The following is a 69,515-nucleotide window of genomic DNA, read 5'->3' as shown; positions in this document are numbered from 1 at the left end:
TGTGATTTTTCCATAAGAAGCTTATTTGGTGTTTCTTTCTTTACAGAAATATCTTTATTTTAATATGTTTTATTATAATAAAATTTATATGCTAACACTTAATAATAATATTCCTAATAAATTACTCACGCCGCCAATGCCACCTCGCCACCACCGCCGCTATGACTCTCTAGCGTGTAGTTCTGAACTCTGTTTCTTGGTACAACTGCGAGGTAGGAATTGTTTGTTGGCTTTGAAACCAGGGGCGGATCAAGATGAGTGCTTGACACTTTGGTAATGATGTCATTTAGGAAAAGGCATCGGGTTTCTTTCTTAGTTTCTATTCAATTTGGAAGGCTTAGCTCTATCACTGTCATTTTCTGGTGACATGACTGAGCGTGTTTGCTGAGCCTCAGAGGCTGTGCCACATGAAAGGGTATTGGGGCGGGCGGCCCTCAGTCCTCCACCTTCCTTGTCGGGCGCTGGTTTGCTCTGCTGCCCAGTGACAGTCCTGGATGTGAGCAGTGTCCCCCCTCTGCCTTGTCCTCAAGACTGCTACATCAAGGCCTGCAGAGGGTGGGGACTTGGCCACAGGCCCAGCCCTGGGGACCTTGGCCGTGGGGCCAGTGCTGGGGTTCAGTCAGGGTCTGGCTGGCTTCAGCTGTCCTTATGCGTCCTCATGGCCAGCGCACCTGTGACAGGTGTGTGCTGTCTGTAATTTGGTTGGGGTGATGATATATGGAAATGTCCAATAGCTTGCTTTTAATGTAAGCTGTTCAGCAAGATTTTCCTATCTTACGGAAAGCCTTTTTGCTGATGCTTTTAGAGTAATCGCCGAGAGACCAAGTTTTGAATTCTGTGGCAAAATCCCAGAGAGAGGACGTGAACGTGCTCAGGTCTCTGCTCATCCCTCAGCTTTTACTTAAAAGGGCCTGGCTGTCACTTCTTGTTCCTATTTACACCTGATTTCTCCCAAAGCGGGGGAGTTGGAGATGGAGAGAGGGAGCTGCGGTGTTCTTAGAACGCGCACCTGTTGGGGCAGCTGGGAGGCTCCGTCGGTTAAGCGTCCAATTCTTGGTTTCAGCTTAGGTCATGATCTCATGGTTCGCGAGTTCAGGCCCCACGTCAGGCTCTGTGATGACAGCGTGGAGCCTGCTTGGGATTCTGTCTCTCCCCTGCTCACACACACATTCTCTTTCTCAGAATAAAACAACAGAAACAGAAAGCAAGCATGTGTCGTGCTCAAGAGGAAGCTCCAGGTTTGGCAGGCTTCTCACTGTAAGGTCTGAAACTTTCCTCAAAGAGTCGTTAAAAACCATCTGTGAAGCTGAAGAGCCTGGTTTAGTTGCTTGCCACTCAGTTTTAGCCTCTTGACAGGAATCCGGTTTTCGCTGGCATCTTAGTGGTTCAAATTCGACAGATTCTATTTTTTTCCCTTTCAGGCTGATTTCAAACTGATGTGTGATAACGCGATGACCTACAACAGACCAGACACCGTGTACTACAAGTAGACCAAGAAGATCCTTCACGCAGGCTTTAAGATGAGCAAAGTAAGAAACCCGCGGCAGCAGGGAGCCACAGAGACGTGAGTTCCCCTCTGTCTCGATGCCTACACAGAGCCCCACCCCCACTGACTGACATGTTTCCACCAGTCCATCACTGGCAGTGGCGCGGAGCTTCTGCTCTAGGGTACACATCCCAGGCCACCCTCCCCTCCAGGTAAGCTCTCTCTCTCTCTCTCTTTGCTCCTGTGCCAGCTGGAACGTCTCCTTTAGGGTTGGTGGAAAGTGCTGGATCTGTTGATCTAAGTGTGGGTGTCTGATGGATTGCAGCCAGCCTGTGATTTGTTTTACGTGGCTGCCTCACTGAGTCCGGACAGGACATCTTGGCCATCCAGTGTGGCTTCCCAGATCTGTCCCACGAGCCAGGTTGCATGTGTCACGCATCTAGGACCAGTGCCTTGTACCTGATCGGCCTGTAGGTGAGGTGAGGGCCACTGTGCCCTCTGGCCCGTCCCCCTCTGCCAGCCCCGAGTGCTCCCAGCCAGTCGGCCGCGCCTGTGGTGCTGACTCCCACCTACACCTGCCTCGGTAGTGCCATGGGAGCCCGCTGTTAGGCCAGGCGAGGCTGCGGCTGTCCACATCCAACCCATCGCCATGGCGCCTTGGCTGCGAGGCAGAGGTAAAGGCCTGCTGCTCTGTCCTTTTTGATTCTAGGAGCGGCTGTTAGCTCTGAAGCACAGCATGTCGTTTATGCAGGACATGGATTTTTCTCAGCCGGCAGATCTTCTGGGCAATGAAGACACAGCTTTTGAGGAGCTTGTTCCTGAAGCGGCACCTGTACAAGTTGAAACTGCCAAGAAATCCAAAAGGAAGTAGAGAAGTTATCAGGTATCGGGAAATGCACCTCAGGAATGTGAGTGAGGGTGAGCCTGTGCTGGCGCCCGTGTCTGCGGAGTAGCTCGTGGACCTCCCCCCCCCCCCCACCTGCTGGAAGGAGCCTGGTCCCCAGAGGCTGCGTGTGAGCTCTGGTCTCAGGTGTTTCCAGGCAGCTGGCCGGCAACCTGGACCAGCCGGGCCTTGTCACGCTAACGGACCTAGGGGCACAAGGGCTGGACCGCCCCTGCCAGCCATACGCAGGCTCTGTTCCAGGTGTGACACTGCTGTTCCCATATGTGTGTTGCAGTGATTGTTGGCCCTTCACTCTGAAGAAGTTCCCTCCTATGCAGGACACTTGTTGGTGGCCTGGCTTGGCTGTCCCTGAGCGGGGGACATAGCTGTGCTGTGTTAGGCAAGTGACACGCTTCGGAGGGGGGCTTCATTCTCATCATACCCGACCCCCCAATTCCTGCAGCCATCCACCCTGGGCCGGGGCGGGGGGGGGGGGGGCTTCTTGCAGGCTTGGGATCTGCAGGCAGAATTTGCTCCCACAGCTCCTTGGATGGAATCTGTCCATATGCTTCTGGAACCTTCCACAGGAGAGACCACATCCCTTGGGTGCTGCACCCAGCGACCCTTGGCTGTTCAAATAAATCTCTTCTCTTGTGGGGTCTGAGGCCACCTGCCGAAGCCTCGGGACGCCCCTTTTGCCTCATGACCTGTGCTCCCTGCTCACCCTTGTTTCTGGTGTCTCCACGCTCCATGGAGCTTTGCCTCTTTTTCCAACGGTGCCTCGAATGACATTGTGAGTAGTGAGGTTGCCGTCAGGTTGCTCTTAGATCGACTCAGGTGTGCAGCTGAGACACGAGACACCTCCAGCGGCCGTTCGGGTCTCCCTTGCTGTTCGTGGAGGCCTCGCGTATTGCTGCAGTTACAGCCATGAGGACAGGGCCAAGGAGTACTTCGTGCCCCTGCTCCCAGCCCATGGTGACCTTGGGGAGTGGTAGGGACTGACCGTGGTGAGGTGGGAGCAGCACATGCCCCGGTGACGTGTGTGGTGTTCTTGCCTCGCAGCTGCACGTTTGAGCCGGAAGGAAATGCCTGCAGCCTGACTGACAGCACGGCAGAGGAGCACGTGCTGGCCTTGGTGGAGCACGCAGCTGACGAGGCTCGGGACAGGATCAGCCGGCTCTCACAGGGGGCAAGGTAGCGTCAGGGGTGTCTGGGCAGAGCTCGTGTCCCGCAGGCTCTCTTTGGGTCCTGTCACCAGCTCCATCTCTGGGGTGCCTCGCGAGCAGGACCCTCCCAGAAGTGGCGTGTGTTACGGGGTCGCTGCAGGCAGGCTCGCCCCGTAGTGGGGATGTTGCCCACCGGCGGATGGACGTCAGGCCTGCCAGTCATCTGCTCTGCAGCCTCCCTCCTCTCCTGGTTGCTTGTGTCTCTGTACGCCTCTGTAGGACCTACACGAGGCACAGGCAGAGCGCGGGGCCTTCTAGCTGTCCTCCAACCTCAGCTCCCTGTCCAACACCTCCCCCTCCAATAGGGACCAGCACCACCTGGGTAAGGTGGCCCCGGGACTTTGTGGGCTGCTCCCTCTGCAGGGTGCCCCTGCCCCTGGGGCGCTGAGACCGCCCTCTAGTCGGGCAGCTGCACGGGGCTGAAGCGTGTGAGTGGAAGTCACTTGGGGTTAGGAATCGTGGGGAGTGGCCGTGAGACATGGCCGGCCCTGCGTCATGAGGAGCCCCAGCTGGCTACACCCCAGGGACCTTGGAAGGGGCAGAACGAGCCTCAGACGCTGAGTTCAACTCGGGGAACGTTTGTTTCTTTCTGCCATTCCCGTTTTTAGTCCTAACACAGAGTGTCAACGAGTGTGTCGATCCTCCGGGGCCCTGAGGGGAGAGCAGGTGGCCTGGGGCCTTCTGTGTTTACTGAGACAGAGCGGGCAGGTGTGTGGGCCCCACAGGGATTTCAGTCCCACCAGGAAGGGAACCAAACGCTTCCTGGCTCCTTGAATTTACTCCCTTACTTCCCCATGCTGCTGTTGTAGTTCCCAGATAGAAGGTCGGGCTCGCGAAATACGTCTTGACGTTGTGGGCTCGGGGGTGCTCGTCCATGGTGGAGGTTTGGCTGAGTAACAAGCGGGCTCTATGGCTGAGTTGTGGTTTCACTAACTGCCATCACTAGGACACGTTTTCGGCCCGGTGTGAACCGCGACGTGTGTGTGGATCCACTGTGTGAACACCTGTCTTTCCCACAATTGCAGGAAGTCCTTCTGGCCTCAGCATCGGGGAGCAGCCAGAGGTGACCCACGACCCATACGAATTTCTTCAGTTTCCAGAACCTGCAGCCTCTGCAAAGAGCTAGCCTTGTAGATAGACTTCCGTTAGTTTTTTATTTTTTTATTTGTGTGTACAGAGTTTTTGTCGTGAGACAGAGACTTTCGTTTTGTCCCCTCTGGCGTGCGGGAAGCAGCCCCGGGGAGGTGGGGAGGTGTCTCTGGCATCATGTCAGCCACACGCGGATCCCATGTTTCTGTGGGTAGCCCCGTGAATCCTGGACAGTGGACAGCACACATACAGGTGTGTGACCGGGTGGGGTTGAGCCGTTGCACTTTGTCTCTTGAGCTTTGAGGGATCTGTAAAGCTCCTCTCTGTGGCTGGCCGGGACATACCATCCTGCCCCAGCTTCCTTCCCGAGCACCCCCTGGGAGGCAAGAGATGCCCACGTTGAGGGTCCTGTGTGCTGTTTGCCCTGCCCGCCCTCCCCGCAGTCCCCACATTTCCGAAGCAGGTCATGGTGGGGCTGCACCCTCCTGGCCTGGGATAGGCTCTGTGCTGGGCGAGGCCTGCCTTCTGCTGGAAGCTGACACTGCCCCCTGACGACAGTGATGTGCTGTGTCCATAGACTTTTTTAATCTGGTTGTGTTTACTGGATGCTTGTTTACATTTGCAAAATGTAGAGATCTCAATAAAATACAGAGCGATTGCATGTAATTGTTTGCAGCCCCATAGGTGTCCACTTCTTTGTTTGTTTTTTTTAATTTTCTTCAACGTTTATATTTGAGAGAGAGCACAAGAGAGGGAGGGGCCGAGAGAGAGGGAGACACAGAAACGGAAGCAGCTCCAGGCTCCGAGCTGCCAGCTAAGAGCCCGACATGGGGCTGGAACTTACAAACCGTGGGATCATGACCTGAGCCGCAGTCGGACGCTCAACCACCCTGAGCCCCCCAGGCGCCCCTGTAAGTATCCACTTCCAAGTGACTTTTCAGCAAGAACCTTTGTCACAGGAGGTCAGCAGCGTCCGTTCCGGCTGCTCACCCTCTCGCGTTTACTCTGTGTCTGGCCCCGTTCTCCGCCCGCAGTGTGTCTCTCTTACTCACCCTGCACAACTTCCAGGTGGCTTCCTTTTTGAAAACAGAATTGGAAGGGCGCCTGGGCGGCTCTGTCGTCTAAGCGTCCCACTCTTGATCTTGGCTCTGGTCATGATCTCCCAGTTCGTGGGTTCAAGCCCCATGTCGAGCTCTGTGCTGACAGTGCGGAGCCTGCTTGGGAGTCTCTCTTTCCCCCTCTGCTCCTCCCCTACTTGTACGCACGTGCGCACACTTCTTTCTCTCTCAAAATAAATAAACTTCAAAATATTAAAACAAAACAAGATTGGTGCTTCTGTCACCTCACAGGGCAGAGTGAATCCTGGGGGAAGGGGGTATGTGTGACGGAGGCAGTGGACAGCACGACGTCCCCCGGCCCACAAGTGCCACGGGGTGGGCCAGCCCTGCTACCACTGCCTGCTGCACTGGTAGGGCGCCTTGGGAACCTCAGGAGAAGGGGAGCAAAACATTGCATAGCTGAGGCGTCAGGAAGCCGTGGCAGGTGCCAGCAAAGGAGCAAGTCCCCAGGAGGACAGACCCCACGGTCAGGCTGCTCCTTCCTGGGTGTGTCACACACAGCCGTGAAGGGGGGACCTGGGGCTTGGGGCGCCTCCCTGGGCTTGCTGCCCCAGGAAGCTGGCAGGATCCAGGTCAGAACCCACAGGTGCTCTTGGTGGTCAGAATAACTGGGGGCAGGTGGCCTGAGAGGGGGAGTGTCCCTCAGAGCCACAGTGGCCACGTGTCAGCCACGGGTGCATGGGAGCACCACAGCACCTCAACCATGCTTTTGACTCTCCAGGAAGGGGCTGTCTGGGCAGACAGTGCCAGGTGATGGGGGTCCAACTTGCTGCCTTTTCTGTGGGAAGCCACACTCCAAACAAGACCAGTGAGATGGAGAGTGTACACATGTGTGAGTGTTGCACGCTTGTGCAGTCTCGTATGTGCATCTGTGTGCACATGAGTACGTGTGACATGTGAGCATATGTGTGAGCACGCGTGTGCACATGTTTATTCTGGTGCACGGGTGTGCACATGCACATTGTGCTAGTGCATGTGTGAGCACGTGTGTGAGCACGTGTGTGAGTCAATGCCCGTACACGTGTGAGCACATGTGTTGACGTGTGTGTGTTGGTGCCTGTGTGTATGCACGTGAGTGCCAGCGCCTACCTGTCCCGCACTCCCACCTCACTCCTCCGCCATCCCTGCCCCTAGCCCCAGTGCTGATCCTTTGGGGGTTGGGTGCTTAGGTGTGTGCACAGCGGGATTGCAGCAGGCCCGTAACAGGGCTTGTGAATGACCTTCCTGTCAGGCAGGTTGAGGATCACACTCGGTGGAGTGCTCTGTGCACCCTAAAACTAGGGGGGAGTCTGTGTTGAGGGAAGGGGACACTGGGCTGCAGTAGAGGGGACAAGAGTGGGTTGCAGAGTGGGGCCCACAGAGTGGGGCCCACAGCACAGAGTGGGGCCCATTAGAACTTTAGGGCATGCAGTTGTGCGTGGGAAAAGTCCTGGTTGTCCCGGGCGGGGGTTACGGCTCTGGTTTTTAGTCTGTTTCTTAGTGTTGTAGCTTCTGAAGTTTTTCTCATGGAGCGAAGATGTCTCTTTTGGAGGCACATTTCTCATAGGTGTGAGTGGCTGAGGTCACCGTGGCTCCAGGTCAGCCAGGAGGCCCGACCACCTGCAGACTCGGGGGACCCCTGGGGTAGTGCCTCCCCTGCCCCACTCCCTGGTGCCTCTTTCAGGGTCTGCCGAGTGGAGGGGTTGAGGCCACAGGCCCCAGAAAAAACCCCAGCGAGGGGCCAGCAGCCTGCACACAGGCGTATCTGGGGAAGCCCGTTCTATGCAGAAGGCCGAGAACTTGCTCGTCTTCATTTACCGAAAAGCACTTTCAAGCGCTGTAAAGACTAAACTTTGCCGCAGCTTGAGCTCTGCCAGTGGGAGTGGTGGCCTCACAGCCAGCACTCACATGCCGTGTCAGACGTGGCGGCTCAAAAGTGAGTGCACTGTGGGAGGCCTGCACTCTGGTGGGTGCCCTGCCCTGAACTTGAACTGTGTTCAGTTACTGGCATCTCCCACCATCCGCGGCCTCTGCTGTGCCGATGGCTGGGCTCTTGGGGGTCTGAGACCCTGGTCAAGCAGCCTGTCGTCTGCCCTGGGTCTCTGGTGGCATGTTGGCCTGGCCCAGGGTAGCGCTGTGGACAGTGGTGGCTGGCAGGCCTGGGCACGGGATTCCCTGGGATGTGGTTCCAGGTGGAGGTTAGCACGCAGAGCTGTGCGGGCCCCAGCCCGGGACTGCCCACAGGCGGGTGCTGGTGTGCAGGGCCCATAAGGGGCAGCCGCTCTCCCCTCCCCCGCCCGGCCACCGGCCTCCAGCACCCTCATTCCCTGCGGCCCCTCATCCTGGGCCCCATCTCCTCTCGCCCGCCTGTGGTCAGACAAAGCTGCCAGGATCAGCGTCCCTATCATCCCCAGGGACTCTTTGCTCCTGAAGATCGCTCCGCATGGTGTGTTGGGCCAAAGGGGGTACGTGTTGAGGACGTGGAAGCCCAGGTAGTCAGGCTGGATGTAGGAATGACCCAGACCAGAAGTTGGCCCTGCCCTGGCCACGGGGGCCTTCTCTGCAGGGTGTCCCCAGCTGGCTGTGGGGGCCCCGGGCCTTCTCTACAGGGTGTCTGTAGCTGGACCCGCCCTGCCCCCCATTGGCTGTGGGGGCCCCAGGGTGGGGCCGGCCCTGGCTTTATGAGGCGCCTTGGGCTCCATCATTGCCACGGCAACTGGGCCTTTGTTGTTTCTCAGGCCTGGGCCGAGTGAGACTGTGATCCTCAGTCCTGCCTGGACTGTTAACCAGGAAGGAAGTGGAGCGGGTTCTGTCTCCCAGTGAGGTAGGTGTCTCCTGCTTCTACTGTGACCAGAGAACTCAGAAGCACAACCTGTGCGCATCCCCAAGCAGGACACAGAATGAAATAATGATTCAGGGGCTGTCAGGACCTGTGTCAGGTTTCAGAAGGTCACGTTTGCCAGGCTATGATATCATAAACACGCAGGTGCGCCCAGGACGCCCTGTTCAGAGAGCATGGTGTGACGGTGTCTGTCTGGCAGGGGGCAGGGTCACCGTCCACAGTCACACTGGGCCAGTGCAGCAGCCTCTGCTCGAAGCTTCTGTGAGTCGGCCATGTTTGTGTTGGGGACGTGGAGGTGACGACGGCCTTGTGGGAGCATTGCGGCTCCAACACATCTCACACCAAAACCTGGACTAAACCCTTAGGAGTAACGAAAAACGAATGTCAGGAACTGAGCTTGGGCTAAGAGGGGACCCAGGCCCCACCGAGTCTGCCCAAGAGGGAGATCGTTAGGTTCCTTTCCTGCAGGCTGAATCCAGGGGAACAGTCCTGGCATTTGCGGAAGGAGTAGACAGGGGCCTGGCTCAGATCTGGTGGGGGTGGGGGGGTGGTTAGGAGGTCGTCTAGGGAGTGACACCAGCACAGGCTCCAAAGGCAAGAGATGGCCATTGGCGGAGGGGGTGGGGAACGACGTGGCTCCAGGCCGAGGAAATAGCACGAGAAAGGTGAGGAACGAGAAATGAGTCGAGAAATCTTGCGTGCCTATGCTGTGTGTGTGTGTGTGTGTTTGTGGTGTGTGTCTATGTTGCGTGTGTGTCTTGTGTGTGTGCTGTACGTGTGGTGCATGTGTATGTCTCTGTGGTGTGTGTTCCACATGTATATGCGCTCTATGGTGTATGTGTGTGGTACGTCATGTACGTGGTATGTGAGGTGTGTTGCGTGTGCACGTGTGTTCCGTGTGTGGTGTGTGAGCGTGAGCACGTGGATGGACGTGTCCGCACGGGTGTCTTGTGCACACACGGAGCCCACGTTAACTGTGCCGTCTGGTCTCGGCAGGAGTCAGGAGCCCATGCGTTTGTTGGTAACTGTGTATTTGTCCTGGTGAGAACTGCTGGAATCTTCTGAGACTGAAAAACCGAACCAGATTATCCAAGGGGGTGTTGGAGCCGAACACCTGCCCCACCAGGGGGCCCGGGGCGAGGCCCCTGCTACCACCTGCAGCTGTTCTCTCCACACCCCCCGGCTCACCAGAGCCCACGTGACTACGGAGCCTGTGGGGCCCGACTTTGGTGGCGCCCACCACAGCCACTCCTGGTGACTGGGTAAGTGTGCACCTCCCGCTGCGGCTACTTGGGCCGTGTGCGTGGTTGTGACCTCACACTCATGGTGCTGTGGTCCTGCCCCAGGGACCAAGGCTGCGCTCACCCTCCGTGGAGTGTTGCTCTTGGTGCCACTTTGAGATTGGCTGCAGGGAAGCTTTCGGGGGGCCTCCGAGGAGTGCTACTGCGGTGCCCCCACACGTGCACTCTCGGTCCCATGTTCCTGTGACACTTTGGCTGTCTCTGTTCGGGTTCAAAGTACTTTCAGAACTTGAAAACTCGCTCTGTTTCAAGTCTTACCAAATCCAATGCCAGCTGCAACCTCAGTGTTTCCACATGTCAGTGATACCATTTCTGTCCTGGGAAGCCCCGTAGGATGTGGCCCACCCTTGCCTTCCTCGGGCTCCTGGGCTGACATGCGCCCTCCCGTGCCTTCCCTGTGCCCTCGTGTCCTCTCCGCACCTCCTCGTTCCTTCGACAAGATAAGTGCTGTCTCCACTGCCATCCTCCATGGCACTTCCAATTTCTCCCACGTCCCTGCTTCACACTCCCTGTGCCAAGGTCTGTGGTTACACCCTAGAGTCCAGCTCCCCGTTTTATGGGGTTTGGTTTTCAGAAGCATCCTTCCCATTGGCCGGTACTTCCATCCAAATGTTGTTTTCGTGCGGGAATTGTGTCGTTTGTAACACAGGGTGCCTTTCTGTGCTCCAGCCCCCGGGGTGCTGGCCTCGCCGTCCATGTGGGATGGTCTCTGTGGTCCCCCAGGGGTCTCACTGATCAGGTAAGCCCTGCCTGGCCCCACACCCCGAGAAGAGTGGCAGAAATCCGCCCTAATGAGGCAAAGTCCGCAGGACCCTCGGCTCTGCCGGGGGCAGCTGTGATGTGGCTCACCTTCTCCAACGGACTGACACCTGGCCAGAAGTGGCCACGGCTCCCTCCCAGCCCCTCAGCTCGACCTGGGTGTCCCCAGAGTGCCCAGAGACCCCAGAAGCCCCTTGGTCAGCAGGCCTTTGTTCTGGAGCAGGATCGTCCTCAAGGGAAACTTGCAGAAGATTTCCTGAGGATTTCAGCACACAGAAGTGTCGCGTGGTCATAGGGTCTGCTTTTCCTGCAACCTTTTCCTCGGTGTCCCTGGGGGTGGGGGTGGCCCTCCACCTGTCTTGCAGATGGATCTGTGCAGCTGGTGCCAGAGAGGGGCCCCTCGGGAAGCCAGCAGGAAACCGGCCTCGCCCCGCCACTGGTCCAGAGTGAATGGCTGGTCGTGGCCCCTGCACACCTTCCAGGTGGTGGCCTGGACCATACTGTTCATCTTGGCCTTCAGCAACTTCTGTATCTTCGTCCCCTTGCTGCCACCTAACTGGAACTTGATCATGTATGGTGTATCCTTCACTGTGGGAGCAGTGCCTGCTGTCCCAGGGAGGCTCCCCACGGGCCCTGCCCCAGATCTGGCTCGGGGCCCTGCCATGCCTACCAGCCCCCACACCTGAGTCACCCACGGGTCCGCACCCTGTTCTGCGACCCCACTCCCCCTCTTTACCCCAGACACCCGCCATGGCCACGCTGCCTGAAATCTTACGTTTGTTCTCTGTGTGGCTCACTGGCTTGGGGCTGGGGCTAAAAGCACAGGAGTGTCTGCTGCTTGCCTGCTGTCAGTGCAGGGAGAGCACGCCTGGGGTCCAGGGTCTTTGGGGTGAGGCAGGCAGCCTGGACGACAGGAAAGGGTCGCAGAGGGGTCACAGGGCTGGCTCAGAAACTGAAGGCTGAGTCCCAGGGATTCACATGGCGTTCGTTCTCAGGGTCTGGGGTGCCCCATGCAGGCCCCACTTGTCTGCAGGTCTGCAGTGGGGTGGGTCAGGCTGGCTGGTGGGGGAACCACGCCAGGGGTGCAAGGAAGACACCGATTATAACCGTGTCCCTTCTTGCAACAAGTGAGTCTGGTGGAGGGTGTTGGCCGGGCCTGGAGTGGCCGAGGCCAGAGAGAAAACCTGCCAGCTGCTAGGAGCCACACAGTGGGGACTGTGAACCCCGTGGTGGCCTTGAAAGGAGGTTCCAGACATGTCACCAGAGTAGGCTTCAGGCCAGGTAGGCAGGCATCAGGGACGCACTTGGGGCTGACGCGCAGGCCCCGTGGTGGAGCGTGGCAGGTGCAGCCGAGTGCTCCTCCCCTGGCCAGGCGGGCATCGCCAGCCTAGCCCCCTCCTCACACCTCACTCTGTGAGTGACGGACCTCAGTTCTGCCAGCGCATCCGTGCTCCGGGGGCCACCGCTGGCCAACCCCACCAGTGAGCCTGGGCGTCCCCCATGGCCTGATGTGCAAGCCTGCTGCCCCCTGCCCAGCGCCACGCAGCCCCTGATCTGGCCGGCCTCCCCCTGTGGGGCCCTCAGGGTGTCTGATCCAGCGGCACAGAGCCGGGAATGTGGGTCCTGTGTGTCTGAATGCAGCTGCCCCACTTCTAGGCCTGTGGCCCAGGGTTGGCGACGCTAGGTGGGGCCTCCAAAGCCAACATCCCACGCCCCACATCACCCCGTGTAACTTGTGTCTTTCACACACAAGAGGATGGGCAGAAGTCGGCCAGCCTTGTAGATTTCTCCACTGGTCCCCAAAACCTGCTTTGTTGGGTTTTTTAAATCCAGAATCCAGTCACAATTCACGCTTTGCATGTGGCAAGGGGTCTCCTCTCTCTGTCCCAGCACAAAGGCCTGCAGTGCCTGACCCACGACTTCCTGGTCAGAATGGCACTCTCACTGGGACTCACACCACAGCGAAACATCTCCCAGTTCTGAGAGGGAGCCCTCTCTCGTTCTGGGACCAGAAGCCCTCAGTGTCGGCAGGGGCCAGCTCCGGGGAGGGCCAGTTCCTGGCCTCCTTGCAGCCTCCAGCTTCCCCTCTATCTGTATCCTAACCTCCGTCCCTGACCGTGGGTTTGTTTGCGTTCTGGGTTCTAATCCGTTGTCTCCCTTCTCCCTTCGCTGTGGCTCAGCCTGTTCTGGGGCCTTCTCGAGCTGCCTCATGTCCTCTGTGCAGGGAGCACTCTGAGAACTCACCTGCTTTTGGGCCCAGAGGGCGCCCTGAGCTCACTTGCACACCCTTTCTCCCAGGAGCCCCTGGCTGGCCCCAAGTCTCAGGTTCTGGCTGTCTTCCTTTCCCCCAGGCTCCGAAGCGCTTGGCCACCGGGGGGGGGGGGGGGGGGGGGGGGGCGCCAGCGTCATTCGGCGCTGCAGGGGCTGCTGCCCCAGGAGGGAAGGCAAGGTCTCGGTTGCACCTCCAGAAGACAAAGCAGAGGAGGCGGACCCCTGGTTCCCTGCTGACCTCAGAGGCCAGCTTCCCCCACCGCCCTGCCCCTGTGAAGGGCCCAGAGGGTCCCTGTGCTGAGGGATTGGCCTCTGATGTGACCCGTCTTAGTCCCAGGGCCTGCGCCATGGCCAGGCAAAACCCCTGGTTAGGTTAGCCTCAGTGACTGCAGGGCTGGTGGCGGGTGGTGGGAGCTCTGGGGGGCGCCTCACCCCTTCCTGCCGCAGAACCTGAAGGACCCGAAAGGAAGGTCAGGAGGGCATGTGTCCTGGGCTGGCGGAGCTGTGTTTACCAAACACAGATTGTCTCTAAGGGATGAGGCCTCGAGGGCAGGGCCTGGCCTTCTGCATCTGGAGACCTCCTACCCTGTCCCTTTTACTTTTATTATTATCTGCAACCTGAGAGACACCCATAACCAGGGCATCTGAATGTGGGGGCAGAACTTTGGTGTGGTGCCCACCTGCTGACACTTCTCAGCCAAGTGGCTGATGGTGTGAACGGCCAGGCAAAACGCGGTGGCCTTTTGCTCACCCGTGTCACTCCCACGGGTGACCTGTCATGAACCTGTGTTCGTGCTTAAGAGGGCTTGCCTACCACATGGCAGGGGGCTGCCCCTCTGTTCCTGGGGAACACGTCCTGGGAGTGGCCTGGCCACGGCACCTGCAGGGTTGGGACATGTGGGGAAAATCAGGCTCAGGTCAGGGGCCTTGCTGCCTCCAGTTTGAGGCTATAGTGTAGACCACGCTGCCCCTACAATGTCTCCAAGGGCCCCAACGCCTCAGTCCCTCCCCCATACTTTGCCTGCCTATTTCTGATGCGACAGAGGAAGGGGCCTTCCTGTTGCACCTCTTGTCCTGGGCCGGACCCCTCTGCTCAGGACCTGCTCCCGCTGCCCCAGTAACCACACAAACAGTGCTTGCCTCCAGCCAGCGCCTCAGGCTTCAGGGAATAGGTGCAGGGAGATGGCATACCAGCACTGTGTTGGTGTCTCCAGCTGTGATGGCAAAGCCTGACCAGACCCCTGACCACCCGGCCACGGCCCCATACCCTGAATGGGACAGCAGAGCAGGGGAGGCTCAGGCCTTACCCAGCCCTGCAGGGTCCGGTGGCCACAGGAAGGGCCTTGGTGTCACCACAACCCTTATGTGGCACTGAGGGATCTGGTCAGTCTCGTGCCCCCGTGCAGGTCCCCCAGGGCCCGGCTGGTTCTCAGCCACCCTTCCACTCACCCCTGGCCTGGGCACCAGCTTCCTGGGCTGATCCTCGTGGCCCTCAGCTCATTCTCATCTGCCCTCCTCCTGCCCTCCTCCCCCAGCAGGGCTGGGTCCCCATCGCCTCCATGCCTTCATCTGGCAGCCTGAGCCCTGGGTCTGCACGTGGTGCCTAGAGGCTGGAGGGCGAGGGAGGAATGAGCGATTTGGGCCAGAAGCAGCCTCCCACTCAGGCTAGTGCATTGTGGAGGCAGGACCCCGCCTGTCAGCTCCAGGCTGTTCAGAGGCGGAAGCAGAGGCTGCTGGCAGGTCTGAGGAGGACCCCCCCAAAGGGCTTCCCGCAGGACTGAGCAGTAGCCCCAACCCCCTGCTCCGAACCCCCACCCCTGTCAAATCCCGGCAGAACCCCGTGCACCCATGGCCTCGCCTCCCAGGCTGGGTCATTTCCCCCTACCACACCCGGGAACCCAACCTGTAAACCCTGAGCCCTCCCATTCAGCACTGGTCCTGGGAAGCAGGGCAGGGCTGACAGGGAGGCGGCTTCCACCTCTTCTGTTTGGTTTCCAAGGGGACAGACAGTGTGTTGGTCCCGAAGGGGAAGATGAGGGTGGGAGCCCGGGGACTGGTTTTACCCTGGGTGCCACGGCGGGAGTGGGTGCCAGAGAGCCTGAGGGGCCTAGGGGCGAGGAGAGACAACAAGATGGGACCCAGACAGACCGTGCAGACTGGCCGTGTGAGCCCTCCCTGCTCCCCTCCTTCATTTTTTGATGATACACCGTCTTCTTCCCCCGACACACGTGCTCTGAGCATCTCTGCTGCCCAAAGAACCCTCACGACTTCGGCACCCAGCATGGTGGCCGCTGGCCCCTGAAGGCCTTCCCTTGCTGCCTTGGTGAAGCGCGGGGTCCACACCCTCAGGCCGTAAGCAGGCGCCTCCAGGGTCCTGCTTCTAGTTTGAGCGGGCACCTTCGCCGTGTTGACCAGGCCTGCCTGCACGTTCCTTGACACACTCACGCCCAGGTGACTGGTGGGCTTTTCTGTTTCCACTTCGTGGTCCACTTGCTTGGAATTTCCATCGATCCTGCTGAAACCAACGTACGGCTCAAGAAATACTTGGAGCCCATACCCACTTTTGACCCATCAAAACACACGCGTGTCATCGAGAACCAATATTGCCACCTGTGTGAGGTCGCCGTGTAAGTGCCCAGGGTGTGGGAGCAGGCAGCCCCGAGGGCACGGCCCCTGCCGTGTGGACCCATCCCCTCTCCGTGCTGTGCACAGGCAGGTCCTGCCCCGGCCTTTCTGTTTTCACGCAGCTGACCGGTGCTGCTTTCCTTGAATGACCAGCAGTGGCCCTGAGACATGCAGGACCCCTCACCCATCTAAGGGCTCAGATGAGTCCCAGCCCCCCCACCGGAACCCCACCTGGGCTAGTCAGAGCCCTGAGGGCTCAGCAGGCAGCCTGGGAGGGAGGCCTGTGGCTCAGGATGGGAGCTGGTGGCACAGTGTGGCAGGCGTGGCTGAGGGAAGATAACCCGCCTGGGGCCTGGTCTTCCCTGCCACCTGTCTCTCCTTTCTGACCCTGTCTTCCTCCCGCACATGCTGCTAACGGGCTGCTCATGTGAATTCTTCCTTCTAGGAGCCAGAAGGCTAAACACTGTGGGGCCTGCAACAAGTGTGTCTCTGACTTTGACCACCATTGCAAATGGCTTAACAACTGTGTAGGGGGCAGGAATTACAGGTGAGGGGCTGGAGGGGGAGGTCCGGGAGGGAGGGGCAGAGTCCTGGGGGAGGGAGAGGGAGACCAAGCAGGGAAGAGGGAAAAGGGCATTGCAGGGGCCGGGGGTGGGGAAGGGAGGAGGGACCTCGAAGTGGGGAGGGGTGAGGTCCTGGTGGAGAGAGAGGAGGTCCTTGGCAGGGGGGAGGGGTGGGGTGCTAGGGAAGGAGAAGGTGAAAGGACTGGGGGAGGGAGGGGGATTGGTCAGGGGGAGGGGTGAGGGGGCCTGGAGAGAGGGGTCCTGCAGGCTGGGGGCCTCATGGGTAAGAGGGTGAGGGCCACAGGCAGTGGGGGGAGTCACGTGCTGTCCCCAGCACAGCGGTCCTTAACGTCTTTCTGTTCTCCTTGTCTGGCTCTGAAATGTGTTGGCCTGGAGCCCCTTCCGAATGTGGAGGCCCAGCCCCATCCAGAGGGGCTCAGGCTGAGCTGACTTGTCCTTGACCTGCTCGCTGGCCTGGACCCGGGCGCTTTCTCCTGGGAGGCCATCAGAACACAGAGGATGTGGGTCGAGGCTGCACTGGAAGCAGGTGTTCAGTCCTGCACGGGCTTTGCCAGGACCCCATGTGCTAGGGCCCAGGCTGTGAGTGGCCAAGAAAGTCGCAGGGGCTCCCCCAGCTAGTTCAGAGTGGCCTTCGCCGGCTCATGGCGCTGCAAGGGGTTCCACTGCTCACCCACCACTCATAGCAGGTGTGCTCCGTGCAGCCTGGTCATGGAGCGTCATGGTCTGTGCTCTGTGCAGCCCAGTCCAGGAGCGTTGTGGTCTGTGCTCCGGGCAGCCTGGTTTAGGAGGGTTGTGCTCCATGCAGCCTGGTCCAGGAGGGTTATGCTCCGGGCAGCCCGGTCCAGGAGGGTTGTGGTCTGTGCTCTGGGAAGCCTGGTCTAGGAGCGTCGTGGTCTGTGCTCCGGGCAGCCCGGTCCAGGAGCGTCGTGGTCTGTGCTCCGGGCAGCCTGGTTCAGGAGGGCCATGCTCCGTGCAGCCCAGTCAAGAAATGCTCCACTTGTTCAGGCTTCAAAAGCATTGCTGCTTTGAGCAGAAGGAAATGCAAAGCCGTCATCATTAGAAAAGTCAAATGAGAATTTGACAAATTTCGCCCTCTCCACTACAGAGGAGGAGCCCCAGGCCAGCTGGAGTCGGGTGGGGGGGGCTGCCTCCTCACGGTAGCAGGGCTCTCTTCTCTCCCCCAGATGCTCCTCTTAAGGTCTTGGTGCCACAGGCTGGTCGCCTTGAGGTCTGGTCGGCTGTCTGGGATGGGCGAGGGTGTGTGGCCCTGCCACTGAGGAGGACCAAGCTGACCGGGCCCCACAGGGCACACAGGGTGGAGTTCCGAGGTCCTGACAGTGGCCTCCGGGCACAAAAGGCTGCAGAAGTTCCTGGTGGGGACGGCTGGGCCCCAGGAGCCCTCCTATCCACTGGGCAGTGGCAGCAGCAAGGAGTGTGTGCAGAAGTGAGGGAGGGCACCATGTGCGCGGGGGTCTTGGTGAGGGCATGGCCACCCCTGTCCACGTGGAGTCCCAGACTCCCTCCTGTCCCTTCCACCGTCAGGCAGAGAAAGCAAGAGGAAATGACTACATTTACAAGACGAGTTGGCCAAAACAGTTGGCAAAGTGTGATAAGCTCCTGAGAGGACGTGCCTTCACAGGGGAAGTGCCCGGACTGGGCGCTGAGGCACCACAGACGCAGGAGTCAGAGACGACAGCGACGTTTCTGGCCCCGAACATGCAGTTGGACAGGCTTTGGCCCTCACCCTGCCGGGAGGGCCGCCTCTGGCCTGGTGCCAGCAGCACCGGATGGCCGAGGGCCTTCTGCTGCGGGGTGGGCCCGTCGGCTGGAACAGCTGCACCGCACACCACAGGCTCCCTGGGAACCAGAGCCAGGTGTGGGGCCAGGTTTGTGCCCCCTGCACCTCGGGGACACACAGGACACGTGCCCTCCAGGGCCTTTGACAAGGGGCCACAATGCAGGCTGCCCTCCACATCCACATGACCCTTTGAGGACATTCTCGTTTTAGCTCTCTGCCTAAAGATGTGTTAAAAAAACAAAAACAAACCTCAAGATGTTCTGGAAAAGAATAATGGAGTCAGATAAATTTCAGCTGGATAAAAGACACTGCTGAAGATTGAAAATGCTAAAGAAACAGTTTCCTTAAATATCACCACGGTAGAAAGCCCAAAGGAAGACCTTGCAGCAGAAGATTATTCCAAGAATTGCTGACCAGAATTTAATTTTTTGATGGTTAGATTGTTCTCTGTGTCCTGAGCACAGGCAAGAGGACAGGAGTGATTCTGGTCTAATGCCAAAGCACAAGATGTCACTTGTGCACAGAAGTGTGCACAGGCCCCGGGAGGGTGTGTGGAGATGATGCACTGTGGGCCGCTGGCCGGCCAGGCGCCTGTCCCAGCACCCCTGCTTCCCCGACCTGCTGGGCTTCCATGCTTCTGGATGAAGCACAGCACCCAGGATCCCGTGCAACATGGGGGGCAGGGGTGGTGGTCCTGATCCCAACCCGGCAGAGCCCTGGTGAGCAGTGGCGGCGTGTGGAGGAAGCTGCGGGCAGCCCGACCCGCCTGGAGCCTCCGTGTACCCACCTGGGAGCCAGGCCAGGCCCTTCTCACTGCCGCGTGGGGGTGGGAGGGGGGCACAGAAACTGGAGGTGCCCTCAGGGCATCCCCTGGGGAGCTCGGGTGCCAGGAGACAGGAAGAAGGCTGGGCCTTGGGTTCGGGGTCAGGGGCACCTTGCCCAGCCCTGAGTCTGGCTCTGCCCCCCGCAGGTACTTCTTTTGCTCTTTGGTCTCCGCCTCGGCCAGCCTGCTCTGCCTGATCAGCATCCTGCTGTACATCTTCATCCAGTACTCAGTCAACCCGGAGGTGCTGCGCACTCATCCCCTCTATGAAGGTACGGGGCGGGGGGCCCTCTCTGGCATTGCTTTCTCTCGGGTCACTCGTGGTGGTAGCCTCTCCCTCCAGCTGTCTTTCAGGGAAAGCTCTCCTTCTGGGGGACGTCAGTCTGGCCCGCCCCTAGCTGGGTGAGCTGTGGGGCCGGGCAGGAGGGCAGCAGTCCCCCAGGGACCAGAAGGCAGGTTTGGGGCCCCGTGCCCATCACCCAGTAGTTGGTCTTGGCAGGGAGCAGGGTGGGGCGGGAGGGCAGGGCTGCCTGGGGAAGGTGCTGGGTGGTGTGTGGCTGCAGGTGTCTGCTGAGCGGCTCCAGGAACCTGGCCTTGGGAACACATGTGCCTCAAAGGTCTGTCCATCACTGCGCAACCCCGGGCCTGTGACCGTGACCTTATTTGGAGAGAGGGTCCTCCCAGATGTGATTAAGGATCCTGAGACGATCATGGGTTACCTGGCAATGTGTGGGATCCTGGATCCAGTGAAAACATCCTTATAAGAGACTGGAGGGACATGGCCACAAGCCAAGGGGTGCCTGGAGCCCCAGAAGCTGGAAGATCCAAGGACAGATCCTCCCCCATGGCCTCGGAGGGAGACGGGCCCTGCAACACCCTGACTTCGGGGCTTCATCTCTGCTGTTGAAACTGCCTGGTCTATGGCCATCAGTCACAGCAGCCCTGGACACTGACACAGGGAGAACCCCAAGCAGAGCACCTCATGTGTCTGTCCTGAGTGTTTGGGGACCTCAGCCCTCAGGGTTCAGAGCAAAGCTTCCTTTCCCGGTCCAGGCCTCTCTCCAGAGCACGTCACGGCCATGCCCTCTTCCTGGAAGGGCACCATGCCCTGTGCACCTTCATCCCAAGGCCTTCAGTGCACCTGGGCTGGATGAGCCCTGGTGGGATGGGCTATCTGACCTGCACCTGCTCCGGAGTGCATCCTGGATATTTCCATGGTAAAAGGGAACAGTGGGAGTCTCAGCGAGACCCGGCCCTGCTCAGCAGAAGAGCCGCCTGCGCTCTGCACACAACCAGCTGGAGGCCTCCGCCTGCCATCCTTCCTGACATTCCCCACACATGGCCTGAGCAGAGGGGCTGGCCGGTGACTGCCGCCTCAGAACAGTCACCGGTGGGCACTGGGGATTCCCTGCGAAGGTCCTCCCGGCCACGGGGCCTCTCATTGCCCCAACACACTCTGAAATGCGGCTCACACATGGTAAGCAGCAGCCTCAGCGCACCCGAGTTCCATAGCACGTGTCCTTACTTCCTTCCAATGTGGGCGTCGGCTGGGCCCTCGCTGCCACGCGCTGGCAGAACAGAGGGCAGCCTGGTCTCCGAAGGTGCTTCTCTCTGGGAACTTGCTCGCTCCAGAACCATCGTGGATGTGCTGCACATGAATGCCTGATGACTGAGGCAATCTCCTGGGTTTGCTGTTCCAGAAGATTCCATGGGGCTGCTTACCCGCCAGTTCCCTGGGGCACTTTGGTCTCATTGGTGGGAATTCATCAAGACATCACCGGCTAAGGGGACAAGCATGTGGCCAGCCACCCCATGGTACATCCAGCCTCATGCACACTGCGCTGCAGCCCCCAAGGCACACAGCGGGCCTGGCAGCCACTTTCCATGCCACGTAAAGGACTGGAATCAGTACCTCCCAGACTCTGTGGTGGGATGAGAGCATTTCAGCTGGATTCCATTTCCATGGGCCTGCCTGCAGATTCCTCAGTGCTTTCCTCACACCGAAGTTTGGAAGTGTCAACAGCCCTTGGGGCCCAGATGACCAAGTCCTGGAAATGTCCCAAGGCGCTGGCTACTGCCTTGCAGTTCCCTGTGAGGGCGGCTGACTGAGAACGGGGAGGGCCTGGCACAGTGGCATGGCCCTTGGGACAGGGTGGGGGTTCAGCCAGGCAGGGGGTCAGGCTCTGCAACCCGGACCCTTAGTTATCCTCTCCCAGCCTCACCTTCCAGACCCGTAAAGTGGGGCTGTGACACCCACCTCAGTCAGGGGGCTGCAAGGGCACCTGGGTGAGGTAGGGCACACACTGGGGTGGGGGAGGGGCTTCCTTGGGCTGCTCACCCTCCCCCACCTCCCAAGGAGGGGCTGGCCATGCCCCAGGTGCTGGATGCATGCATGTCTCCCTTGCCTCCGCAGGTGTCTCCAAGGACACTTGGCTGCTGTTCCTTCCTTTTTTCCCTGTAAAGACGAAGGCCCTGGTGGTCCTGGGCATTGGGGTGTTCGTCCTGCTGCTGTCTGCCCTCAGCTTCCTGCTGCCTGGATACCTGTTCATCTTCCACCTCTTCTTAAGTATGTGTCCTGACCCCCACTCCAGTCTTTGTCCCTTGCGTTCCCACATGGCCCAAGACAAGGTCTGCCGGCCCCTGCTAGAAACGAGCACATCAGACAAATGACAGGAAGAGACACCCCTAGAGGGACAGCAGGGCTCATTCTGCTCTGAGGCCTGCAGAGGACACGAGAGGGACTAGGAGTAAGTTAGATAAGGGAGCAGAACATGCGAGGCAGGAACAGGCACCATTAAAAAAAGAACAGGGGATTTAGAGAAGCACCAAGTCCTAACAATGAAAAATAGTGAGCCAGCGACAGGGTATCTGCTGACCCAGCTTGCTGCAGGGACACTGGCCGTTTCCTGGAGTCCACGCGGCACTGTGTGCAGCAGGCCCCACCACGCAGTGGCCCAGGGGAGGGCATGAATTCTCTCTGTGGCTTCTGCAAGGGAGAAGGTGGCAGCGGGGGCCCTATGTGGCTGCCAGAGCGGGTCTGGCACAGGGAGTGTCCTCAGCAGAGCCAGGGCCGGAATCAGCACCCGGAGCCAGAGGTGGGTCAGCCCAGGCCCTTATCCTAAAGCTTCCACTCACTGGCCAATGGGGACAAGGGTGAATTTGGGGACAGTGCCCCAGCTGCAGCATACGGTACAGCCAGCAGGTGGCAAGCTGGGCAGGTCCAGAAGTCCACTGCGGCCACTCAGGACAGACGGATGTGAGACTGGAGAACAGGTCCACGGGACAGATGGCCAATGGGAGATCCAGGCACAGGGACCTGGCACAGGCCCCAACCCAAGCAACAGGGAGGGTGGTGGTGCCACACTCACTGTGGGGGTAGGGGAGGGAGATGCACACGGAGCTTATGGCTCAAGGTGCTGTTTACAGGGTATTTGGACAGCAAAGCACAGACTTCCAGAAAAAGTTGGGATATTAGCTATTGTTATAATAAACTTACCCTGCTTGAAGTAACAGAGTTATCACCTTGCAGTCTCTGTGGGTCATGGGTTCAGCATAGCTTAGCTGGGTCCACTGGCCCTGCTCGGCCACAAGGCTTCCGCCAGGTGTGAGGAAGGGCTGTGGTCTCATCCGACTGGGACCCACGTTTAGGTTCAACACCAGGGTGTTGGCAGGCCAGTTCCTGGCCTCAGTTCCCCGTGAGTTGTTGGCTGGTGCCTCCTCCCACCAGGACACTCCAGCATGAGGGGGCAGCCGGCCTTTTGTAGCCCAGTCATGGAAGTGACGCCCCTCACCTCTTGTGCAAGGCGCTGGGGCCACCCACTCTCCAAGGGATGGCGTGACACAAACACCCTGAGGTGGGGGGTAGGGGCTGCTGGGGGGCCTGTCAGAAGCTGTGGGCAGCTGGATGCCTCTTTGAAGTTTGGGGGAAGGACATCCTGACACTGCAGCACGAGTGGAGTGCAGCATTGGTGAGGGCAAGACCTCCCAGGAAGATGCACAGATGTCTGGTACCAGCAGCAGGGGTGTGGGGAAAGCCGCCTCCACACAAGCGGGGGACAGAGCATCCCAAAGACCAGGGGCCCCGGGCTGCTGTGTTGATGCCTAGTGTCGCTGGAGGGGACACGGCAGACACTCATTCAGTGCACACCGCACTCTGGCCTCCCTCCCCAGCCACATCTCCTCTCGTTACTGTCAGATGAAGGTGTTTACTCAAAACTCAGGACGAGTGTGAGCTCTGGGGAACACACAGTGTGTACTTGCCACCTGATGGTGATGGCAGCCATCCCTGCAATCCCTGCCAGAGAACTAGTGTTTTCGCGAGCATGTGGCCAGATGCAAATTATGCCCTCACACAGGTTCTGGGGGAGGTGGGAGAACCAGTAAGAGCCAGGTGTAGTTCATCAGGAAGCCAAAGCAAACACAGACAGATGCCCTTGTACAAACCACCCAGGGAAGGGAACGGGCTCCACGCGGGTGTGGGGGGCAGCCCACCTTCCGTCTGCCCTTCCAGCTGCAATTAGGCTTCTGTGGGTGGCCCTTATCCCTTTCCAGAAATAATTAGAAGCCATCTGTCCTCGTGTTTGTTGGTTTTAGGGAGAGAAGTGGGAGGATTGGTGCGTCTGCTGAAGCAGGCACAGAACCCGTTTCGTGGACGGTGCTGTCTGTTGACAGACTCGGGTCTCAGATGTCCTTTCAATGACCTGGGGTGCTTCTGCCACAGTGCCGGAGCCAGCATCCGGGTCCACACTGGCTTTGTGGGCCTGGAAGGCTGCAGGGTAGCTGTTCCTGGGACGGGGCGCCAACAGCCTTGGGGCTGTGACGAGCTACTGCTTGCCTCCCACAGGCCAGGTGGGCCCCGGGGTGGCCATGCAGCAGCCCCCCAGCGCCCCAGGTTAGGAGGCAGCTCCCGGCACCCTGGGGGGGAAGCCCTGGAAGACCGGGTTGTGGCCTGTGGGCCACTCTGCCCGCTTGCGTAATTGTAACTGCCTGTTTCTGCCTTTCTCCTCTCTAGTGTTCAAGAAGTTGAGCACATATGAGTATGTGATACAGAACCGCTATCAAAATATTCCAAAAGTTCCAGCAGGGAGGAAAGAGCTGTCCTTCAAAATAAGCATGCCACAGGTATCGGGTGCCCCTCTGCTTCACCATCTGCGCTATCCAGGCCTGGGGCAGCGCCCAGTGTCACCTTGCAGCTGGAACTTCTCACAGTCCTTTGCTTCTGTGTTGGCACAATTCTCTGATTCCGTGTGTGTGTGTGTGTGTGTGTGTGTGTGTGCACGTTGTGTGATGCAGTGCAGGTGTATGTGTGTATGTGTATGTGGTGTGTGTGATGCAGTGTGCGTGTGTGCGCATGTGTTTGGTGTGAGATGCACTGCATGTTTGCACGTGTGAGTGCATGATGTGTATAATGTGATGCACGTGTGTGGTTGTGTGTGCATAGTATGTGATGCAGTGCATGTGTGTGTGGTTGTGTGTGTGTGTGTGTGTGTGTTTAGTGTGAGATACGGTGTGTGTGTGTGACCGAGTACATGTGTGTGATGCAGTGCATGTGTATGTGTGCATGTGTACATGGTGTGTGTGATGCAGTGTATGTGTGTGTGTGCAGCGCAGTACATGTGTGTTTGGTGTGTGGTGTGCATGTGTGTTATATCATTTGTACGTTCACTGTCCACAGAATCAAGCCAGCAGGGCTGACTCCTTTTAGGCCCATATATTAATGCAGCTGTTTCTCATCAAAATTAAGAACATTTGCTTTTCAAACGAGCACCATTAAGAAAATGAAAACATAAGCCAAAGGCAGAAATATTTGCAAATCATATACTTGTGCCCAGAATATATAAAGAATTCAAAATTTAATTATAAGAAAAATGACCCAGTGTTTTAACTTTTTAAATGCGCAAAAGATTTGAACCAACTGTTCACCAAGGAGGATCCACGGTGGCAGATAAGCACATCGACATCACTTACCATTAAGAAAACACAAAACCACAGTAAGATACCATTACACACCCAGTAGAATGGCTATAATCAAAAGAACCAATAATAAAAAGCGTTGGTGAAGCTGTAGATCGAAAGGCTCCTACGTTACTAGTGCAGATACCAAATTATATCACTTTGATCAGCAGTTTGGTGTTTTCTTAAAAAGTGAAATGTATAGTCAGCGTTGAAGTCAGCAATCCCACTTCCAGTTTCTTAACTATTAGAAGTGAAGACACAGGTATTCTTCATGTGACAGGGGTGCTATCCCCCAGTGAGATCCTTTCCTAGGACCCAGGGACTCTGAGGCACCATTACTCAAAATTAACTAATAACTGACTTGAATCGTGTATAAGACTAAGCCCAGTGTCAACAACTTTTTCACGTTATGAATTTTTATTGCTCACAGCAAGCAGATGACCTGAGTCCGTCTGCACGTAGGTAAGTGTGTAAGCTTACTAGAGTTGTTTTATCTGTCTGACAAATACTATATGCTCTCAATAGTCTTGCTTTAAAAAGTCTTCGTTACTCCAAGGTTATACAAATACCCACATTCTTTGCTAGTGTTTTCACCAGCTTTATTCGCTTTGCATTTTGATTTCCAAGCCGTCCTGAATTTGTGTGTTCACAGAGACAGGGGCTAAGGTGGATTTGCCCAGGACCTGGTGCCCCCGGCTCCCCCAGGAGACCCTCTTCCGGCCGTGCCTCACCCTGAATGTCCAGCAGGGGAACGCCCTTGGCATTCTTTAGTTTTCATAGTTGTTGACAATTCCTCCACGTTTTTAGTTTCCGTATAATTTTTAAAATAGTTTTCATGCAGTTCTGAGAGTTCCTGTAACTCCACTTGGAACTCACAGGAAACATTCCTTAGAGGCGGGAGCGAGCGGAGCCGCATGGTCTCAGCTCCAAGCCCTGAAACTGCCCCAGAAGTCGGTCTCCCCTGGGGGAGCGGGCCGTAAGTGCCCCAGTTCTGTGGTGCTCTCGGAAGTTCGGCCCTCGCAGAAACGGGTGGGGGGCGACTCCCATGTTCTGGTGGAGCTGGGCAGGTCGCAGGGCTGGTGCTGGTTCTCGACCGAGGATCGGGAATCCCTCCAAAGAATCCGCTCATTCCTTTTGCATTTGTTTCCTTAGACACCCGGTAGCCATGCTTCTGGGAAAACCCGGGTCGTTTGGAGTTTCACTTGAAGCATTGCCACACTGCGGTCCTTTAGGTACAATCTGAGCACGTGCCCCTCGCCCTGTCCAGCCTGGGGGCCAGCCGCCTCTAGAAGCAACTGAGACTAACCCCGTTTTTGGGCAGTCGGTGTGGACACTGCGCAGGAACTGGGGACCTCAAGTCTCTGGCCGCCCCACGCACTGCAGTCACTGCTGGTGCTCTGAGGACTGTCTTCCAAGTTCCGTTTTAGTATTATTTTGTGAGTTATACTCACAATGCTTTGTTTTTATAAAATTGTAATCACATTGTTCAACTCTTTAGAGCCCCTTTTAAAAATTCCATATATTGTGGTGCCACTGGGTGGCTCAGGCGGTTAAGCATGGGACACTTGGTTTCTACTGAGGTCATGATCTCACGGTTTGTGGGGTTGAGCCCCACGTTGGGCTCTGTGCTGGCAGCAGTGAGCCTGCTTGGGATTCTCTCTGCCTCTCTCTCTGCCCCTTCTCCCCAAGGCCTCTCTCTGTCAAAATAAATAAATACACTTAAAAAAATTCCATACATTGTGGACATAGTTAAAAGAAAAAGAAACATAATTTTTATGAATATAAGTTACTTCATCTTTGGGAGGGACCATATTCCTCATTTCTGGAATGTTATTTCTTATTTTCAATCACTATAGTGTTCCCTTCTCCAACTGGAAAGGGAGCTGCTAACCTTTGTATTGAAAGGTCGATTGTGTTGAGAGACAAGCCCTCTCAATGCGCTGGGCCATCTGTCCCAGTGGCCTCTCTTTCCTGCAGAAGTGTCCCTAGTTTGACCTGGACACTCACGTGTAACTTACATGTTAGGCAAAGCCCACTGTCAGAATGTCAGCTCCAAGAGATCAAAGAGTATCTTTAAATCACATGGCACTCTGTCAATCCCCCCAAAAGAAAAATCCACTCAGTAAGTGCCTGTGGAGTTCCATGATGTAAATCACTGGTATATTTTAGGGGAGAACTTAGTGTAGCACTCTCTAGGGTGCTTCTCTCTATTAGTAGGTATCAGACCAATTTATTGGGAGTATTTCCTCTGGACCATTAATCTGCTGCAAAAGTAGGATCACACGTGTGAAGATACTTCTTGCCTAATTCTACAGGTGTTCTGCTCAGCTAATGTCCATCAAGTGGCTTGTATTAATTTTTTATTGCTATCTGGCAAATTCCCACAAATGTAGTGGCTTGAACTAAGACTCGTCTGAAAGCGCTTGTGGGTCATGTGCCTGGCAAGCTCAGCTGGGTCCCTGATTGGTGCCTCCCAAGGCAACAGTCACGGCTCACCAGGTCAGCCCTCCCTTCTGGAGGTTATGGGGAAGAGTCTGCTTCGGGGCAGATAGAGAATGCCAGTGCAGCTGTTGCTTTCCCACTCTTGCTATGTGGCCCTTCCATCTCTAAGTTGGTAATGGTGGGTCTAGTCTCTTCATATTTTAGATCTCTCGGACTTCCTCCTTTTCCTCATTTCTCAGTTTTTAAGGATTCGTGTGATTGCATTGGACCTACTTGGGTAATCAAGGACAGTCCTCAGTTTCCTACAGTTGCTGCAAGGAATGAGCACAAAGTGACAATGCCATGGTCTCCAAGGCAGGTCACTTTGTCCATTTGTAACTGAGCCCTGCTGCACCCACAGACTCAAGAACGCAGTGGCCCAGCGTGGGGGTGCCGCAGCAGGAAGAAGCACCCCTGTGGCCTCCCACCGGCAAGCAGTCATAGACCTTTATGGATGGTGCTCCTGCGCCGTGTCCTCCGTTGTGCAGCCAACCCGAGGGCACACGGATGGCCTCCCAGGAGCTCCTGGCTCTGAGGCTCTGCAGATGAGCATGTCACGATGGCGGCCAGTGCATGGAGCTTTGCAGCCGTCAGCGGTGCTCTCTGAGCTCACTACACAAAGCAAGGCCCTTCTTTGCTCATGGAAGTCTGTCCTCCCTTTTGCCCCATCCCTGTAGAGAGCAGCGCAAGGAGGCCCCGCCGCAGCTGAGGTGCCCGGGTCTGCGTTCCACCATCACCACGTGTGAGGAGAGCTCCCCGCTGCAGGTGAGAGCCGCTGGGCATGTGAAAGGTCTCAGGCTGCCCCCAGAATGAGGACAGAAAACGCTTGGGATTGCTTGTTTGACTGGTTTGAAGCATTTACTCAGTACCCAGGCATGCTACTCGTATGGGAACAAAGGTGGAGGGAGAAGAGAAGAAAAACTGACAGAAAATATCCTTAACTGTAGGGCTTATAGTGTGTGTGTGTGTGTGTGTGTGTGTGTGTGTGTGTCTTGTGTGTGTGTGTGTGTGTGTGTGTGTGTGTGTGTGTGTAAGGGGGGAGAAAGAGATAAATGCAATGCAATCTGGGTGTGCGAAGACTGAAGTGGCATCCGTGTGCTTTAACGAAGGGTATTGATGTCTGTGTCCTGCTGGCTTTGAAAAGCACCAGAAAATAAAATGATGGATGGATAGTCACATGGTTAAAAAGAAATATTCACAGCAAAATTTTAATGATGATAGAACCTAGAAGTTGCGTGTTTGGGCATTCTTGTACAATCCTTTCCACTTTTCTGGGTGTTTGAAATTGTCCATTCTTAAAAAAGTGTTACGGAATAACTATAGGACACAGACGTGGAGTAAGGGGTGTGTGTGTGTGTGTCTGTTTATGTCTGCTCTTCACAGATTGAGACTGAGGCAAGAATGTCCACCTCAAACTTCTGTTTGACATTTTACTAAAGTTCCAGCCAGTGTAATACAGCAAGAAATACAAAGACATATAGATTTGAAAATGAACCTGATTTTATTTGCAGGAAACATGCTTCTAACAAATCTGCAAAAAATATAGTAGAAATAATAAGATAGCTCAGCAAGGTGGTAGAATACAAAATGAATATAATAACCCCCATTATATTTCTGTATACTAACAATGAAAAATCTCAAAATGATATTAAGAAAACCATTCCATCTGTAATAGCATTGAAAATAATAAAATAAAATAAAACAAGCACCAAATGTGTATACTTAAAGCTACAAACTATCGATGAGAGAAACTGAACACAATCCAAATAAACGGAAAGATTTAGAATATTTGTGGACTGGAACGCAAAATATTGTCATGATAGAAAACTCCCCCCAAAATTGATCTACATAATTACCATGAGCCCTATTGAGTTTCCAGCAAGCTTTTTTCTTTAAGGAAATAGCAAGCCAACCCTAAAATAGATACAGAAATCCAAAGGACGTAGAGTGACCAAAAGAATTTAGAAAAAGAAGCAGCAAATTGGAGGACTTACTCAATCTGACTTAAAAATGAACTATCAAGCTACAGTAGTCAGGACAGTGTGAGCCGTGAGGGTGGTGTGCCCAGTGAGGGTAGACATGCAGGTCAAGGGAACAGAACAAAAGTCCAGAAATAAAACCTGATCAGTGGGTGTTAAACAGAGGTGCCAGGATAATTAAACAGGGAGAGATGAGAGTATCTTTAATAAGCTGTGCCAGAACAATTGGATGACCATATGTAAAAAAAGAGGGCGGGGAAGAGCTTAAGAGATGCTTCTCACCATACACACAAAAATAACTCAAAATCAACCACAGTTCTGAATTTAGGGGCTAACCTATAACACTTTAGGAAGAAAACAGAAGAAAACCTTTGTGATCTTGAGGTAGACAAAGTTTTCTTTAATATGGGCACCAAAACCACTATGAAGAAAGTGGAAAATTTGACTTTTTTATAAAAGAAAGCATTTCCTGTTCAGAATTCACCACTGCAAAAATAAAAATGTAAGTCACAGGTTGGAATAAATATTTGCAAACCCTGTACTTAAATCCAGAATAAATAAACAACTCTCAACACTTAATAGGGAAAAACGGCCCCATTTTTAAAATGGGGAAAAGATTCTAATAAACTTTACCAAATAGGATATATGGGTGGCAGATAATCACCTGACAAGATGTTCAACATCATTCACCACTAGGAAAGTGCAACTAAAGCCACGGTAAGACAGTTGGAACGGCTCCCTGAGAAAGGGTACCGGCACCAGGAGCGGGAGACACAGAGGAACCGGAGGCCCGTAGCTAGGTGTGCAAAGTCGTCGGGGGTTTACAGTGATACCACTGTGGAAAGTAGTTTGACAGTTTCTTAAAATCTTCAATGTATTCTTAACCTCTGACACAGAGACCCCTTCCTGGGAAGTCTCTGAGCCACACGCACCTGAAACTAATGACGGACTTGATTTCCTACGAATAGCCTCAGTACCAACAATTTCTTCTTCTTTTTCCTTTACCCCCACAGGCAGCCACAGGTGACCTGAAATCACCCTCACACAGGTAGGTTGTAAGCTTGTTGGACTTGTTCTCTCTGAATGAAAATGGCTACGCGATCTTAAGTCAAATTGCTTTGGAAAGTGACTCATCTCTGATGGGATATTTTTAAATAATGTGACAACACAGTAGGAAATAGCTCTGTTTAACGTAACAATACCACGTACAGCTACGCAGGGACCTTTTGCGCTCCACGTGCTTGGGGAAATGCAGTAATTCTCTCCCTGTGGACACCTTGCATCTGAACTAGCACACCAGCGTCAGCGCTCATTTATTCTGTGTGTCAGTCGGAGAACGTGTGGGGAGCGGGTCCCAGCCTCCTTTTTATGACCTCCGATAATACCTAGTTTCCCGTCGCTCCTGAGCCATGCCTGCTCATTCTGAGCCTGCGAGGAGTCACACAGAGGACAGCCCTGCAGGCACACATGCACCCAAAGTGCACCCCTGCAAAGTCACAGAAGCAGAAAGTGGCCCATTATGAAGGTCACAACCCAGGGTAAGCACACATTTTAAAACGTGCACTTGGTCTCCACTTTGAAACTGTACCAGCGTGGAAAGTCACCTCAGAACATGGAGAAATGAGAAATATGCTCACGTTAGGGTGAGGGTCTCGGTCTGCCAGGGCTGCCCTGACAAAGGACCACAAAACAGGTGGCTTAAAAAATAGAAATGTACCGTCTCACTGCTCTGGAGGCTGGAGCCGGACTCACCTCGACATGTCCCCAGTCATAGGACCTGCACTTGGCTTCTCTCCTTGGCTCGAACCTGATGCTGTTTTCCCTTTGTCTCTTCAGTTTTCCCATTTTGCCCCTTTCTGGCAAGAACGATTGAAAATTAACGAACCAGGAGGGCCTGCCTGTCCTCTTGCACGGATGCGGTCGTCAGGCCAAGGGCCTGACTGTCTTCTGGCATGGAAGTGGTCATCCCGCTGAGGGCCTACCTGTCCTCTTGCATGGACGCGGTCGTCGGGCTAGGGCCTGTCCTCTTGCACGGACATGGTTGTCGGGCCGAGGGCTGACCTGTCCTCTTGCATGGACGCGGCCATCGGGCTAAGGGCCTGTCTTCTTGCACGGATGCGGTCATTGGGCTAAGGGCCTGTCCTCTTGTATGGACGTGGTAGTCGGGCCGAAGGCCTGTCTTCTTGCACAGACTCGGTCTCGGGCCGAGGGCTGGCCTGTCCTCTTGCACGGACACGGTCGTTGGGCTGAGGGCCTGTCCTCTTGCACGGACGCGGTCGTCGGGCTGACCCTGGTCTCAGGTGATGACACCTTGAGCTGCTAGAGTCGCTGCATCTGAAAACCCCCCTTACAGCAATGTGAGGTCATTGGTGGACACTGTTCAATCCACTTGCACAGTTCAGTTAGCTGAGTGTCCCACGACCTACATCCCCACCATTGCTCTTGGTAATTCCTGAACATCTCTTTCCTTCCAAACCCAGGGTCTCTTCCCAAATCCCCTCCTGATCTGCAGGGGCACCCCTTCTTCCTGACACCCCCTGCTGCTCCTGCAGCTCTCCCTTTAGGTGCTCCTCCCCTGCCCTCCCGGGGTCTCCCACCATGCAGTGGACCTGAGGGGAAAGGGTGGTAAGGAGGCTGTGTGATGCTGTGGCCTGTGGTTTCCGGCAGCCATCAGTATCCCCTCCAGGAAGCAGTGGCCGTCCTTGTTGATGAGTGTCTCCCCTTCCCCCTGCCATCCCACAGAGTGAAGTTCAACCACCTGCTGCTGGATGTGCACTCAGGTCCACCCTCCTCCACCAACACGTTCATGGAGGACTCGTGGGTGATGGTAAGTGAGGCACGGCCGTGCGTGAGTGAGCCTCAAACACAGGGGTGGGGTCCAGTGCTGAGTCTAAGCTCCCCACAAGAGCAAGGGCAGGACAGTATTTGGACCTGCTTGTCTGGCTGGTTTAAGGCATTTATGGTGTCCTCCGGGGACACTGCTTGAACAGGACAGTGGTGGGAGGGGGATAAAGGGAAACAAGGCGGGCAGCACAAACGATCTAAAACACAGGGCATGTGTGTGAGCAGAGAAACATGACGGAAAAATGGGTGCTACTGGAACGGAAGCATCACACGTGTGCTTGGGTGACATGTGTGCACTCCAGCAAGCTGGCGGGATTCTGGCCAGGAAGGGCTCAGTGACCCACTTACTGTCACGGCAGAAGGGTGCCCCTGCTCATCTCCCAGGTCAGCGGGGAGGAGGGACATATCTGGTCCACTGCGTTCATTGCAGAGCCTGGAGTCAGAGCTCCGTGTTGGAGATGCTGGAGGCCGGTCTTCAGTGGGGACTGTGTGTGACTGGCCAAGTCACAGCTTAAACCGTAGCCAACACAATTATGGCATGACCCCTCCCCACCACTCGCTCCCATCAAGCCTTCCAACAAGTACACACTTTACATGCATGGAGACCAGGCTGATGCTCCATTCCAGGGGTCACAGTGGTGGCTGTGGCAGTGATAGCATCTATTGGTGCCCCATCCCTGCCATCCCTTCTTGGGTGGTGGTGGCCACACAGCTTCTGAGTGACATGAAGGACACATCTCAAGAAGCAAAGATGTGATGACCATGTGGGTGTTGACCATGTATGACCGTGAGGGCCATGTACCCCCGCTGGTTATAACGTGTGTCCAGGCGAACATGTGGAAGCCCTCTCTCTGGTGTGTGGCTCTGGAGCTCGCCTCTAGAATGTGTAGTAGAGCAGTCTCAGGGCCACCTTATTCCCATCCTGTCTCAGGAATCCAAGGAAGCTGTGACCGTTCATTGTCACTCTGCTGGACACTTGTCATCCATCATCACGTTTAATCCCTCTGTGGATTATCTGAGATAGATCATCATCCCACTTTGATGGCTGGGCTCGCCTCTTGGTGTGCGTGGAGCTTTAGGATCCCACCGGCTTAAACCCTCCCCACCCCACACCCCTGAGGATACATTTTCTTCTGTTTTCAAAACTGTATATGCCAGATATGGTCATATGGCTTTCTAGTGCCACAGTAGTAATAGCATGGGGTCTGGAGCTTTTAAACATTTGTATATTCATTCTAAATCTTCCAGTGTTGAAAAATGCATTTCTCACTTAAGAAAGGTAGTTACCTTTCCAGCCAATTTACACAAATTACCAACACTGTCGAATTCTACTGAATTTTTAAAAAATAATGACACAAACCCTCTCAGAATATAGAAGAAGGGAGACCTGTTCTGTGAGGCCAGTTCCAACCTGATACCAAAGCCAGACAATGTCATCCCAAAAGAATATCACGAGGCAAAATCCTTCAAGAAAACACAGACAGACACCATTGATTAAGTGTTAGCAAACCGAATCTAGCAGCATACAGGATTAAGTACCATGGCTATGTGAAAATTATTTGACATTATACAAAATACCAACAATAAATGACAATAATATGGCGATGTCAATTCAGAAAGGGAGTTGCCAATAAGAAACTCTTACGTGTGACAAAAAAATATTCTCAACAAATTAGGAATGAAATGAAAAGATCTTCATTTTGACCTATGCAATACACCTATTAAATACAACTAACATACTTCCTGGTGAAAGACTGAGTACATCCCTCTTAAAACCGGGATCAAGGCAAGGATGTACTGAAGTTCCAGCTGGTGCAATAAGACAAGAAAAAGGAATAAAGAATAGAAAGTGAAACTGTGTTGATCACAGACAACATGATTCTAAAATACAAACAAAACAAAAAACAAAACTACTAGTAATGAAATAGCTTTGCAAGAGGCAGGTAAAGTGCTCTCCAGTAAGCTCTGGGACATTTATCTTCAGTGTTATCCAGAGCACACCTGAAATCAAATACAGTCCCTACCTGGCGTCAGGAACCTCTGCGTGCCTCCAGCTAGCTCCACAGCAAATTGCCACCACGTGGTCAAAGTAAAAATTTCTCCATTGCCTTGGCTGACCTAGAAATGTTTTATGTAATTTGCCATTATCTGGAATGGAAACAGTTGTTAAAAAACAAATCTTTTGACTTTGTATTGTTAAAAAAAATAGCAAGTCCAATCATATTTCTGTATTTGGCAAAAATGCCACTGAAAATAATATTAGTTATTTTATTAACAATAGCATTAACAATAATGAATTTAACAAAACTGTAGTAAAGTCTATACATTGAAAGTTATAAGTCATTGCTGAGAGAAACTGAAGACATTTAAAATAATGGAAAGATATACAACGTTCATGGATATGAACACTCAATATTGTTAAGATAGCATTTCCCCCAAAACTGATCTATGGACATAGTACAATCCCTATTGAATTCCTAGGAGGTTCTGTTTTTTTGTGTGTTGTTGTTGTTGTTGTTTTTTAACCAACAAGCTGATCATAAAATGTACATGGAAATTCAGAGTACCTAGAGTAGCCAGAACAATTTTGAAAAGAGAACAAAATTGGAAGAATTATACAATCTGACTTCAAAATTTACTAAAAAAACTATAGTAATCAGGTTAGTGTAGTCAATGGAATAGAATAAAAATTCTAGAAGTAAGCCTTCACATTTATGGCCAAGGCAATCCTTTGGGGAGAAGTGAAAATTTCAACAAATGGTCCTGGAACAACCAGATATCCATTGTGAAATAAAAATAACACCGTACTGGGAATGCAAGCTGGTGCAGCCACTTGGGAAAATAGTATGGAGCTTCCTCAAAAAGCTAAAAATAGAACTACCCTATGACCCAGCAATTGCACTACTAGGTATTTATCCAGGGGATACAGGTGTGCTGCTTCAAAGGGACACATCCACCCCAATGTTTATAGCAGCACTATCAACAATAGCCAAAGTATGGAAAGAGCCCAAATGTCCATCAATGGATGAATGGATAAAGAAAATGTGGTATATACAATGGAGTATTACTTGGCAATCAAAAAGAATGAAATCTTGCCATTTGCAACTACGTGGATGGAACTGGAGGGTATTATGCTAAGTGAAATAGTCAGTCAGAGAAAGACAAAAATCATAGGACTTCACTCATATGAGGACTTTAAGACACAAAACAGATGAACACAAAGGAAGGGAAGCAAAAATAATATAAAAACAGGGAGGGGGACAAAACAGAAGAGACTCATAAATATGGAGAACAAACAGAGGGTTATGGAAGGGGTTGTGGGAGGGGGGATGGGCTAAATGGGTAAGAGGCACTAAGGAATCTACTCCTGAAATCATTGTTGCACTATATGCTAATTTGGATGTATATTTTAAAAAAATAAAAAAACTAAAAAAAAAAAAAAAAATACCGTACTTAGGTATTGACTGCCCTGAGACCCAGGTGCTGTCAAGGTCAGACTCTCCTGGGGTGTCTCCCCTCAGCCCTCCGAGTCCTCAGGCGGCCCCTCTTCTGTGCGCCTCAGTCTTGGCAGCTGCCCGCATGCAGACCTGCCACAGAGGTCAGGGCCCGCCGGTGGCTGCGTGTGACACATACCGGTCCTGAGCGGGCCCCTTGGCCAGTGTGGGCACTGGTTGTGGAGTGCGCTCCCTCACAGACCCCTTCCCTGACCCTGGGACCCTGAGGATATTTGCTCCAAATCGGGTAATAAAGAATGTGGGTTTTGTTTAACAATAAGCTCGACATTGACCACTCCATCTTGTTTCCTGTCGTGAACAATCATTTCTTCTCTCACAGGAAATAGACAACAGCCTGACTTTATCTGCCCTCAGGTGAGTCTCTGAGCCTCCTGCAGGTGCTTCCCGTGTCTCAAAGCCTTCACCATGATTCCCGAGGAACACAGTCTTTTGTGGGAAACCTTGGGGTACTGTGATGACGTGATCGAAGACAAACCAGTTTCCCTTGACGTCATAGATGCGGACTGCCCCCCGAAGGGCTCGCCATACTCCGCTCACTGGAGCTTGCGATGAGACCTCTCTAGGTTCTTCACAAGTAACATGTGAGCTAGTGCACAGGTGTAAGCGATGCCCGTCTACTTTCTGTCTGTGAGCATGTGCCGCTTGCAGAGGACACCGCGGTCCATGACCGTGTGCAGCAGTGGCAGGGCTCACCGTGTGCCAGGTGGGTGACCGCACCTCGCAGGCCCCTGGGGAGCACACGGCCTCTGCCCCTCCTGTGCCACAGAGACAGAGAGTAGCCCCTTTCACATCATGGCCCAGCTTCAAGCACACATTTTAGAGAATAAATCAGGTGTAGCGAAACACGGTGACTACCGTCCCCTTGACAAGACGTCATCTTCTCCTGGAGTATGAGTAACAGGAGGCTTCACAGCACCCGTGTCAGCGAGGTCTGTGCTGTCTCCCCTACATTTCCCTGAGCACACGGTGAGCACAGGCTCCCTCTGTTCCTGGAAGGATGGTTCTGGGGAATATTTCGCAGTTGTAAGTGTCTGAATATTGTATCCTGACTTCACAACCTCAGTAACTTTGTACCAAGTGCCCTTTAATGCATTTGAAGTAAAATTAAAAAGGGCAAGTTATTTACTTGAATGTCACCCACCACACACACACACACACACACACACACACACCTCCTGCTCTGGCCCGCAGGGATTGTTGCAGAAAATGTTTCTTTGGTAACCAAAGAGTTTGGACCCAGTTGAGCAGCTAGCGCTTTAGACACCTTCCGTGGCCTGCTCCTGAGGCCTCACCCGAGTCTTCGTCCTCGAGGCCCACCTACCCAGGGCCTCCCTGGGACGTCGATCACAGGGAAACCTTGTAGGACTTAATGCAGCCTGTGTTCCTGGCGGTCGCTGGCAGACAAACTTATTGGGAGTACTTCTTTCCGGCTGTTTATCTGTCTAGGGTGTATGGTCTGCTGGTTATGTACAAATCAGCCAAACAGTGAATATATGAATAAGGGGGAGGGTCCATCATGCAGGTGAAGCTGCTTCTGTCTGGTTTTAAAGGCATTGCTGTCAGCAGAAATCCACCGGGTGGCTTGTTTTAATTTTCCGCTGGTGGTGGAAGCCTGCAGTGTCCTTCTCGCATGAACCTTCTGCATGTTTATGGCACGGGACCCCCTCTGGCACTCAGCCTCCAGGCGCTGCCTGCTCCCGAGCCTGCAGATAAGAGGGGGCCCCAGCGGGGAGATGTCCACGGACACCGTGGAGCCTGCAGGGTCCCCACGTGCTAGCCCGCCCAGCGAGGGCCTGCTCTGTAATGTGTTCCTCCTTCCCTGCTCTGCCCTAGCCTACCTGGGAGCAAGGTGTCCTTGTCGCTATCCAGTGACTTCACCCTACACCCCACCTTGGCCGCCGGCACAGAGGACCACCTACCACTGAAGGTGAGCCTGTGCTCAGATGTAGGGCTTGGGGCTCCCTCGTAAGCTGGGCTCAGCACCATACCTGGATGCTGGTCGCACTGGTGTTCTGCATTTACTGGGTGCCTGGGCCACTACACAAAGAGCACCGACGGTGTGTGTGGAGTAGGAGGAGAAGCGAGAGCAGATCACGCTCCTGACAGGGGCCCGTGTGTGTGAGAAGCGGAGTCCCCAGACAGGTGTCCCTAAAACAAGCCTCGTATGTGTGCTCTGGTGCCACATGCTGGTGATGGCCACGTGGTAGGTGACACAGAGCAGAACGCCCGCTGTGATAGACTCTCAGCAGTGGGTGTTTTCAGGGTGTCCTGTGTAATCCCTTCAACTTTCTGTGTGTTTGGAGTTTTTCATAATAAATGTTGGGGATAAATGTTGGGATAGAGAAGGGGTGTGTATAACTGACGGTCAACACAGAGCGTGTGAGCCACACACGGGGTTGAGTGAGGAAGCCTGCAGATGATACGCTCATGGCCCCAGGACAGGGCGTGTGGGGTGGCCTGTGTGGCCAGGCAGGAGACACAGGTAGACACAGTATGGTGGCAGCCTCACCAGCAGGTGAGTGTAGAACCCAGCAAGGCAGGGCTGTGGAGGACCCGGGTCCCACCGTCCATCCTTCTGTGTGCTCCCTTCCAGAGTGGCTCACGAGGCCACCCAGCCAGTGGGGCCTGAGTTGCTTCTGTAACAGCACGAGGCTCCAGACAATGTGCTGGAAGCCTCGGCTTCGAGCTTGACTGCACTTGAGAGGGCCCCTCAGACCCTGGTGCTCAGCCGTCCATGCACATTCACTGAACTCACGCCGTTCCCCGGGCTGGGGCTTCCTCTCTGCTCATTCTGGAACCCGCATTTAATCCTGACACCCTGTGTGCCCCACTTCACACCAGGCCCACCCCTCTGCGGGTGACCCCAAGGCCCGTAGCTCTTAGCAGAGTCATTAGAGAAAAATGGGCGCCATAAGACACACTTGGACTTGGAGTCCACTCTGGTGTGCAAGCGTGACTGGTTCCACAGCCCAGAGTAAGTTCTTTAACCTCCTGGAGTGCCTGGGTCTGCACGCTTGCAAGATATTCATGGACTCTGTGTGGGGTCCCGAGTCCTGCTGCCGGTGTCCAGCTGGGACTGGTGCTCAGTAAATGGTAACCCCCGTCCCCCATCACACCTGCTTTGGACCTTGCTGCCCATTAATTATAATCCTCATCTGAGGACACAGACTCATCACTGATCTCTGCATTACCTGCTTCCTAAGTTTACTCAGTATTTTATTTATTTTTGGTAACAGATGAAGCATCACCCCACCCCCCCAGAAAAAGGCAGGGTCCTGATGTGGTCAGCTTCTGTGTGGCCCAGCCACATGTGGTCTGCTTCTGTGTATGTGGCTTGGCCACGCTCTTTGTTCTCATGTTTTCCTTTCACTTCAGTGTTTCACATCATACATATTCCTAAAAAATAGATGCTCACAACACATTGGTTACTCTTTACTTCACAGAAAGGACATAGTGTGTATGTGATGTTTGGAATTTGGGGGAATCACCTCTCGGTCAAAACGGTGGTTCCCTGTCCCGGGTGGCAGAGCTCATTTGCCTTCCTTCTGCGACTGCTGCTTGTAACTCCCCTCTGCTGTGGGCCAGCAGGACGTGTGCCCCCGTGCGGGCCTCTGTGATGAGCAGTAGGCCATCTCTTCTACAAGGCCAGACTCTTCTACAGGGGTGCTCGGTCTGCAGTCCCGCAGAAGCATATGCATATTCAGAGCCCCGTGGGTCCGTGTCGTCCCCAACACCCGGGGCACCTAGTGGTGCGGCTGGCGGCTCATGATCCCTCCCAGCCTTCCCCTCACCACCGATGGTGCTGAATGTGCATTAGCCACGTGAATTTCCTTCTGTGGGAAGTGCTTGCTCTTGTCGTTGGCCCATTTTCCTCCTGGCCTGTTTCTGCTTTTCTTATAGATATATTTGTGTTCTTTATATATGCTTGATACAAACGCCTCATTAGTTGGGTGAATTACAGATAGAGTGTCACAGCAACTCGACTCGATGCTTAGCTGAACTCAACATTTGATGAGTCAGAGTCACACTCACACTTGTGCATATTTTATGATAATGCTTTTTGGTCTCGTTTAATCTTGAACCCAATCTTCTAAAAGACAGTCATCTATACTTTCCACTACTAATTTTCAACATTTGATTTTGAGAGTTGAGTCCTCACTCTGTGGATCATTGGTGTGTTTAGTGTGAGGTAGGGATCCAGCTTCATCCGTTCCAGGTGGGTTTCTGTTGTTCCAGCTGCTTTCGCTAAACATCAAATGGACCTTCTTTCCCCCACTGATTTATTTTTTGTATGTCTCGTATACTTTTTATTCCATACTTCCTCCACTACTGCCTTTCTGTATTTAGTTGAATTTGCATACTGTGCCATTGTGATTCCCATCTTCTTTCCTTTTGCTTATACTTTTTAGTTACCTTCTTACTGGTTACCTTGGGGATTACAATTAATACCTTAAACTTATAAGAGTCTAGTTTGAATAATACTACGTTAATTTCGGTAATATATACTCTGATCCTATACATCTTCCTACCTCTTCCTTTATATTGTTACATCTTTACACATTGTGTGCCCATTAAGAAAGATTTATAATTATTCTGTGAATTGGTCTTTTAAGTCACCTAGAGAAGAAGAGGAGTTACAAACCAAAGTACGACAATCCTGGCTTATGTCTCAACCTGTGTGGTTATCTTTCTGAGCGTACTTTATTTCATCTACTGTCTAGAGCCTCTGTTTTAGCCTAAATATCTCCCTTTAGCATTTCTTGTAGGGGAGGTCTGTTGCTCATGAGTTCTCTCAGCTTTTGTTTATCTAAGAACATCTTAATTTCTTCTTTATTCCCAAAATATGGTTTTGCTGGATTTAGAATTCTTGGTCGGCAGATTGATTTTCCTTCCAGGACTTGAAAGGTGCCCTCTGGACTCCATGGTTTCTGATGAGAAATCAGCTGTTGATCTTACTGAGGCCCCTTGTATGTGATTAACCACTTCTCTCTCAATGCTTTCAGACTCCTCTCTTTGGGTTCTGAGAATCTGGCAATGCTGTGTCTTGGTGTGAACCCTTCTGAGTTTATCTTGCTTGGAGTTTGTTGAGCTTCTTGGATGTGTAGATCCATATCTTCCATCGGATTTGGAAAGCGTGCAGGCTGTGTTTCTTCAGATACTTTTTCTCTCTGCCCCCTCTCTTCTCCTTCTGGGCCTCAGGTCCGCCAGGTGCTCTTCATTTTCCTTTGTTCCATTTTTCTCCCTGGTCCTCAGGTTGGAGAATTTCAATTGTCTTCAGCCTCACCGATCCTTTCTTCTCCTGCTCTGTTGTGAACTCTTCTAGTGAATTTTTAATTTCACACTTTTCGGTGGCAGAATTTGGTTCTTTTTTGTAATTCTATCTCTTTATTGATTTTCTTTTTTGTTCATTCGGTATTTTCATGACTTCCTTTAATTCTTCACCTTGGCTCATTGAGCACATTTAAGATAACTGACCTAATGTCCGTGACTACTAATTCAAATGTCTGGGCTTCTTCCAGGAAATTCTGTCAAATTATTTTTCTCCTTTGAATGCGCCATATTTTCCTGTTTCTCTGGACGTTTTATAATTTTTTGTTGAGAACTGTATATTCTGAGTATTATAATGTGGTTAAGTCTGGACATTAGATTCTCCCACTGCTTGGGATTGTAGATCTTTGCTTGTTGAACTGTCAGTTTGTGACTCTCCCAAGCTACTTTTGCAAAACATGTATTTGTTGTTGCAAAGTTTCTCTCATTATCTCTGTGGTCAGCCAGTGTTTTCCTTCAATGTCTGGCTGCAAATAAGGGGAATAAGTGTCCCATTAGATGCTCCCAAAGACAGCTACTGCTGCCAAGGGGGCCAGGGCAAGCGAGCCCTTGTGCCGGCCCCTCGGGACATGACCAGACCAGACCAACCAAAGGCACAACAGACAAGTTTTGGAGTACAGAGTCCCTACTGCCTGCACAGGAATGAAGGCTGTTGGCCTGTAGCCACAGGACGACCAAGGGTGGGTTTGTCGCTGCTTTGTTGACACCACTCACTCGGGAGAGTTGGACAGCATCCCTTCCCTGGTGCTGTGCACCATGTCTGGTCTGGCTTCAGAGTCTGGAATAGTTGACCCCAAAGTCTCTCTTTAGCACAGTGGTCACATCTGGTCATGCTTCCTGTTCCCTGGCTTTGTCCTCAGGTGAAGGATGCCGATGTGCACTCTGAGAACACGTGTCACCACCTCCCCACAAATCTCTACCCTGCAGGCAGGCCTCCACTGTTCCACTGCCCGGCTCCATTGTGTTTCTGTTTTCATTCTAAACAAACAGTGTGCTTCCCTGGGGCATCATTTCAGTAATACCTTGATCACCTTTGCTTCCAAGCTCCATCACCTCCTTCTGTGGGGTTTTCTTACATGTCCTGCCTCTATCAGGTTGCTGCCCACTCTGTGGCCCTCTGTGGCCGGCGCCCCCACCTCTTACCCGTCAGAGCCCTGCCCCCACCTCAGCTCCCACAACTGCCTCTGCGTTGGGTCTCCTGGGGGCCTGTCCATCTCAACAGCATTGTCCTCACGCCTGGCTTTTCTGCAGTCTGTTCCCGTTTGCTTCCTCTTCTTCAGGGAGCCATTGTTCATGAGGCTCCCCTTTCATTTCCTTCCTATTTAACCTCATTCATGCCTCAGTTTGTATCTTGACTAATTCTCAAGAGCTGGCTCTGGGAGGAGGACAAAGGCATGTACGGGTTTAGAGATCTCCTAGAGACACTGGACTTGCAGAACCTTCCAAGGAAAGTTGTGCACAGCTGCACAGTCCAGTCCCACCGCAGCCCTGTAAGTCAGAAGGAGCACCGTCCCCGGCCATTTGGCAAGAGCCAGGCTCTCCCCTGTCGTCTGTGCAGGGGATTTGAAGTCACCGTCAGCAGGCCCAGTAGCACCAGGGCAAGGGAGAAACCTCCTGCTTTCGAGAGATGGTGTGAAGACATTCGGGGCCCCTGGGTAGCCAGAACTCACCACCAGCAAGCAGATTGTGCAGAGAAGGTGCCAAGCAAGATGAGGCGGCCTGTGTTGTGTCTTCCCCCCATGCCAATGGTCCAAATAGGCTTTGCTGGCCCCCAGGAGACCCTCCTGCTCATCAGGAAAAGCACCACTTGTCTCTGTCCTGATGCGCATGCAGAGGGAAAAGCCACCCCCCCAGCGCAGCCTCATCAGCAGCCCCACATACAAGTGAGTGCTCTGAACTCAAGAGGCGAGATGGCTGCCAGTGTCCCAGAGCCCGTCATGGCTCCATCTCCAAATTGTGCTCTTGCTGCTACATTCTGTCCCCTTTGGCAGTGCGAGAGATGCCATGTCACGTATTTCCTGTTATTTCTCTGCAGGTCTTAAAGGACCAACAGGAAATGAGTTTGCCTGTGGAAGGAGACAGTGCTGAGGGCAAAGGCCCAGCTTCAGGTAAGACATCACACAGTGTGGGAGTTGACATCCACCCAAGTTTGATTCCCTAAAGAGGAAAATGTTTTCTCCAGAAAAACAAGGAGAGGGAGAAATCACCGGTGGGGAGTCAAAGGCTAGGACGCTTGTTGTCTCAGTGGCAAGGAGGACAAGCTTGGGCTCACGTAGTGTCTGCCAATGGTGCCTGGCGTCCCCACGCTAGCCCCACCACCTGCTCTGTGTGCCACAAAGCAGCAGGTGCAAGACGTGGGGCTGAACGCCCCGCTGGCAGAGTGCCAGCAAGGTAGGAGCTGGCCCTGGATGGCGTTGCTATGGCTGCCGATGTGAGCCATGGACCCTGACGTGCAGGGGTGGCCAGCCTAATGATGGCACCAGAGCGAGGGCCACGGAGAGTTTGACTAGTGACTGGAACTAAAGGCCTGATGTGCTCTGTTAGAGGCTCAGACTCCACCACCCGCACGCTGTCTGCCGAAATGCACGGTGATTTCGTTGTTCACTCGCCTGACCCTTCCAGAGTCCTTCTGAGACGGCCCCACCTCATCTAAGGAAATGTTCACCACTCAGCTTTTAAACAACTACCTACCCTTGGCCACGATGACGCCTCCTGCTGCCACCATCACTTCAGAGCTCACAGTGCAATTCTCCAGTGCTCCTGTTTCTAGAAAAGAGGTGGAGGCTGACCTTTCAACACACCTGTGGCCGCAGGAGTCAGTGACTCCTGTTTCTAGAAAAGAGGTGGAGGCTGAGAGGGTGAGTTTGATTTCTGCGTGATTCCAGAAAGGGCCAAAGCTGGATTTTAAGAAACATAAAATGCAAGCAAGTGGCATAAGTGACAGGGAGCCTGAGCCTCGGGTCTGGGTACATGGCAGGTTGGCTCCTGAGTGGACTGACACCACGGGCACATGCATGTGCACGCTGTCCATGTGGGTGTGGTGCTTGTGGACAGGTAAGAACAAGGGGTCCTCAGCCAGGGACAGAGGCAAAGAAAAAACCCACAGAGAGCCCCGTGGGCACCTGCAGCCTATGTCCCAAGAGTCCCTGCCTCCCTGGTGAGCTGGGTTCTCACGGCCTCACATAAGGGAGAGACAGGCCCAAGCTCAGGGCGCAGCCAGAATGGAAGGCCGATAAGTCATCCTGTAAAATCGGGACTCAAATGGCTACACGTGCATTGTAGTGGTGAGCCCGGAGGAACCCCGTGCTCCGCTCCCACAAGACACAAGAATGAACCTTGGAGCCAAAAGGAGCTGAGAAAATCCCCAAACTCCTCAAGCTGAGGATTAACACCAAGTGATTCTGGACCAGCCGTTTGCAGGTGCCGAGAGGCGCTCCCCTCGCAGGAGCTGGGAAGATACCAGCCGCTCTCATCCCACATGGCCACGCCCTCATGGAGGCCAAGGACACCACCGAAAAAGACACATGTTGGGAGTTGGGCTCAAGGACCAAATGCAAAGTAACTGTGGTTGTTGTTTGGGGAAACAACAGGCAAAGGGGAAAACATCTGAAGAGAACAGAAAACTTGTTCAAATTGCATGTGTATTTGAAGAGAAACCAAATAAAACTTAGAGCTGCAGAAAATACCACTGACGTGGGGCAGCTGACTGAGGGTTTTGTAGCACACGGGTCACAGTTGGAGTTCGTGAGCTCGAAGCTGGAACTGGAGAAGTTACCTGACACTCAAAGAAGGGACGACAGGCGGAGAGCGTGACCGGAGGTGGGGCTTGGGTCTGTGGTGTGAGCGGGCTCCCCTGCAAGGAGGGCTGCTCGGGGGGCATTGTGCGAGGCAGTGGGGCTGAGGGCCCTGCACTGCAAACCCGCACACACTCGGGTCCAATGAGTCCAGGAACAGCAAATGAGACTGTAGATATGTCGTGAGCAAGCTGGCACACTCCAGAGACAAATAAAATGCGTATTTTTAAATATTTGGCGATAAAAAAGGGGAGTCCTTCCAGGGAATATCGACTAGCTACACTCGTTGTAATGGAAGCTACAGCAGAGTGGAGTCCTGCCTGCAGTACAGGGGGCCATCAGCCCAGGGCTGCCCTCCTGGCTGATGCACGTTTTAAGGTGAAAGTGAAACAGGCACTTCACACAGAAGTAAGGAATGTTAGGGAGTGGAAAATAGACCATTTTCGTAGCATTTTTAGAAAGCAATGTCCCTAGGAACAGACCTAACAAAAGACATGCCAGACTCATGGAGAAAATGATAAAACTTGCAGAGAGACGTTTTAAGGAGCCTGATGAGTGCGGACAGACACAGTTCACAGAGTGCGTGCCAGGCCTCCCAGAGAGGCCAGTGCAGGATGCCAGCTCGAAACCCTGCGTCTGAGATGTGTGTGGAACTGCAAAGGATCAAGAATGCCAAGAAGCAGAAAAGGAGCAATTTAGGATGTCTGGCTGGGCTGCTTCCACGAAGCTTGTGAATCAAAGACAGAGTGGTGTCTGTGCAGAAATAAGCACAGGGCCTGGTGTGGTGGCTTGCAGGGGCCGCGAGCACGTCAGTGGGCACAGGGACACTGTTTCTGGTGTGGGGCGACTGACGAGCAGGGGTGGGTAGATTGTTTCATAAACGCGGAAACATTTGGTGCCGTGTGGGAATAACACTAATGAAACCAGATCCCACCTTGTACCGTTTACACAAATTAATTCCACGTGGACTAAAGACATAATGCGTGAAGGGACAACTATACAAACTGGAAGATAATATTTGGTACTATCTTCTTTTTTTTAATTTATTTATTTATTTTGGGAGAGACGGAGAATAGGGGAGGGGTGGAGAGCCAGGGAAAGAGAGAATCCCAAGCAGGCTTAGCACTGTCAGCACAGAGCCCGATGCGGGGCTCGATCCCAGGAAACCGTGAGATTTTGACCTGAACCGAGACCCAGAGTCCGATGCTTCACAGACTGAGCCCCCCCGGGCACTCCTGGTACTGTCCTTATGTCCTCATGGTGACTGAGGGTCCTTAAGCAAGATTTTCTTTAAGGCACTGTCCCTAAAGGAAGATACACAGAAATTAGATCACACCCAGATACAAAGGGAGGCTGTCAAAAATTGGGAAAATATTTGTAACACATAGCTGACAAAAATTGGTGTCCAGGACACAAAGTACTATGACACCAGCAGGAAAAACGTAGACACATGATGACTAGGCACTTCAGGGAACAGGGAACCCAGAAGACCCACAAACAAGTGAGTACCTGCTGCCATCCTCCGGGAAATGTGACTGAAAACCACATGTGGTGGGGTGAGGTCCCTGTCACATGAGCAGGTGTGAGTCTGACATCACTGAGGACTGGCACAGGTGGGCCTGGGACGTGCACGTGGCTGGTGGGCTGGGCCAGTGCTGCACCCACAACTGGTGGACAAGGCCGTCGGCACCGCCAGTCATCCTGGGTGTGGGTGGGGAAATGCCTGCCCGCTGCACCAGGAGCCATGAGCATTGCTGCTGGGTCTGAGGAGATGCCCAGTACGGGGATCCCAGCATGGGGGATAGGTGGAGGAGGGTTCCCGCTGACCCGCTGAGCAGGGCTGTGTGTGCAGACACAGATGTTCTGTGCAGAAGCAGCTGCCCTCCTGGCAAGATGTCAGGACGGACTGCACCAGGAACCTGTCCTTGGCCTTCCTTGCAGAGGGCCGGTTCTGCACCCGGGGCCAAGGACTGGGCGCGCCTTCTGCTCACCGCCCTCAGGTGCTCATGGCACTTTCTTTTGCTCTGCAGGAGACGAGGAGCCCACACTGGCCAAATGGGCTGTCCACACACCAATGGCCTTAGAGATCCGGGCTCGGGAGGCAGCCCTGAAGAAACTCAGGCTCCCGCACACACTGCTCTCCAGCAGCCAGAATGTGCCGCACATGGATGTCCCCTTGGAGAGGCAGCAGGTCTACGGCATGGAGCCTGCCACTGTCATCACCACCAGGAAGCCTGCAGATGGGCAGGTGTGCAATGGAGAGGACATCCAGCTTCCAGGACAGATAAAAGAGGAGACTTGGGGCCGGGCATCACCACCCAGCTAGGAAGCAGAGAGCCCGCTCGATGCTCAGGGAGAGACCAGGGTCAACCTGGATATCTCTGTCAGCACAACTTGTGTCCGCCCTGCCACGGAAGCCCCTGAGTCCAGGGCAGGCGCTCACCCCGACTCCCATGATGCCTCACTGGCCTGAGGCCGGCAGGCGCTCCCACCGTGTTCATGATGCAGTGCAGCCCTCGACTCTATGCAGGCACCAGTGGCAGCCGATGGCCCGGCTTCTTCCAAGCGGAGTGCTGTGTCCTGCATCCAGAGTCAAGGAAAGAAGGGAGCCTGTGTGCACCCTGACTTGTGCTAAACGGAAAGACTTTGACCACCCCTGCGCCTCACTCCACCTGGAAGCCATACTTGAAAGCCATTCATAATTTTTCAAACACGTCCCCATCGTGCTCCAAGATTCAGGACAGACTTGGTGTGATGTTTTCACTTGTGTTACTTAGGAATGTTGACAACTGTTATGAACCTAAGTAGCCTTTAAGGAAATTCTTCAGAATTTCTTAGAAAGTTATACGAAATAATAAAAAATAATTTCACTGGCAATAAGCTTGAAATCAGTCTTGGTAAACTTTAAATTCTTGGGTTTCAAGTGGCCTTTTCAAAGCCCCTCCTGCCCCCACCCAGCCTGGGGGCCACCTGAGTCCTGGCCAGAGTGAGGCCGAGGGGTGTGATACAGAAGAGGGGATTCTGGCTTTTTTTTTTAAGTTTATTTATTTTGAAAGAGAGAGAGAGAGAGAGACAGCAAGCAAGGGAGGGGCAGAGAGAAGGAGAGAGAGAGAGAGAGAGAGAGAGAGAGAGAGAGAGAGAGAATCCCAAGCAGGCCCCATGCCACCAGCACAGGGCCTGATATGGGTCTTGAACACAGAAACAGTGAGATCATGACCTGAGCCCAAACCAAGAATCAGACGCTTAACCCACTGAACCCCCTAGGCGCCCCAGGGCTTCTGGCTTTATGGTGAACTTTTCACCACAAGATAATTAGTGCTCTCATGAAAATGTAATTTCATTGCATCCTGGATTCATACAAAGTGAGAAAATCCCCACAACACTGGAGAACAAAAGTGAGCTGATAGGTAGGTGGTCCAGGGCCAGGGGCTCCTTTGAAACCAGGCCTTGATCCAGAAGCCAGGAACAGAGCTGGGGGCAAGGATCCGGGATGAATCCAGTCTCAGGCAAAAATAAACTGAGCTAAACTGGCCCAAGTTAAGAAGCTAGATTTTCAGAGCTTGAGATCAGTCCAGATAAGCTCACAACCAAAGATCACAAACCATCACACATGAGAGAGCCAAGAAACAGTAAAAGAGAATTCAGACCCCCAGAAACCTCAAGGACTAGAAATACGGGATATTAAGGAGGATGCACAAGATATTTTAATGTTGGGGCGCGTGGGTGGCTCAGTCGGTTGGGCGACTGACTGCGGCTCTGGTCACGATCTCACAGCTCGTGAGTTCGAGCCCCACATCGGGCTCTGTGCTGACAGCTCGGAGCCTGGAGTCTGCTTCAGATTCTGTGTGTCTGTCTCTGCCCCTCCCCTGCTCACGCTCTCTGTCTCTCAAGAATCAATGTTAAAAAATTTTTTTTTAAACCAAAATATTTTAATGTGAAACAGAATGACAATAAGTAAGCAAGGAGAGGATGTTCTAAATGATCAGGAAGGTACGTAAAAAGACTGAAAAGAATTTTTAGAAATAAAAAATATACTTGTTAAAACTTGGATAAATTAAACACCAGATTAAACATAGCCAAAGAGAGAGTTCTTGAACTGGAAAGTAATCTGAAGAAGTTGTCGGAATGTGGATGCAGCCGTGAGGGACACGTGGAGGGAGGGCTGGCAGGTGCGGAGGGCAGGTGGGCCTCAGACGCGTCCACAAAGCCCACGAGAAGGGACTTACTGTAGTGGCCGGGTCTCCCAGGACTCACAAAACACGTGCCAGTGGCTTCTTGTCCAGCCAGCTGCACAGGTGAGGAGATCTACACCTCGACCTCCTGTACGGAAGCATGGGGCACCGGAGACACTCTGACCTTAAGGACAGCCAGAGGAAAGACCACCAACAGAGGAAGAGCAGACAGACAGCAGACATTCTGGCCGTAAGGACAGAGGGAGGAAACAACTTCCACAAAGCGTGACAGAAAATAGCTGTTGACCTGGAGTCACATACCCAGAAGTGCTACACGTAGGAAAAAGTAAAAACACATTTGTAGATGACAGAGAACTGTGCTTACTACCACCAAACACATAGTGCTGTGACTGGAGAAGGCAGAAGGGAGAGAAGTGCGCGAAGCAAACATGGACAGGAGGCACGGGGAACAGGTGTGACATTCACCCTGACCCTCTCGTGCTTCCTGTCAGCTCACCAGGTTTTCACAGAGTAAAGACACAGATTTGGACGACACAAGTAACGAGCCTGATTCACGGGATGGCTGCGGACCCCAGGCTCACTTGTTGGGAGGTGTGTGTTCTCCCGGGGCTCGTGGACCTTTTCTAGAAACGGAGCTTGGGCTGCCCTGCCTCACCTCAGCACACTTCACCCAGGGACCCTCGGCGTGCTGCCCCCTCTGTTCCTCTGCCCCTTCACACTGTGCCGGTCTTCCGGCTGTTCCTGTCCCTTCCTGCTCACTGCCAGCAGCATTCCCCTTGTGGTCCTTATGGTTGGGGAGCATCCAGCCTCTTGTGTCTGTGGGTTATAGTTTACGTCAAACTTGGAAACATTTGGCCATTATTTTTCTAACACCTTTTCTGCACCCTTGTCCCAAGTATTCTCTCTGCTTTTGGGGGGACCCCAATTAAGCACACAGTAGGCTACCTAAAGCTGTCCCACAGATCACTGACGATCCGGGTTTTCTAATTCTCTTCTTCCTGTTTCACTTTGGGTAGCTTCTGTTGCTACATTTGTTCCGTGCCTAATCTGCCATTGGCCTGTCCAGGGTATTTTCCATGTCACACACTGTAGTTTTTCAGTCCTACTAATTCAGTCTGTGGTGCTGCTGTGACTCCCATGTCTCAACTTAAATTTCAGGACCTGTGGAATGCAGTTAGCTGTGCTAATACCTCGTATCAGTCCTGGGTCAGTCCCAGATGACTGGTCTTGTCACATGGATCTGATTTTCCTGCTGGTTTGCACCCCTGGTACTGCTACATGGAATCATTATGTTCACCTTTTGGGGTGCTGAGTATTCCTGTATTTTTATGAATATTCTTGAAATTTATTCCGAGATATAGTTAAAGACTTTGATCTTTGTGTCTTGGTTGGGGCTAATAGTCCCCCACTAAGTTGTCTCCTTCCCCTGTTGCCTCAGTCGGCACTCCACGGATGCTGAGTCTTGAGCTCGGCCTCCACACTTGCTGCACACGCTGGCCAGACCCAGCTGCATTCTCACGGGCTCCTGCGGGGCTCTGGGTCCATCTTTGAGTTCTGTCACCCTGCATGGCGCTTGGAGGCTACTACCCAGGCACTTGCTGGGGACCCTGCCACTCAGGGGTCCTGTGCTTTGCTGCCTTTGCTCCATGTGAGAGAGCACACCTAACTTCTGTCACTCTGCCTCATCTGGACGCGAAAAACTGTAACAATGGGACAGATGGTACGTGCTGCTGCACAAAGGCCCATTTTCCTCTGCAAAAGCAGAAAATGCAATCATGGAAGCAGAGTCTGCCGGACCTTAAAAGGCTCAGCTGCTGTGTCCCCAGGAGGTGGAGAGGCACTGGGATGAACCCAATCCCGGAACTCTCGAGGGGAGCACTGTGTCAGAGCAGAGGGCATGGCTGCGCTAACCAGGAGGTGCGCACGCGGTCCTGTGCATGGAACGCTGCAGAGGAACTCTGGCTTAGATTAACTGGGGGCAGATCTGGACCGTACTAAGGGACAGATTTTGTTACCATGTGGAGGCTTCCTGGGAGGCTGTGGCACCTCTCTGTCCCACGGCTGCCTTCTGACAGGTTTTCATGCACATGTGGGAGCAGCTCCTTGAAGGGCTTGGATCTCAGTGGTGGCAGATTGTTTCTGTTTTCATCACCCGATAACTTGGTGGTGGACCGCGTCCTCCCAGAGGGGCAGCCAGAGAGCCACCTTGTTCACACGCCTCCTCTGGTGCACACTCCAGGCCCAGTTTTATGATTGCAAGGATAAATTCATAAGCTAAAAAAGCAAGTTTTGGGCTTCCTGGGTGGCTCAGTCAGTTGAGCATCCAACTGTTAATTTTGGCTCAGGTCATGATGTCACAATTCATGAGATCGAGCCCCGTATCGGGCTCTGCGCTGACGGTGCGGGGCCTGCTTGGGATTCTCTGTCTCCACCCCCCTCTCTCTCTGCCCCTTCCCACTCTCTCTCTCAAACTAAATAAATTTGCATTTAAAAATAAAGATGAAAAGGCAAGTTTCTGAAGTAAGCATCACACACACGGGCTGTGGGCGCCAGCCCTGCCCTATGCCTCTGTGTGTCCTCGTGTCAACTACCCAACCTCTCTGAGTCCCAAGAGTTGCCTGGCAGCAGGACTGCAGTCAGGGCTGTGTGTGCTGAGGACCCCAAGGAGGACCCTGAGCTCTGTTCAATACGCTGTTGTTGCCATCTTGGGGGTGCTACTAACTTTTACACAAGGGGCCCCAAGTTTGAATTCTGACCAGGCCCCGTATGTATAGCTGGCCCTGACAGTGATGCTGTCTCCACCCTCCAGAAGCAGGGCGCCAGCCAGCCTGAAATGTGGGGGCAGGACCTCCGCGGGCCGTGACTCTGCCCATCTGGCCCTGAGGGTGTCCCCATCTCCCGAGGCCTTGCCTCTCCTTCCCAGGGAAAATGCTCCTTGAACATTTATGCTCCTGAAACCTGGTGCCCACCTCCGTTGGCAGATTACCCTGTGTCTATGTCAGAGCTCTAACAGGTCTTGCAAAATGGATTCAACGGTCACCTTTGGCCGATACGACAGTGGGAACATAGTGTGCAATGTTTTTCTTTCTTCCTCTTGCATCATTAGTAGTGATGTCCAGGAGAAAGCAGTGCTCAGGCCTGAGTGGGATGCAGCGAAGACGCTGTCCAGCTCCGACCTGAACAAACAGAACCCTGAGTCTCAACGAACAGACCTCTAGACGGTCGCCCATCTTCTACCAGTTTGTAGCAGAAGTAGAAACTAGAGGGTTGAAAGGAGGCATGTGGAACCCAGGACCTCTGTGGGGCTGGGGTGGGGCTGAGCCCCTAGGGCTGCCTGTCCCTGGCTCCCAAAATGTCAGGAAAAGCACGTCCTCCCCACCGTGGCCTAGTGGTCTGCGGCAGAGCCTGCACCATAGCCCCCTCTCTGGTTCGTGAGCTGCCTGTGCAGGCTCTGAGCAGGCTGGAATCTCTGAGGTGAGCCCCAAAGCTGCATCCCACCTGCAGAGTCTGGCACTTGTGATTCATGGGGCTCTGAGAGCAGGGCAGAGTCTGGAGGGGGTGTATGTGTGTGTGTGGGGGGGGGGTCTCTGCAGCTGGGAGAGTTAAGGACAGAGACTGGGTGGGGGCGGGGGTCTGGTGCCAGATGGACCAAGGACAGAGACTGGGTGGGCATGTGGGTGGGGGTTCTGTAGCCAGGAGGGGAGGGCAGAACCTGGGATAGTGGTTCCTTGGCGAGGTCCAAGGGAGCCACAGCAATGAAACTGGAAGAAGGGTCACACCCCGCCCCCCGACCGGCCTTCTCTTCTGGAGGGTGTCCTGCAGGACAGACAGGGAGACCCTTACCCCAAGCCCCAGCACTGAGCAAGTGGGGCCAGCCTGGAGGGGAAGGGCAGCAGGCCTCAGCCAGAAAAGAGGAGACATTGGAAGATTTCCGGATCTGCGTGCGCAGGTAGGCAGGACGGGCCCACCTCGAGCGCAGGAAGAAAAGGGTCTCCTGGCTGCGCTGGGAATGCAACCGCTGCTTGTCCCTGGGAGGGCGGCCCTGGCTGCACCGGGGCCCAGCATGGCCCGACCGCACCCAGGCGCGGCTACACGTTCCGGCTGCTCCCAATCTCCGGGACGAGGCCCATTCCCCGCCGGCCCTCCCTGCGCCCCCTGCGTGAGGTCCCAGCCCGCACCCCCGACCCCGACCCCACTCCACATTGGGCCACCTCGTTGGCCCGAGTCTCCGCGGAGAGGCCAGCGCCCCGCCGTCCCCCCGCCCCTCGCCGGAGGCCCGTACGCTCCCGTGCTGTCTGCCGTGGGGATGCGGGCGAGCCTCCCGAGGTCCCGGAGGGCCAGGTGCGGCCGCCCCTAGCCCACCGCCCCGGGCTCGCCTCCTTTGCGGGGTTCCCACGCCCCTGCGCCGCGCCGGCCTTGTAAGGCAGACCGCGCTGCCACATGCCTCCGTGCACCCCGCGCGTTCCCCGGGCCAGGAGGGGCCGGGAGTGTGGCAGGGCCGGGGACGGGCCAATGAGCGTGCGGGGCGGGCCGGGCCGGGGGCGGGACAATGAGCGCGTGGGGCGTGTCGGGCCAATGAGCGCGCGGTGCGTGGCGGGCCATCGGGGCGCGCGGTGCAGGGCTGGCGAGCCCGGGGCGGCGGGGGTGCGGGAGCTCGCCGAACACCCGGTCGCCCGCGGCCGAGTCGCGGAGGCGCTCGCTGCAGTGGCCGCATCTCCGAGGTAAGCGTCCGCAGAGCTAGGTCCCGGGCGCTGGACGCAGGACCACCCACTCCGCCCGGGCCCGCCCCGCCTGCCACCTGCGCCCTCCACGCCCCCTCCTGGCTGCGGTCCCCTGCGTCCCTGCGCCCCCATCCCAGGCCCTGGGCTGCCTGGCGGTCGGTGCTGCGCGCTGAGGCCCCTGGGGGCTGCGTCGGGGGCGTGGGTCCGGGGGCGAGAGGGGCGCGGGCGGGGGCGACCGCGCCGCAAGGGACAGGTGGTTGGTGCGTGGGCCCCGGATGAGGCTCTGAGGCCTGTCTGGGCGGCAGCGCTTCACGCGACGAAGCCGCGCCCCGCCCCCCCCCCCTCCGGGCAGCCCCTTTCCCCGCCGCCGCCGCCGCCGCCGCAGCCGCCGCTGCTGCCTCCCCACGTCCCGCTACGGGGACGCCCGGGCCTGAGGTGGTCGCCGCCGGCAAGACCGAAGGGAATTAGGACTTAGAGGGTGTGTAATGAAGCCAGTGCCCTGCAGCCCCAATTCCGGGAGACCCGGGGCCACGCAGAGAGCCCAGAGTGAGCGTGGTCCCTTGACAAAGACCGCGCGGCCCCCTCGGGGTCCTAGGCCCCTCTCTGGTCATATTTGCTTCACCATTATCATGCCAGGTGACAGTGTCTGCCGCTCACTGTGCGACTCCAGCAGCCTCCACGGAGGGTGACACATTCACTTATCGCCTGTGAGCACAGAACCTGGCAGTCAGGATGAAGAGATCCGCTGCCAGTAGGTTTGCTCACACACCTCTGGGGAGCAGTGCCCCACCTGTGCAGCAGGACCAGAGAAACCCTTTATTCTGCGGTTTCAGTTACACAAATGCAGCCTCGAAATGAGCTGGGGAGAAAATCCATTCCTGCCACTCTGCTCATGACTATTTCGACAGGCGTTTGGTGTCTCTGAAGATGAGACACCGTTTAGGGTAAGCTGACAGTGTGGCCATCTATCTGCGTATTTAGTGGTTAATTTACCTGGCATTTTTTGGATACCGGCAGGGTCTCGGCAGGGTCTCGGGGACGCTGGATAAAGGACCCAGCTCCCATGTCCCACTCTTCAGGCCTGTCCTGACTCCCCATGGCCAGCCTCTCAGGGAGGACCCAATGGAGGTGGGGGGGAGGGGGGGGCGGGGGGAGCTCTGCACAATCCAGGGCAGCCCCGCACTCCTAGGAGGTGATTGGTAAAGGCCAGTCTGGATCCTGAGTGCCCTGGGACCACAGAGGCTTGGAGTGATGGGGAGAGAGCTTGGAACAAGCAGGAAATGGGGGTGGGGCAGCGAAACAGCGGCTTGACTGATGCCTTAATTAAGCTGGATTCTGTGACCCTGTCTCTGGTCCCAGCCACTCTTCCCATCACATGGTCCAAATCACAGGGCTCCTCGAGGGTTCTGGGGGGAGGGGTGCTGGTGAATTTGTCTGCAAATTGCCTGCGGTAGGAGGGTATGTGCATTCTCCTGGCGGAAGGGTCTGCCGCTTTCCTGATTTCCAGAGGGTTCCATGAGTCAGAAAGGTACCATAACTTAAGTGCTACATTAGAAAATCCCTCTCCGTGAGTACAGAAGGATGAAGTGATGGAGATCATGGGAAGTTCTCTTGGCTGTATTCTTATCTCCCTGGTGCTGTTTGGCTCCTCTTCCCGAATCCTTTGAAGTCTCAGTAAATAACTGTTGTAAAAGTGTTTACAAGGTTATAAATACTCATGGTGGAAAATGTGTAAATCACAGGAGAATTTAAAGAAAATTAAATCACTCATCACTGCTTGAGGATGCAGAGAAGGCTTTTAGCAGCCAGACGGTCCTCAGGGCCGCAGAGTGCTCCAGGCAGGAGAGACTGAGAATGAAAAGCTTCCTCTGGGAGAGGCTGCGCTGCCTGGAAGCCAGGCCTATTTATAGCTGGTGATGTTGCTGGTGAGGCAGGAGGAGCATGTCTGGGGATCTTGGGACCACAAGGCAAGGGCCCTGCTGCACCTTGAAGTGTCAGGTCCTCTCTGGGCTCAGCGTGGCTCCAGCTGGAGGGCGGTGGGGGCGGGGCGGTGTGCCCCTGAGCCCACAGACCCTGGACCTGGCAGACACTTGCCTGTGTGTAAGCAGCAGCCTTACCTCAAGGGGGTGGGGGGATGGAGCGCACCTGCACCTGGGGCTCAGACGTGGTCTCCAGCCTTTCTGGGTGAGGACAGAGCCCTGGTGTCTGCCCTCAGCAGTGCGTCTTCAGGGGGACCCTTTGCAGCAGCGGAGAGTGCGGGGTGCGGGGTTGGCCCTGCTGGGGCCTCGGGTGAGGGTGCGGCCCTGTGTGAGCCCCAGGAGCGGCCTGTGGGGGGGGGGGCTGCTCCTCCCTCCTCCCCACCTCTCATCTGATGTGGGGTGTCAGTCTGCTTCCAAGCTCCTTATTCCCTGGAACTGTGCAATAGCACAGGACGGCCGTCAGCCGGGAGGTGTAATTTAGCATTCAGACACAGGACCTTCTTGGTGAAGAGTCTGAAGTCTTGCATAGAGTGTAAGGCAGTGACAGTTTTCTGCCTTCCCAGCCTTCGCCCCCAGCCCTCGCTTCTCTCAGCAGGGGGACCTGCCAGCCGGTCCTGGGAGGAGCACGTTCACACCGACTTTTTCTTGTTTTTAATTTGGTTTGTGGTGAGGAATGATGGATTCTTACCTTTGCTCAAGCCTAGATGTTAAAACCACCTGGAGCCTTTTCCACTCCTCCTGCTGCCTCTGTGGTGGGGCGCACCCATGTGTCCCCAGCGTATGTCCCTGTGTGTCCCCACGTGTCCCTGCATGTCTCCAGCATGTCCCCAGGGTGCCTGTGTCTCTGGTTCTCTTGGCATAAGTGCAGTGCCCCCGCGTGGGCTCCGTGTGACCTCCGGCCCTGAGCCACGTTTCCCCAGATCTCTCCCTGTCACACCTGTGTGACTGCATGTCTGCTGAGCACCTGCCAGGTGGGAAGCCCCACTGCACTGGGGACAATACCCAGCAGCCGGTGCCCCCGGGTCACCTCGTGCAGTCCCCACATGCCCCGCTGTCTCACCTGCACAGGGGGGTGGGGGGGGGAGGGGGCGCCAGGTGGGCAGGGTGTGGGGCGTGCAGTGCAGGTGTGGGTCTGGGCCCAGAACCGACGTTAAGTCAGGTTAAGTCAGGTGCTCCTCGAGTGTGCCTGCGGCGCTGCGTCACAAGCTGTCTGTAGAAAGCCCACCCACACCCTCCTTCTCCATCCAGGTGTACGCACTTCGTGCACTCACTGACCCTTGACCCCGCTCCCGTCATTTAATACCGTAGGACAGACTGTCCCCAAACCAGGGCTTTAAGACAGTGACCCCATTTGCTTTTGCTCATGACTCTGCCACCCAGCAGGGCTTGGCACGGACAGTGGTCCCCACCCCCTGACCTCGGCTAGGGGTTTGCTGGCCATACAGGACCACCCGAGGCTGCCCTGCTTAGTTGAGTCTGGGTTGAGTGGCTGGCACGAGGCTCCCCTGTCTCTGTGTGGGGTCTCTCCAGAACGTTTGCCTGTCCCCTGAGGGAACAGGGGAGCCTGGTTCTTTGTCATTTGGCTGTGTCCCATGGTCCGGCCAGCTGGAAGGGCCCCTGGCTTGAGGGGCAGGAGCTGGTGGGTGGGAGACGCTCTAGGGTGGCCCCCTTCTCGGTGCTTCGGAGGACCAGTTGTGGCAGCCCCTGGGGCCCCTGGCCCTGTGCCCCTCGGCCTTTGACGGCCCCTGGCCTGCTCCCTCAGGACTCGCTGCACCCTTTCCCTGGCAGCAGGTCGCACGTCTGTGGGTGGACGGCCCCCTCGGCCGCGCGGCCCGCTGCGCCCTGGTTCTGATTCCTGCTGCTTGGTCAGTTGTCCCCCGCGTCCTCGGGGTCTGAGGCTCCATTCTCCTGACACCCTGCAGGCCCTGCCCCACTGGGCCTTCCACCCTGGCAGGGGCCCCTGCCTGCTTCTCTGGACTTGCTGCCTTTTTCTCATTGAGTTGTAGGGTCCTTTGCGGGTTCTGGAGACAAGCCCATATTTGTATCTTCTCCTAACCCATGGCTTCCCTTTTCTCTCCATCGGTGATATTTTTTGATGAACAGAAGTTCTTGATTTCAGCCTGGTGCCATCCTAGAATTGTTTCCTTTAAGGGCAGTGATTTTTGAGGCTTGTGCAGTGGATCTTTCTCTATCCCCAGGACGTCAGATACCCTCAGCCCTCACCTTCGTGAGGATTTTGCCTTTCCTACTTCAGTCCTCGGAGCGCCTGAAGGGTGGTGTCGATGCCCCGTCTCCCCTGCGTCTGCCATTTACTGAAAATATGCTCCTCCCTTTTTTCTGCAGGGCCACCTTGTCACACACGTGTGCACATGTGTTTGGGCTCTGGCGTCCCTCCCATTGTTGATTCTGTCCCATTAGTGCTGTCTTTGCTTCCAGACCTTTCTCTTGAGTCTCCATGCCCGTGGAGCAAATCTTGTCCTTTTAAAATCACTGTGTATTCACAGCCCTTCTCCCAGCTCAGTGCATCTGGATACTAGACACAAAAGTTGTCGGAGTTTTTATCCAGATTAAGTTAAGGCTGGTTAAATTTAGGGACAGCTGACATCTTTCTGTATGTAGATTCCAACCCATGTTCATAACGTCATCATTTAGGCCTTTCGTTTCCTTCAGTGGCCGAGTTTTCTGTGTTGACTGTGCGTCCTCTGTGAGCGGTGTTCCTAGGAACTTGTATTTCTTCATATTTTAAATGTTGCATTTCTAAATGCTTTTTACTGTGCATCTTTGCTGTTATGCAGAAATGAAATGGCCTTTTGTGTGTTGACCACGTATCCAGAAACACCACTAGACTCACTTATTGATGCTAATAATCGTCCTGGGATCCCTTTGGGTTTGGTGTGTGCACAACCCTAGAAACTGCAGATGATGAGTTTTTTTCCCTAACAATTTTTATATCTTCATTTCCTTTTCTTGCCTTACTGTACTGACATGGGGAATACAGTACTTGCCCAACTTAAAAACAAACGCTTTCAATATTTCAAGTGTGGCGGCATTTTTCAGTTTTTTTCAAGTGGCCCTTTTTCTCAGATTAAGGAGTTTCCTCTTTTTTTGATTTACTAAGAATTCGCATGATGCATAGATGCTGACTTCTGTCAGATGCTCTCCCTGCGTTTATGACGGTGGCATTAGTATGACAGGATTCTGTTGGTTAATGTTTTGTTTAGGATTGTGAAGGACAGTTTTTGTATCCATGGGCAGCTCCTCAGGTCTGCCTGCGGTGTGGAGTGACTCTGGCTCCCACCGAGGCTGGGATCTGGCTGCCTTGCCCCTGCAGCAGGGCTGTGTAGGACCCGCCCCCCACCCCCACACTTGTCATTGGGTTCAGGGCCGCCAGGCAAATCAGACCTCGCCTTGATACCTTCAGCTTGATGACACCTGCAAAGACCCTTTCTCCAAACAAGGTCACATTCACAGTTCTGGGGGTTAGGATGTGGCCGTTCCTTTCTCGGGGCCACCTTTCAGCCCACTCCACTTGCCCTCAGGCTGCCTGCAGGCACTGACAGAGACCCCTGGCCGTGCACTTGTGGGGCCAGGCGCTGGGTGACTGAGCAGCTAGAAGTTTCCACCTGTGTCCTCATCCAGCCCGTAGGGCACCACCTGCCCGGGGACATCTGTCCGGGAGCCTCAAGTCTCCCTCCGGTTCAGCCCACCAAGACCAGAGTGTAAAGTGTGGGAAACGCGGCACCCGCACCCTCAGGGCTTCAGTGTTTTCTGTGTCATGGCTGGGACTTGTGGGCAGAGCATCTTAGGACAGGTCTTAGAGAACCTGTGGCCCAGACGGTGAGCCACGGGCTAGTGTGGGCCTGGGCAGCCATCTCAGAGCCAGGGGGCCCCAGAGGGCCCAGGTGGGCTGAACCCCCTTCTCCTCTGTCCCTGCTGGTAACCCGGGGCCACCCTCCCATGCCACTCTGCTCTCCTTGGTTCTGAGGCCCTCTTTCGTGATTGGGGGTGTGCCGTGGTGCCCCTCATGCTGTGGTGTCCTCATGCCGAGGGTTCTTGCACAGAAATGGGGTCTCGGTCTGGACCCTGGGCCCCGGCGTCCCATCGGTGGGCCCAGCGACCATCCCAAGGGCTTCAGCACCTAGAGCTTTTGCTGGCCTGGGCCCAGGTGTCAAGATCCGGGAGACGTGGGAGTGAACAGCAGGGACACTGAGCAGGGGCTCAGGGAGAGCCAGAGTGGCTTCCAGAAGCTTCCCTCTGATGCGCCTGCCCCCAGGAGCCCTATCCCCCTACAGGGCCTGTGGTGTCCCTCAGGGGCCCAGAGCCTGGTTCTCAATCCCACTTGCAACACAGTGTGTCCCGTGCAGACTCCACTGCACCCAGAGGGGCTGGCGCTGTGCCTTTAGCGGAAGAGGTTAAGGCAAGAGCCCAGAACAAGATCCTGCCTTTCGTGGGCAGGTACTTCTGGGAGCCGAGGGGCTTGGCGGGGTGAGCAGCCCCCACACAGGCCTGCGCAAATAGGGAATTCTCCAGGGAACGCTATAGGTTCCAAGGCTTCAGGACACTCCAGCCCTGTTATTTAGCAAAGAATATCTGCCTCTTCTGGGTTTGTGGCCGCAGGGTGTCCCCGTGGGGGACACTGGCTCCCCCTGTTTCAGGGGCCTAGACTCACACCGCACCCCAGCAGCACGGGGAGGCCAGTGCAGGACACCTGGGTACCAGCTTGGCAGGACCTGGCTCCTTCAAGGACACCAACATGGAGTTTCAGGAGTCAGGACAGAGCCTGGGAAGTGTGCTGGGGGACTTGGGGTCACACTGGTGGGCTCTCCCCCCTCTCAGAGCGGGGGCCCAGGGGCAGGTGGGCAGGAGGAGGGGCTGGCATTTCTCAGAGAGGGTCTCTGGGAGGCTGCTCACCTCCAGGCCAGAGGTTCCCAGGGAGATGGGGCCAGAGGAGGGGCTCGTGCAGCCCCCAGGAAGAATGACAGAAGCCAGCAGCATGTGGAGGACTGGGGGATGGGGGTCTGGGTGAGCTCTGGCTTCCCTGTGGCCTGTCCAGATTCCCAGACACATGTGTCCTGCCGGCCCCCACCTTACCCCACTCTGCACACCATCCCTGGTCTCCGATTCTAGTGTAAGTGCAGCTCTTCCACAGAGCCTGCGCACAGACACCTGGTCCTGCTCACAGACACACCTGGCTCTGTTCACAGACACACCTGGTCATGCTCACAGACACACCTGCTTCTGTTGCAGGAACATCACTAACAGGGAATTCCAGTGTTCCTGGTCAGGAATTCTGTGTGCTGATGTCCATGTGGCAGCTGACAGTGGTCTGTCGGGGTCTGTCCTGTGTCACCTTTTCTGTAAGTTTTGCTTTAGGCAGTCGAGGCTTAAGGAGGTTGTTTAAAAAAATTTCTTGCAGCTCCACACCGGGTCTCGATTGAACGCTATTTTGTTACCAAGACAAAGCCTTCTGGCACCCTCTCTGCCCCGAGGGGCAGACCTCGGTGGGTCTGAAATACTAATTAATCCAGACTCTGTGTGCTATCCTGCACAAATAGCACCCTGACAGCCCCATGTGGGGAGCCTGGACGACAGCGTCCCCTCAGTTAGGCCTGTGTGCTCGCGTGGGGTGCAGGTGGAGGGCCCGGCCGAGGGGGGCAGAGGGCGGCCTCCTGGCCCATGCATGCGCCTATTTTAGGGTTGCTGTGTGTTCAGAGTGAGGGGCCATGTTTCCTGCAACATGATGCTGGTGTCTGGGTCTCAGGTTAGGAAGAAGCACCTTGGTGGGGCTCCCTGGGGCCTGTTGGCCACTGACCGGCTCCATTCTTACCACACACCGTGTGGCCCCAGCCAGGACGTGGCCACGGCCCGGACATGGTGGGATTTGTCCGAGGCAGGAAGCGGGAATAACAGAGCTAAGCCTTCTCCACAGAACACAGTCCAGATGCTGCCCGCCGCCGGTCCAGCACGATTGTGGGGCAGGGGCATCCACGGGAGGTCTGGTTGAGGTTGGCAGGGCCCCGTGCGTGCGGACACATCCCAGAGACACCAGGGACAGGGGCTCCCCTGTGCTGGGTCTGCCCAGGGCCCACACTCTCCAGGCAGGGGGCAAGTGAGCGTGGGCATTTGGGGTCAGCGGCGGGGTCAGGATGGCCATGTGGCTGAGGCCTTCTCTGTGGGGGCCCTCTCCTGGCCTGAGGCCATGTAGGGCCTCCACGATGGGCAGCCTGGTGTGTCTGGAATTGGGGAGTTGCTGACACTTGGTCCCTTGCTGGGTTGATGTGGATGCTGGGTCTTAGCACACCTTTTGTCCTTTTAAGGTGACCTTCCCCAAATGCTCAGAAATGGTTTCAGTGACCTCAGTGGGTCTGTTTCATAGCCCATCCCCTGCCATAGCCACGATGGCAATTAGGGGTGCAGGTTGTGGGTGGGGGTGGTGGCTGGAGCCCCCAGGGACCCCGCCCCTGCCCCTCACAGGGCAAGCCCAGCCCCAGGCACCTGCATGAAGCAAGCACGCTAGGGTGGCTTTTTCCTACTTGGCCGGGAAGAGTCGGGGCCACAGCTGCCCCTTCAGGCAGGTCAGGGCCTCCCCGCGGCCCCTACAGCCCCACAGCATCATGGTTGTGCCCAGGCCCTGATAGGCAGGTGGATCAGCAGCAATGGGGAGCCCTGGGTAGGAGCAGGGCGGCCACTGTCTGCCAGGAAAGTCTGGCTTCAATTGGTCCTCCTTTTTCTGTTGTTTATTTTTTTTAAGAGAGAGGGCAAGAGCAAGCGAACGCAGGGGAGGGGCAGAGAGAGAGGACAGAGGGTCGGTAGCAGGCTCCGAGCTGTCAGCACAGACCCAAAGCCGGGCTTCGGGTACCATTGAGACCATGACCTGAGCTAAAGTCAGACACTTGATGGACAGAGCCCCCCAGGCGTCCCACCGGCGGTCCTCCTTGGGCACAGCGTGCAGTTGGAGCTGCTGGTCTGGCCTGGGAACTGCCCCAGGTCAGGCATGATGTGAGGGCATCACCGCTACATCACAGCCACAATGACAGCTCCCCCAGGAGCCCCCCACTCCTGCCAGCCCAAAGGAATTCCCCACAGGCCCCTCCTTCTCACTGAGCCTCATCAGGGCCTTAAGTGGCCCCTTGACACCCCACTTCCTGCCTGCACGGGCATCCTGGCCAGCCAGGCTGCCCTCTGGACAGGTCACCCAGGGCCCTGGCTTTGCTGCGGGGCGGGGCATGGGGGGCCAGTAGCTTCCTCCCACATGAATGCCAAGTTCTCCGTGATGACCCAGCATGCTGCCTGCCACCTCTTGGAGAGGTGTCCCTGGGAGTGCCATCGGTCTTGAATCATGGAGGTGCTGGCACATTTTGGCCCGAAGCCCGGGAGCTTTCCTGCTGTTGGCCCTGGAGGGACATACGCCTGTCTCTGGAGGGCTGCCCGGGCCCCCGCCAGCCCCAGTGTCCCCAGGTGACCTTTGGCACTGGCAGGGTTTAGCCCCCTGCCCACCCTGAGTTGGGTCTGGAGGCCTGGGGGACACAAGGCTTGGGAAGCAAAGTGAAACCCCAGCTCACGGGGCCTTGTGTGTGTGATCAGTGACCCCATTACTGCTGGGCGGGCCTGCAGGCAGGGCTCTGGCCAGCCAGGCCTGGAGCTGGGAGAGGGGGTTTCAGTGTGGGGACACCCTCCAGTTCTGTGGACTCTGGAGAACAGGCTCACTCTGTGTCCAGAGAGCAGTGTAATGTGATCAGTGTCTCTGGGGAAGAGACGGGCATTGTCGTTCTAGAACTCACTGTGCATTGCTCTCAGCAGCAGGGTGCCGGGTCCCCTGGGGAGAACTCCCTGATGGGCAATCACGCTGGGGACACTTGGGGACACCTGGCCCAGCCAGGTGGAGTGGGAGAGTCGGCCTTAGGCCCGTGTCCACCAGCTCTGAATGTGGCCCTCTGATGGGAGCCCCCGTCAGCCTTTCCCCCCACCCCCAGCTCAAGTGACTCCCACTGGTGGCGCCTGGTGCCGCGGTGCCCGGAGAGGGCTGCGTGCTCCGGCGGCCAGTCCCGGGGCTGGCCGTCAGGCCTGGTATCCACATGCCACCCGGGCAGGGCGTGAATAGGAGACAGGAGTGCCTTTGACAGCCCAGGACAAACAAACAGGGCCTTGGCCAGGCAGCAGGGCAGGGATCTCCATGTGGGGCGGCTGCTGTGAGAACCTTGCTGCCGAGGAACGTTTCCCCAGAGGCTGGGTGGGGGGGTCGAGGCCAACTGCTGCGGGGGCAGAGCCCACTGCCCACCACTGGGTCTGAGGAAGCCCTGCACCCACCAGGTCACCAGCCCCTGCTGTGCGGTCGTGGTCGGGACCAGCACCCGAGGACAGAAGGGGCATTTGTGTTCTGAGTGCAGGCCCCGTGGGGGCTCAGGCTTCCCAGCCCCGATCCCCGACTGTGGGCTGTGTCCCGTGTCTTCCGACGGGCACGTCAAGTGCCTCTGAGTCCCTGCGTGTGGTGTCCATCTGTTCACTGCTGAAGGACACCTGACTACATGGTTTACGTGGGACTATGGTGCATCTGTCCTGTGTCGAGCCCAGACTTGGGGGCTCAGAGCCGTAACTGCCAAACTGCCTCCCCGGGTGGACGCCACGTCGGAGTGCCCAGCTGACCACATCCTCCCGGTGTGGCCATTTCACTGGCTTCAGCCACGCTGGCCGTCCAGTCCGGTAGGACTCGCCATGTGGGGTGGTGCTTTGTGTGCTCTGCGCGGGCCACCCAGGGGTCTTCCTGGACAGTGTCTGGTTCGGGTATTTTGCCCTGTTTTCTATGCGGGATTCTCCCTGTTGTTAAGTTTGAAAAGCTTTCTCTTTCAGGTGTCTGTTTGCCCGTATTTTCTCCCCATCTGTGGCTCATTTTGTATTCCTCAAAACAGCATCTTTTCAAGGGCGTGGTGTTTTAAATTTCGGTGCATTCCAATTCCTTGTCTCTTTCATGGACTTTTTTGGTGTTGTTTCTAAGAAATCTTTGCTTCACCCAAGATCACAAAATTTTTCTCTTAGGTATTCTTCCAGAAGTTTATAGTTCTAGGTTTTGTGCTGAACTTAGGACGATGGCCCATTTTGAGTGAGTCTCTGTAGGCACTTCGAGGCACAGTGCAGGGCTGGGTCCCCGCTGTACCAGCATCAGCTGTTTAGAGACGGCCCTTTCTCTGCTGGGCTGCCTTTCTTTGCTCTTCCGTGGAAACCCTCGTGTGGGTCTGTCCCTGTGCCTTCGTGGTTATTGTGGCTGTTCTGGGCCATCTGCTCGTGGACATCTGCAGGGCCGTCCCACTCAGGCCTCTGCACCCACAGGGTGTCCCTGAATGGCAGGGAGCCGCCCCCACAGGACCTCTTGTTCTAAAACCCTGACAACTCACTCCATGGATTAGCAGGAGAGATCCAGTCAAAGTGGTAAAAATGGTTTTTTAGTAAAAATTATAAAAAGTGCACAGTTTAGAATCTTCCTGAAATTTTGTGAGTGGCCTGCGGCAAGGAGTGAATAGGGCTGCATCTGCCCCTAGCCACCTTGTGCCCCTTAGGCAGGTGGCTTTCAGGTGGGGGCAGCGGGAGTCCTGGGAGGAGGGACAGGCCCTGGGACCACTTTGCCGGGCGTATTGGTGAGGCCGCCGCCCGACCCCGTCCCTGTATGATGACAGGGACATCGGGCCACGGTGGCCCCAGGCAGGACTTGGCCTCTGTGTGGTTCAGATGGGACGAGCTTCTTGACGTGACTTTTTCCCTCCTTCTCTGAGTGGACGCCACACACGCCCCATTTTAGAACCAGACAGCAGCTTTGTTTTAATGTCCAGTTGTTCATAAAGGATATAGTTCCTTTAAGCTTTTTTCCAAGACAATTTGTATTTGCTGCCGTTGCCCATGGCGGCCGACTGTTGGGCAAAAACAGTGCACACCAGGGCGGGGGAGGGGCATATTCTGTATTTTAACGTTAGACTTGATTTCTGCTGTGGGAGAGAGGTGGGGGTTCCCCAAGGCCACTGGGCCCCCACCAGGTTCCTGGGTAGGGATCCCCTGATGTCACTGGTCCCTGGGTGGGGGGAGGGTTACCCCGATGTCACCGGGTGCCCAGACAGGGGCAGGGGTCCCCCGATGTCACCAGGTCCCTGGGAGGTAGTCTCCCGATGTCATCAGGTCCCTGGGCAGGGCCAGGGTTTCCCCAATGTCACCTGGTCCCCGGGCAGGGGTCTCCTGATGCCACCAGGTCCCTGGGAAGGGGTCCCCTGACATCACCTGGTCCCCGGATGTCAGCAGGTTCTGGGGGCACTACTTGGTGGGGCTGTGAGTTATGGAGGGGAGTGGCCCTGGCCTGGGCCCTGAGCGCTCTCCTCCCTCAGAGGGAAATCCTGCTGGACCATCACATTCGAGCAGTTCAAGGAGACGTTTGAAGAGCTCTCCAAGAAGAGATTCAAAGACAAGAGCAGCGAGGGGGCCGTCTGTGAGGTGCACAGGCTCATTGAGGGCAAGGCCCCCATCATCTCAGGGGTGATGGTGAGCATGGCTAGCAGGGACTCCCTGGAGGGCAGCAGCCCATGGGGTCTGGGGTGGGACAGGGGACGTGTTACTCCCTGGGGGTGTGCCGACCCAGCTGCCGACAGCCTCACGTGCTCACTTGGCCCCTTGCGCTCACACGGGCGCGCCCCATTCTCTCCCTCTACAGAAGGCCATCTCGTCGCCCACTGTGTCCCAGCTCACGGACACGACCAAGTTCATGGGCTCCCACAAGGAACGCTTCGACCCATCAGGCAAGGGCAAAAGCAAGGTGGGCCGTGTGGACCTGGTGGATGAGTCAGGCTACGTACCGGGCTATAAGCACACGGGCACCTATGACCAGAAGGTACAGGGTGGCAAGTAGCCAGCCCAGGAGCAGCCCTTCCCGCTGGGGCCCGTGCCACCTCACACTTCATTACATTCCCTTGCTCCCTGGGGAAGAACTCAAGGCTGGGGCCCCGGGGGACCGTGGGGGTGGCAGTCAGGCCTCCCCCTGCTTGGGGCCTGGCATGCTTCTCTCTGACCCCCAAGTGAGGCCCTGAAATCACTGACCATTTCTAACACACCTGCCGCGTCCAGTGCTGGCCGACAACAAATGGCCTTTTTCAGAGCGTCTCCTGGGACCAGACCACACTAACTACCTGGCTTACAGGCGAAAAGTCCATTTTAAAGGGGCCGGTGGGCCACAAGGGGTGAGTGGGACAGACCCTGTCAGAAGCTGGCCCCCTGCTGACCTGCAAACCCCTCCCTGGAACCTTGAGGGCAGCACAAGCTAACGCACTAACCAGCAGCACCAAGAAGACAGAAGTGAGCTGCTAACAGGACATCATGAAGGTGTGGGGAGGTGGGACAGGTGCTTGCATGTGCACACACACTCACACATACCTACATGTGATGTGTGTGCTTGCACACACGCACATGCTCACACACACACACGCACACACGTTGTGGAGCTGGAGGAAGGTGAGCCAGTGGAAGGGGCTCCTCAGTGGACCAGAGGAACACGGTCTGAAGTTGTCAAAATGGAAACCAAGGACAAGACCGTTCACTTTATTGTGTTTTTCTAAGAATAAACTGGAAATGTATTTGTTCCCAGAATGGTTCAGCAAAGACAGAATACCATTTCTGCCCCTTTCTCTCCTGCCGTTTGTGTCTCTAGGCCAGGAGACCCTGCTGGCTAAGGCTTCCCATGCAGTCGCTTTGCTGGCATGATGGTGTCTTCTGTCCAGGGCCCCACTCTGCACTCAGGGCCTTCGGGCTGTGGGTCCCTGTGGCTGCTCCCTGTTCACTGGCACGTGGCACAGATCTCAGTGGTTCAGTCTCTGCATGAGTGTTCCCTAACCTCTCCCAACCCCTGCAAATGCAGAAAACCACACAAGAGAGGCAGGCCCACAAAGGGCCCCGAGGCCAGCAGCATTTGTTGGCATTTGGTTTCTCCATGAGGCTGGACAGGGGAGCCAAGCATTGGGACTCTTATCACAGTGGCTTCATGGGGACATGTCCCCTTGCAGAAGTGCCACCAAGCCTGGCAAGTGACTGGTGGGGCCGTGTGGTCCTGGCGCTGGTCTTGGGAAAAGCCCATGGGAGCCTCAGGGAAATGCTTCTTGGAGCCCGTCCACCCTGGCCACTGTTCTGTGTCCGTGGCAGCTGGCTGGTTGGGGGCACTCCCTGGCGCACAGCACAGGCTGTTGAAATAAATACCAGCATCGGGGTGGCACACGCACCCGCCTCCCTGTGCCCAAAGGGCATGCTGGTCATCGCTAGAGCTAGGGATGGTCCCTCGTCTGTGTGGTGGGGCTCAGGGCTCGAGCTCCCATCCAGCATGGCCCCTCTGAAGGGATGTGGTCCTCCCCCTCGCCCCCACGGTGGGGCCTCGCCAGCAGCTTCCTTCCGAGGTTCTGAGACTTCCCAGTGCAGGGAAAAATCTGAGATGGTTGCAGGCCTTGGGTCACCTGTGCTCACTGCAGTCTCTAGTTTCTACCTTGGCCATATTTGCTGTGACATGTTTTCCTGCTAAGTTGCAGAGAAACTGATGCCAAAGGACACAGCCAGGACCAGACAGGAGGGAACCAGGGAGACCACCCGGTTCCTGAGGGAAACGCCCGACCCCCGAACACCAGTGGCAGAGCCCGACGACACACACAGGCACCTGTAGGCCTGCCTGCTCTTCTCCATAAATTAAGTAGGCATTGGTTTAAAAAAGTACTTTGTTTTACCTAGAAGCCAAGTATTTAAATAAGATAAGAAGTTTCCAAACTAAAAATCTAGTATTTTGTCTGTGTGCGCTCTAATTTTCAGAAATGCACTGTAATTGTAAGCAAGAGAGCGCCTGGGGAAATACTTCCACTGTGAGGCAGTGATGTCACAAAATGGTATTTTTAATGTTTCCCCAAAATGTGTTACTTTTATTGAATCTTGGAACGTACCTGTCCCACCTGCGCCTAGCTTGCTTCATGAAAGAATTCAGTGAGAAGATCTCAGTCACAATTTATAAAAAGTCACTTTTTAGAATGTTAGTTTATCTTGCCACACAAAATTATTTAATCACACACAGTGCTCTTACATTAGGGAGAAAAATACTGCATTTTATCTCAAGATATTTCATGGAAAATTAATGATGCTGGTCTCAAAAAACATCAATATGTCTTGTCTCAAAACATGTGAAGGGCTTGGATTAATCCTTTTTTTTTTTTTTTTTTTTTTTTTTTTTGCAATCTCAGGAGCAGGAGCAGCGTGGATTCAGAGGGAGCCACCCTGGTTAGCACCTCCCTGCAAATACTACCCCTACATGTCCTTGTTCGCAGACTCGCCTACTGGCAGATCAATCCCATCTTTTCAGGGTGTTTTAGAAAACTGAGCTGTAGGCCCTGAACACGTTTCAAAACTTCAGCTGATTATGAACGGGAGGCACAGCTCTGCCCCACAATCGTACCAGGTAGAAAAGAGCTTCCGCGGTTTACTAGGTGCGTGGAGGCGACCCAGACGCGGCCTAGCAGCCGCCACGCGGAAACAGGCCCAGCATCTTCTTGAGCTCCTTGTAGCTCCAGTGCAGCTGCTCCACCTGGGCCTTGTGTTGCGCGCGTGCCTGGCTCAGTTCCTGCAGGAGGTGTTGTTCCTCCTTGGTGCTGACCAGGGAGCTGGAGGAGGGCTCGGGGGAGCGACTCCTGAGGACCGCCTGCCGCCTCCTCTCCAGCAGCATCCTCCCTCACCTGGCCGGGGCCCTCCCTGTCCACACCGTCCCCGCAGCCAACACCCTCCCGTCTCCCACCGGCTCCGGCTCCTGCCATCCACCCCTGGCCTCCAGATGGCGTGAGGCTACGCGTGACCCGAGCCCTCGGCCACCAGGCCACGTGCAGGCTCAGCACCCAGACGGACGGGTGAAGGCAACGGATGACGGAGGGGTGCCTCGCTACTCCAGCCACAC

General features: G+C 55.1%; 2 protein-coding genes across 2 annotated transcripts; both read left to right on the top strand.

Moving 5' to 3' along the window:
* Positions 1 to 9,475: 9,475 nt before the first annotated feature.
* LOC102953708 lies at positions 9,476 to 47,550 on the top strand. Its single transcript, XM_042977195.1, has 16 exons — positions 9,476 to 9,644; positions 9,708 to 9,885; positions 11,063 to 11,261; positions 15,406 to 15,581; positions 16,025 to 16,126; positions 18,932 to 19,056; positions 21,198 to 21,350; positions 23,796 to 23,905; positions 25,170 to 25,201; positions 27,898 to 27,985; positions 30,213 to 30,247; positions 31,942 to 32,026; positions 35,878 to 35,912; positions 37,392 to 37,485; positions 42,922 to 42,994; positions 46,711 to 47,550. The coding sequence occupies exons 1-16, from the start codon at positions 9,476 to 9,478 to the stop codon at positions 47,004 to 47,006; spliced, it is 1,950 nt and encodes a 649-aa protein (XP_042833129.1). The 3' UTR covers positions 47,007 to 47,550.
* Positions 47,551 to 53,313: 5,763 nt separating this feature from the next.
* Positions 53,314 to 67,189, top strand: LOC102953423 (tubulin polymerization-promoting protein). The gene is made up of 3 exons (XM_042977194.1): positions 53,314 to 53,594; positions 65,938 to 66,091; positions 66,261 to 67,189. Exons 1-3 carry the CDS (start codon positions 53,314 to 53,316, stop codon positions 66,453 to 66,455), a joined length of 630 nt encoding a protein of 209 aa, XP_042833128.1. The 3' UTR covers positions 66,456 to 67,189.
* Positions 67,190 to 69,515: the final 2,326 nt, after the last annotated feature.

The sequence above is a fragment of the Panthera tigris genome, chromosome A2 (assembly GCF_018350195.1).
Source record: "Panthera tigris isolate Pti1 chromosome A2, P.tigris_Pti1_mat1.1, whole genome shotgun sequence".
NCBI classification, from domain to species: domain Eukaryota; kingdom Metazoa; phylum Chordata; class Mammalia; order Carnivora; family Felidae; genus Panthera; species Panthera tigris.
This window is presented reverse-complemented; position numbering and strand designations above follow the sequence as displayed.

Coding starts and splice junctions, on each gene's coding strand:
- LOC102953708 (XM_042977195.1), top strand. CDS start 9,476: ATGTACGTGGTATGTGAGGTGTGTTGCGTGTGCACGTGTGTTCCGTGT. Junction 19,057..21,197: donor CACTCATCCCCTCTATGAAG/GTACGGGGCGGG, acceptor TTGCCTCCGCAG/GTGTCTCCAAGGACACTTGG. Junction 32,027..35,877: donor TGGAGGACTCGTGGGTGATG/GTAAGTGAGGCA, acceptor CTTCTCTCACAG/GAAATAGACAACAGCCTGAC.
- LOC102953423 (XM_042977194.1), top strand. CDS start 53,314: ATGCCTCCGTGCACCCCGCGCGTTCCCCGGGCCAGGAGGGGCCGGGAG. Junction 53,595..65,937: donor GCAGTGGCCGCATCTCCGAG/GTAAGCGTCCGC, acceptor CTCCTCCCTCAG/AGGGAAATCCTGCTGGACCA. Junction 66,092..66,260: donor CCATCATCTCAGGGGTGATG/GTGAGCATGGCT, acceptor CTCCCTCTACAG/AAGGCCATCTCGTCGCCCAC.